General features: G+C 41.0%; 1 long non-coding RNA gene across 4 annotated transcripts; it reads left to right on the forward strand.

Annotated features, from left to right (window-relative positions):
• Positions 1–5994: 5994 nt before the first annotated feature.
• Positions 5995–45666, forward strand: LOC141623819 (uncharacterized). 4 transcript variants are annotated; one of them, XR_012533661.1, is made up of 3 exons: positions 5995–6115; positions 11732–11802; positions 45584–45666. It is a non-coding gene; the product is annotated as an uncharacterized LOC141623819 (long non-coding RNA). The 4 variants fall into 4 exon arrangements; XR_012533660.1 differs by lacking the exon at positions 45584–45666 and adding an exon at positions 45058–45127; XR_012533659.1 differs by lacking the exon at positions 45584–45666 and adding an exon at positions 38192–38716.
• The last annotated feature ends 26423 nt before the right edge of the window (positions 45667–72089 follow it).

Raw genomic sequence — 72089 nt, forward strand, 5'->3', positions numbered from 1 at the left:
TCTTGGGGCATTTCAGCATCTCCACCAGCAGCTTGCTCGGCTAGCGCAGGAGAATCCACCTCCCCAACTTCAGGCATCAATGCACTCAGATCAGGTTGGGTGGGGTAGAGCATCTCCAGTTGTCTTTCTTCCTCCTCTATAGCTTGCTGGGTGGGAGCCTCCTTAAGAGTAGCACGTATCCCGCTGATTTTTCCCCGCCAGGTAGCATAGGCGACGACATTGGTGGCCAGGGAGATCAGCTCACTGATCTTCTCATCAGAACGCTTGAGGGAGTCAAAGAAAGTGCTGTACACCTCCTAAGTACATGCCAGCTGATCAGCCCCTTCCTTCAGCTTCTTCTTGGTAACAGCAAGCTCAGCCTTCAATTCCACCACACGCTCCTTCAGATCAGACCGTTGTTGTGCCAAGTCGGCAACTGTTCCCTTCAGCTCTTGGTTTTTGGCGTTGGTGGCACGACTGGTGGTCTGCACTATGTTGATCATCTTCCTATTGTAAAGAGCAGACTGCGGGGTCTGGGGCAGGAAAAGTCAGAAGACAGCAAGAGAAGTCAAAGATTAAAATTTAGAACAGGTAGAAGATGAAGATTTCTCACCATGAAGGCGTTGTGCACATCGTTTTCAGCCATCTCCTCTGGAGAGAATTCTGAGAAAGCCTCTTTCAGAGGAGGGAAAAGCAGCTGGTCGATCTCTGGCCAGTACGGCACCTTATCAACATTCCTAAAACCGTCTGGGAAGTGAGCAATAGTGCCTCCACTAGCTGAGGCACAAGGACTGGCAGGAGGAGTAGGCGGATGGCGAGACAACGAGTCAACCTCTAAGGGCTCAGGCCTAGCAAAACTGGAGTACGTAGGAGGGGTCTGGAATGAGGCAGCAGGAGCACTCTTCTTGGAGGCGGATGCCATGTCAGGACTGGCAGAAGATCGCTTTCTTTTTGCACTCTGGAGGATGATTTCTAAAGGTTCAGCTTTTGAACCTGCAAGAAGATATAATCTCAGGCGTCAAGACAATTAAAGCATAAGTAAAAGCTGCATGCAAACTGAAACAATTGTGGGAAGCTTACCAGAAGACATGCTGTGAGCTGATTGGAGAGGGTTGGAGGAGGAAGCAGGTGAGAAACCAGGAAGCAGGTCAGGAAACTTTCTCTCGGATTCAGAGATATAGAACAACTTGCTGCAAGCAGGGGTCTTGGCACCAATGCGAGTCAGGTCACAGGGGCCTGCACGAGGACGATGAAGTAATCTAGTAAGCAGCCAGATAAATAAATCAGGTGACAGGGAGGCTACTTACTCGAAGTTATGACCCATTTCTCAAAGATGTAATCAGCAGGCGGCTGGATGGAGTCCTTCCTCACGAAGAAGAAGTCCTCAAACCATTTCTCATCTCGGGATTTGGGCACATGCTAGAAGGGAGCCTCTCCACGGCCCCAGAATGAGAATTGACCCTTACCCAGGTACTTGATGTTGTACATATGGGCCAGATCGCCCAGGGTGATGAAATTACCGGTGTTTTGACCAGCAACCAAGGAGTAGAGGAGAACCCTCCATACAGTGGCAGAGATTTGTGCCATGGCAAAATTATTCGTAAAGATGAAGTCTTGGATGAGTTTGGGAAAAGGGAAACGCAGGCCGTATCTAAACGGGTACAGATAAAAACAAACCCATCCGGGACGAAGGGCATCAGTTTTCTGACCCGGTTCAGAGATGGCGATATCCACCCCATCACCAAGACCAAGCAAGCCCTTGATCATGGGAATGTCAGCAGGAGTCAAGACGGAGTCACAGTCATGGGGGTAAGTGAAGAGTCCCTGAGAAGGAAAGACTAGGTCAGGGTTGTGGTCAGTAGGAGCGGAAGTCGATGACGATGTCGGGTTTTGCCCATGGTGAAGAAAGAGAAACGGAAATCAAGAAGAAAAAGGAGAAGAATACCTGGTGGAACAATGGAACAGTGGAGCCGGCGAGGTAAGAGAAGAGAAAGGTTGAGGGTTTAGAGAGAGGGAGAGTTTTTGGAAAAGATTTGAAATTAATGAAAGTGAAAGGTGGAGGTTGAGGTTATAAAGGAAGGGAGAGGCAGTAGGGTGCGAGAAAAGAGGAGGTGGGCGGCTGAAATGATGGGGTTGCATAAAAAGGATTGTAAATGACGGCTTAGGGTTTTAGCATTCAATTACGAAAAATTCTTTGCTCGACACCTCGAAGCGTACTTCACAAGAAATTTGGGGCAAACTGTTTGGGACAAAAATCACATAATAGGGAAAGGCCCGTTTATGAAATAAATGGATCTAATGAGAAGGAGGGGAGCCCACGGTTGGAATAAGCACGAAGAAGGGGAATGGGCCGGCATGCACGCAGGAGGAGGCTGGAGCCCATTGAAGGAGGCGTCTGGAATTAGGAAAGGGGGAGTTAGGGAGAAGTCAGGGAGATCAGGGAGAATTGAGGGAGACGACCAAACATGGAAAGAGTTATTATGGAAGTTATATTCCCTTTCCATAATCAAGGTAGGACTTACCTAGGATTCTTACCCTATAAATAGCCGAGGAAGCAATCAACAGAAGGACATTCATTCATTTATTCACACATCCACGTTCTCATCAAGATATCAAATCATACGCACGCCTACATTCGTCCAAGATCTCACGAGCTCGATACCTCGAGCTAGCGAGGAGAGCATTACGTTTCAGTTGTAATCATCCTCCTACTCAAAGATAGTGCAATATTTGGCAGGGTACCGTCCCTCCCGCGGTTGTTCCCACATTGGGTTTTCCGCGTCACCAAATCTTACGTGTCAATTTATATTTCATACTTTATTTCCTTATTCGAACATTATCATACAAACAATCATTCAATTAGCCAACGAGTAAGACCACATTGACCCGAATCAATCAATTCGGTAAAAATACCTAAACAGATAGAAAAAAATAGAAGCACTCACTCAACTTACGAAACATGCATGCAATCTAATGTGATAAAAATTTCTCCAACTAATACGCATTCACTGTAATCGGAGGGGGTCTATCTTTTTTGTTGAGTTTGTAGACGAGGCAGCAATAGTCCCCTGAACTGTTGCATTCTATTCGAGCAAGCATTGAATAAAATGGGCTATTTTGAGCATTTTTGTTACATCGACTTTTCTATCACATGGAGCAGCAACTAAGGGAGTCTAATACACATTTTAATGTGGCCTGATGGTCCTTAAACATTTTAAAGTAGATAGGAAACAAATGCACTTGAAGGGCGGCCCAATTAAGAAGATACAAATCTGATTATGAAGGGAGCAGCTTGACAACGACCTTAAGTGGTCCTGCATTCTCCTATTCTTATATTATCAGCATATGACAAGAAGATACCAGCTTGCTAGCTCAACTAAAGCAGCTGTCTCAATTAAGGAGCCACAACTATCCAAGACAAGCATGTTTTAATTTGTACTGGAATTAAGTACCTCCTTAAGCATCTCTCTAAAAACCTCCCTCCTCTCTCTAAAAAAAAAAAGAAAACCCTAAATCCCCTTTTTTGTTTCCGCCGCCTCTCCTCACCAACCACCTTCTCCCTTCTCCCTCTGCCCATCGCCGGAGATGGGGTCTTTCCTTGACCCATCTCCGTTGATTAAACACCTCTCATCTTTGTTGCGATCCCCGTTAGCCTGATTTCGCTCCTCCCTTTCTTTGGATCGTTTTTCCGTCCTCTTTGACCAGTGGGCTTCGCTGGGTTTTCGTGTAGTTGGTCTGAGGTCGGTCCGTTCCGCGTTCTCATGTCCTGTCATCGAAGTGGCGCATGCGTTCTAGGGGTGTTTCCCCCTTCCCCCCTCCCTCGCCCCTTCCCCCACCCCTGGTTCTTGTTCCGGTGTCTTGAAGACCATCGGTTGTTGTAGTGTCTAGTCGAGGAGCATAGCTCTTCTTGGTGGTGCGTTTTTCTGTTAATGGTGGTACGTTTTTCTATGAACGGTGGTGGATTTGGGCCGATCTGGTGTTCCCCTCCCCCTCGCCCCCTCCCCCACCAGGTTGGTCCTTTTTCCGGTTTCCTGTTGACGGTCTTTTGTGTCTCTGTCTGGTTTGCATGCCTGCCGATGGTCCTGGGGGGGTTCACTTGGAATTTGGAGTCTCAGTGGATTTGTGTTTGTTGGGTGAGCCGTGTCTTTCGTGGACGGTCTGATGGTCCGTCTGCTTTTTGTTGTAGTGACTTTTTGTATGCTGGGATCCTTTTCTTTCTGTATGAGGGGTGTTGGGTAGGGCGGTCTTTGGGTCTCCGATGGTGGTGTTGGTTGGGCTCGGAGGTGGTGGTCTTCTCGTCTTTGGAATGGTGTTTCCTTCAATTTTTCTGTCTTGTTTTTATCTCCTAATAACCTCCTCATATAGGAGCCTTGATCATCTCTTTAGTGGTAAGTCAAGACCCTGCTACGGTGTTGGTGTTGAGGTGCTTCTGTCTCTGGAGGTTCGTGTTTCACATTGCATATTGGGTTTCTCGGTCCGTCTGTCCTACGATCAATGGGTGCGATCTCTAAGGTGTAGGAGATGTTTCTCCGTCGAGGGCAGATTTCGTCTTGCCTCTCACCTTTTCTTTCTACGTTCTTTTCGCAAGAGCGTAAGTACACCTCGTTTTTGTCATTCCGGCGTGAGTATGTATCGACGGTATTTGGAGATCTTCTGTGCTAATGATGATGATACCAGCGTTTGTGACCAAGATGTCGTCTCGGGCCATTCTACCATCGTTTATCTTGCTTATCTTAATATCGCATCTCTTCTTTTATATAATTGTTATGTTATCTCGATGTATGGCTTTGTAGTGCTAGATCTAGTTGTTAAGTGTCTGGTGCTACCTAGTCGGATAGCTTACTCTATACTGTTTATAATAATGTAAGTTATTCAACCTTCTGTCAAAAAAAAAAAAAAACTATCCAAGACAAGCTTTCAAGATGTCATTTTCGTTGTCAACGGACCAGCCTTAGATGTACATTTTTTAGCTTATTTTGTATTGTTCTCCTTTTAATTGTAGCGTTTAGATCTTACTTTTAGATGGAGGGGCAAGATGTAAAGTGAGGCTCTATATATAGGGATCACACATCCTTGTAAAAATCAGATTTGAAGAATGAATATATGAGGTTTTATAAACCCATTTTAGCTCTTAGCTTGTGCTTGGGCAAAGCTTCCTTGCTACGGATGTAAGTCGTGTGTTCTCCTTTGCTTGTGCGCTAGGAGAACTCACATCATGAGTGTATCCTTGCTTGTGTGATTGGGTACCTCATAAGATAGTAGTGTCCTTTACTTGTGTGCTTGGATAACCTCTGATTCTTGAACATTAGCTTATCTGATCTTGTTCAAGTCATATCCTTTTACTTTTATGTTACTAAAAAAAATCAGAAAACATGCCTCACAAAAATAAGTTTGTTTCTTATTCTATTTTTTTTTATAACAGTCCCTTGGACTGTTACATCTTTTTTAGTTAAGTATCTTGTGTTCTTTTTTTTTCACTTTGAGCTCTCCTCATGCCTCCCTCGTCCGTCCGTGCTAATGATGGATTAAGGAGGACGAGATGAAGCTAAACAGTTTCTGGGACTGTTCTATCCCTAGCCCAGTTTAGTCTTAGTTTTGTTCTTGCTTTAGTTGTGTTTTATGCCTCCTTTAAACAACCCGAGTTTTGGGTTCCCCTTGTTCTCTATTCTGTCAAAATGGGTCCTCTTTTGCTTCATTCGCAATTAAGATAAAAGTACATGTATCAAGGACAATAGGGTGACAAATGGGTAAATGGTATAGAAGTGGTTTGTGCCAAGGCACCTATGGATATGTGAGCCTAAGACGGTAGTGTAATACTCGTAATTTTTATAAAATTTAATTACCATTTTACATCTCATTTTAATAATTTTTATGAGTCGGGATTAATAAGTGAGACGGTTTTGTAAAAAAAAAAAATGTCTTACCTTGGTTTGGGCCGAGGTTAATAGCAGTCCAAATGGTCCATAATATAAATACTCCAAATTAGAAAAACTAATTACCTTATTTTCATTAACCACCATAAAAAAAAAAAGAGAAACCTGTGAGAAAGCAGCGACGAACACGGACAAGTCGAAGGGATACGTGGTTCATTGATCTGATTTTGGGGACGATTCTTAGCTTTTTTTCATCCTAATTCGTAAGTAAAGATTATCCTCTTATCTAATTTAATTACTAGCTTAGTTTATGTAGTATTTTGGAATCAATTTTCGTAACCCTAGAGACCAAATTTAGGGGTTTTTATTATACTTTGTTGAGACGGTTTGAATTGTGTAAATTAACCAAGGATAGGGGTATGGTTAGTCTAGTTGGTATTAGGACAAGTTATATTTCATTGTTACACCATCTTATAGCTCGTCTTTGTTAGATATTTGATTTGCACGAATAAGGATTGACAATAATTAAACCGCACCGAATCGCTATGCTTTCCTAATAGAACAATTCGACCCTTATTTTAGTGCCTGGGTTGTATCGAACTTTCTATTGAGATAAGACGGTTGCCCTCTGTATTCGGCACAGAATACAGAGATATAATTAAGAAGTATTTTTGAGTAGTTTGTCATACGTTCTTTGATGCAAAAAGAAGAAGATTTGATTTTCTGTTGTCTCAAACATCTTCAATCCATGTCTATTTATATAGATATGAAAGTTACAGGGGAATGTATTTGTGAACAGTTGTCACTTTTCACAAATCCTGACATATTTAATGTCTATTGTGAGAATTAAAACCCGTCAAAGTTTCCCGGGTATTGCCCCGAATCCCCTCTATCATAGTTGTTCAAATGAAAACTATTCCGTAAATTCGTAAATAATTATGCAAGTGTACACTCCGTACTACCCGAACTTACATTATATTATAACGAACTTACCCATCTATGAACCAAACCCAAACACGCTAAAATGAACCGGTAATTACACTTAAATTACCAACATTCCTCCCCCATTTAAGCGTAATTCAAGATTTTAAATAAGCTAACAAACATACCAATTTATGCATAAATGAAAATGTCACGAAGATTGAATTTCCACTTAGTGAAATTACACATTCCAAATATTCGAGTATCGGGGTGTGACTAAGCATTGAACCCTTTCTACCCATTTTGAATACATGAAGATAACTCACACATAAACTAATTTACTTCTAAAATTACAAAAACCGACACTTAAATACAAGCCTAGTGTCCCATATCTATTCATGAACATATCAGGAGTCAAACCCATACTCCCTTGAAGCGGCTGTACTTCATGTTCATATAGGTTGATTCTTTTCATCGTGTCCTTGCAAACACACTTTTTCAAAAGATCAACCTTACAACATGCAAGTCTAAGCACACACCTCGGGATATAAATTATTGTGTGCTTCAATCTCTTAACAATAGGCCTTCCACATTGAATTCAGCCTCTAACGTTGTATTAGAGGGGAATTGGGTATCCTATCGCCAAGGATCTTATACGAGTTTTAGACCCATCCCGTCAACCGACTTAATAACCAAGTCCCTAACTGACCCTTTATGCAAAGTGATCAACTAAAAATGAGATCTCACAAAAGACAACCAAGATCATCCTTATTTATGATAGTCCATAAACCGTGTTATAGCAAACACCTTGGTGCACCGTTATTCACTATCAAAAAATCAAGAATGAAATTGGTCTAATACTTTTAAGTAATACCGTAGATTAATTAATTTCCTTAGCTACTTAGTCTTAACAGGCTATGCTAACACTACGCATACCAACTCCAATGTCAAACTCATAATGCAAATTCGCTTCTTGGAAATCCATATACTCATGGTACTTTCCCAAGTAAAATACACTACCACTAGTAGAAAATCACCTTCTACATTTGGTACTTCAATTTGCAAAATACTATCCCTCTAAAACCAAAGGAAAAATGACATAGGACAAACCATAATTCATGGTTTACTTTATTCAGTTTCACACTTGCTTAATCGCTTGCCAAAGATGAGTACTAGCTATACTAGTATACTTACTCAACTTGTCAAAGTGCAATAATTAAGCCCATGTGAAAACTCGAGTCATGACTTGACTTCAATTCACTTTTACTGTTACATAAAACCGTCATACTCAACCCTTGGGAATATTAACTGGAGAATAATAATCATACTCTTCACTCTTGATCCTAATACTAAGGATCATATTACCTCTACCATGTCCTTCATAGAAGAACACGATGACAAAACCACTTTTTACAAGGTAATTAAATCATCTTTTGTTTACCAAAGATTAACTTGTCATTCATCCTACAACAAAAGATTGTTCCATTACCGGACATGTCAAAAGTTGTACATACAATACTAGCATAATTACTAGAAAACAAACAAACATAGTGAAAACACTACAAAAAAAAAATATGAATAAATTATCAATCATCAAATACAAAATGTTACTCGATCAACTAAATCATAGTCAACACAAATGCTAACTCATAATCAATTTAACACGATTATTAAAACATATAATAATCAAACATCATTAATAAACTATTATTCACTCTAATATTCATGTGAGCATAAAGTTATTACACATTAATAATCACAACAAGAACCAAGATCAATTTTAAACCAATTGATCAAACGAATATATATGTTAAAAACATATTCAACATGACATAATACACCATTCTTGTTCAATAATCAACTTTTATCAAAGTTTGAAACTAATAAAACCCATCTCATTGAACATTCCCTAAATAAGTTACAAGGACTAACAACAATGAGATGAAAACGACATAAAATATGTCCTTTTGCATGGTTGATTCTCCAACGTCTCCTTTGATCAACTTAGGGTGTCTCAAGTCACCATGAACCGTCATCATGAACCGGAACTTGACACCATCCAAAACCAATACATACACTTGCTAACGAGCCATACAAGCATCTTTGTCTTATAAGCTCTATTTCAGCATTACGAGTGTATCTTATCAAGGATAATGATTCATTAGAGACATTCACAACTACGACCTTGTTGTACATTCAATAGTACACCACTATTGTTATATAGTACACACACAATTCATATAATTGATAGTACTCAACTATTGTAACATCACATGAATTGCGAGTCAAAGAAATTACTCTTAAACATGCCATATATAATAAATAGACATAAAAAGATAACCACTTAATATTACACCATATTAAGTATAAACCACTCATTAATTAAACATGCTCAATGTCAAAAAAGAATTATCTAAAGACTCAAGATATAAATTACGTATACAAGACATACTTGACATGTTTAAAGTGAGTACATAGTCATATTATAAAATAACAATAACAACTATCATGATCATACCATAACCGGTGTCATTATCATCCATTTGTGATTTTGTGAACAATGCCAATTTAACAAAACATGAAACATAGATATTAAAACCAAATATCTACAAATCATAGTATAACCACTATTAACAATGTCATCAATAAGACATATACACTTGTGAGAATTTACGATCAAACGAACCATTAATAATAATTAATCACGGCCATTGTCAAATGATATTATCACAGATCTCAACTTAGAAAGTGATAATCAATAATCTCCAGTCACACCATAACATGATATGGCATAAGACTTTACCACATACTCTAACATGTATGGCCATTTATCATCATTAAATTATCAAAACTTGCAAGCAGTTGTTCATTGGACAAACATGTTAAAATGTTAACCATATCACAGTTTGATGGCTATTCTGCCTATTAACACAAATCATGAAAGCAGTTATCATGCATAAATCATAATAAGACCACTGTTACCATACATGAAATCATCATGTATCAAACAAATATGCTATTGATAACTACCATTTTCACCATGATAAAACAAGATGAATACCAGGAGGAATTAAATGAACATCAATGTGACAAATTAAACTTGGTCCTAAGCAATATCAAAATTATATAGAGAAAGACAAATTCCTTTTACTTATCTCACATGGTGCTTCCATTTTGGCAGTTTAACCAACATGACATCCAGAACAATTTGCAATTCTCATCCCATGTCCATAGTTCCACTTCATTATGTCAATTTTCCAAAACAAATTCAAGAACACTAACGTCAAACGTCCGTGATGATCTAACTTTTGATATCGTATAACCTTTGGGTTGCACGAAATCTCTGTAGGATAAGACGATTCCTTTATCTTAAGGCAAGAACAAAGAACAATATACAATCACGGTTTCTATTTTTACTTTGTTTTGTCATAATCTGAATAATACCGTGTGTTAAAATGAATGCAAGGAAACTTATCTTTAGCCAGGTTGCCATATTGAATTTGCCAACATTGCCTTATGATCATCATATTCAACTTGATGCATACAATTACATACGTACCACCAGGAATGAATTCAATTTTCTAACCAAATTAATTAACCCTCAACTTTGCTAGAATCATTCTGGCATCTTTATCAAACCGCAAACAAACCTCCCCAATTCCATATGTCGACATCGTCTCGTATACGGATTCCATTAATACCCTCAAACTTGTCCAGTTTATAACTTTCATTGTCATTTCCTTAACATTCGTCATCTTAAAAGATTTCAAAATTGTTCTATTAGATTGTTAGGGATTGAATTTGACGAACAATAAATTTGACAAAACAGATACGGACCGAATCGACTCTTGCTTTCCTAATAGAATAATTCGACCCTTATTCTTGTGCCTGGGTTGTACCGAATTTTTCTACTGAGATAAGACGGTCCCCTCTGTCTTTGGCACTCAAAGATCAGAGACGTAATATAGAAATATTGTGTGCAGTTTGTTAAACGTTGTTGATGTCAGAAGAATTTTCTATCTATTTCTTCTTCTCTTCCTCTTTGTTTATATAGAGAGAAAATAGGGAAGGGAGGGGAGTTATTGTGAAGAGTTACAACTCTTCACAACCAGGGATACGTTGAATTAATTTCCCTTGAAATTAATTCAGTGTAGACACGGAATTAAGTTCCGTTTCCCGCGATATTTAATTAATTCCAAAGTTTCGGGGCCGTTGCCCCCGAACCCCCATCGGGGACCACGTTGCGTCCCCGAACCCCTAAACCAGGGCGCTTCGCCCCTGGACCCAGACTCGCTGACCGGGCAGCGAGACCCCCGTCATAGTCATTCGTCCGAATGCTAAACCGTAATTCCGTAAATAATTATGCAAGTATACTCTCCGTATTTTCCCGAACTTGCAATTTATTATTCAGAAATTACCCACTAACGAACCAACCTTAATTACGCAAAATGAAAATCGGTAATTACTCTTAAATCACCAACAGTCTTAAGACCGTCTTATACATGGTGAATGGATCAGAAGGGAGCTGTATGGAAACCGTGTATAGGCTGCTATTGTGGCGGTTACAGGCAGTTTGTGCTGCTGTCTGGATGGTTTTGAGGATTGTGTATGGTGGTACCATGCCCGTGGTGAAGTACGAAGTAGTAGGCAAAGAGTGAGGTGTTGTGCTTGTGTTGTTATGGACTACTATAGATAAGAGAGTGTGCAGTTAGTATGGAGTAATAGTCCATGGTGGGTTTAGACGTGGACTTAAGCACATTAATATATTTTTATGATCGTATTGTTAATCGTTATACATTAATTTAGTAACCTAATATTAACTCATCTATTAGTAAGATAAACATTTTTAATCTGACATTAAATTAATAAGAGGCGATATTAGTAGTAGTGGTACTATTAATTATATTAGTTTGTTGGCTTAAATGAATTGTAATGTGTACACTATATGTTTATTTTAGGTCACGAATTCGTAGAGGAGCCGTTCTTAACTATCTTGTGTTTATTTGCTGCGACGGAGTTTTGCTAAAAGGTAGGCTAGCTACTCAACATTTACTTGCGGGGTTTATAACGTGTGCTTGTTTGGCTACATTGTGGTTGTTTAGCATGATGGTATGATTTGATGACGAGCTCTTTGGTTGTATGACACGGCTATCGCAACCCTATCAAAGATAAAACCTAACGGTCTCAACTAAAATGTAGCAGAGGCAGTCGAGTATCGATTCCACAGGGAGGTAATGCAACTATAGCTGTCTATTTCTAATCCTATGGTAACAATTGGGGGGTTGGTTGAATTTGGCTCTAAACTACGAAATTGAAAGGAAAGAGAAATAAGGCAAAGAGTAAACAAGCAATAAAATATGATTAAACTATCAAGAAGAGAGGGACATGCCGGGATTTCGGTTCACTACGGTAGTCCAATAACTCAAAGACAAATGACTCGGATTTAACTAATGTGAGACGGATGTTAAAAGGTCCTTTCAGTCCACTTTCTATCCTAAAATACCACTAACTTAACTTTCGTCCTCATTAGGGTAGTCTACTGTTTATAGCAGGCCTATTTAGTCCAATCTTTCGATCCAGGATTAATTTTAGCCAGTTTAATGGGTGACATAGAAGCGTGCACTCAACTAGGTCGGGAATTACAGTTAAATTGCTATAGTGACAGAGTCTCTTAATCAGTTCATCTAATTCATTCACTACATCGTCATTTTCCTACCGCAGATTCCCTAATCCCAACATGAAGGGGTTTAGCTACTCATGTTCGTAATTAAACTAACAGCAATTAAATTCCCAGCAGAAGACATAATGAAATAACAATAAATTGCGATAATGGAAATTAGGGCAAAGGAGAACGATAACATAAACAAGAAATTAAAGCAACAAATGATTATTATTAATAAAGAGAAGGGAAGGATTACAATCTGAGCGAATCCGGCGTAAAGAACACTGAATCCGAGCAATAATGATCCGAAAATAAAAGTAACAGTGGAGAAGACAAAGTAACGTAGCAAAATACAGTAGTTTCTAGTATGAAAGATAAGATGCATTAACCTAATTAACTTAGGTTTTTAAATAGAAAAAGAACTAAGGTTTGCAGAAATAAACAACACACGGACTAATTAAAAGCCCATGCCCGTGAAAACCTCTCGATCGAGTGGATTAAACCACTCGATCGACCAACATCTCAGCAGAAGTTACTCGATCGACCAACAGGTTACTCGATCGAGGACTTGGTCTTGTGCAGCTTACTCGATCGACTAAGGGACAGCTCGATCGAGCGTCAGGGGGTCTAGAAACCACTCGATCGACCAACAAACAACTCGATCGACTGATTTCTTCTTCATTCCAGTTCACGTCTTCACCCAAGTGTCTCGTAATGCGTGCCACGACGCTTCCAAATGCAGCATCATCTCACTCTGGGACAATCCCGTCTCCTCTAAATGCATGCAAAAAGGACAAAAAGGAGTATGGTTCCACTACTTTCGCGATCATTCCTACAAAAAGGACAAAATACACCAAAGTAGCCAATTCGGGGCAAAATACCATAAAAACAGTATAGAAATGCATAGAAATACGTGCTGAAATAGGCTAAAAAGACTATACATTAGGCACGTATCAATTCTCCCCAAACCAAACCTTTACTCGCCCTCGAGTAAACTCAAAACTAAACTAATGGAACAGAAATGATAACTCAGAGCTAGCTTAACTTGTCTACTTGAACCAATTTAATGCAACAAAAATCAACAGTTAAAGCCAAGCAGTCAATACGCAAACGAATTATAAGCTGTTCAGAAATAAAGCTGACCTATCGACCTTGCAAGACCAACAAAACTGGACTCTCACGTGGTCACTCTTCTCTCATGAAGCAAAGGGCAAATGTTATATGTAAAAGAGGGAAGAAAAGACAGTCACTCACCTATCTGCGACCTACATAACATGCATGCAACAAAAATGAAAGACAATTCAAATACTAATGCACAAATTCCAACCGATAATGTCCGTCACAGCCGAGGGTTTGCAAATAATATGGGAATAGTGAGGTCCAGGTGAGAAAAGGCACAACAAGTTATGGAAATGTGGAGGTAAGAGCGTCAAGCTAGTTCCTAACAGGACCATAATGAAACCATCCGGATCTCAACTGACTGAAAAACTAAGTACAAGTGCCCTTCAACTGGCACAAAACTCACTAGACTCAAAGCACAATCTCCTCAAAAAAATATGGGATAGAACGGAGGAGTCAGACGGTCACAAACTTCCCTTTTAAAGACACCGTTTGAAACAACTAACTGAAACAACAACCCTTTTCGATTGTACATCTTCGAACATCTTCTCAACTCTGACAAGAGGGTACAACTATTTTCACAATTTTTCTTTCTTTCTTTTTCGTTTCAGCTTTTTTTTTCTTTCTTTTTTTCTTTTCTTTCTTTCACGTTTTCTTCTCTTTTTTTTTCAATACTTACTTTTTTTTTTCTTCTTTTTCCTCCTTCCTTAATACAAACACCAACTCCAAACAAGAATTACGGACCAAACTGCAATAGAAAATATACCACAAAAGAACATACTAACTAGCTTGACTAGGCAGGCTCAGTTTGGAATGTAGCTATTGGGTCAAAAAGGCAAGTTTTGGCTAATGTGGAGCTAAATGGGTGAAAGATATAAAGAAAGGGGAATTGCAAGACCCTCCCTGCATGTGACACCAACCACAAACCCGAATATGTGCATTTGACGAGAAATTGAATGTCATAAATGTGCAAATGAGACGAACATGCTATGCAAGGAGTACTACTCTCAAAATTCCTAATGAACTGGTCATGAATGTCACCAGTTATGGCTCTAAAACTCAGAATTTTGAAGTAGTTTGCCAGATTATAGGTCAAATCTAAACAGTCAGCTTATATTTGAACAGAAATTCGTAGATCATGCGTATGACAAAGCTAATAACTATCAATAAAAGTGCAAGGCTCAAGTAAAATGACAAGTTATAGTGCAATTTCATCACGGGAATCTACCGTTCCGACTCAACCTATATGCAAAAATAAACGTGAAATTTTTTGAATTTTTGAAGTTTTCTAATTTTTTAGATTTTTGATATTTTTATTGAAAATAAACAACAATGCAAGCTGAAAAATTAAATGTGAATGCAAAAACAAATGCAGATGCAGACTCAAAAGGATGCAATACCCTCCCCAAACCAAAACGGACAACGCCCTCGTTGTCCTCCAGCATACACCAGCAGAAATATGGGGGATGGGAGTATACAACCAACAAAATAAAAATAAAGGAGACGAAATAAAAAGAGTGAGAGAACATACAAAACACGAACTTCCCCAAACCATTTTAAAATCGGGAAGTGAGTAGACCAGTAGCTACTCGTCGTCGGCACCGCCGTCTCCCAGGTACTCCGACTCAACAAACGGTCTCCCCAAACCAGCAACAAACAGGGGGGGCCTCTAATCGTCATCTCCAGCCACCTCATCCGCAGTCGGTGTAAACGGAGGGTCACTCGCCTCCTCTCTGGCAGCTCGTTGTGCCGCCTGCTCAGCCCGCAACCGCACCTCTCGTGCTACCGGTGTCTCCTCCACCTCCTCCTCCGAGTCAGAAGGTAGTGGGGGGTACCCGTCCGCTGGGTATCGGTAGAAGGAGGGATGCGGCCACCCCTCTGGAATCGGTCGCCGGGCTCGGATATGGAACTCGTAGAGCGGGAATACAGCCAAGGCCATATCCCGTCTCATCTCAGTAAGGTACCTGCACATATCCAGAAGTAAGGCATCACGACGCCCTTGGTCCATGACCTCGGGCGCTCCTAAAACAGGAGGGCAAACAAAATTGGCCGGCAAGGCCGAACCAGAAGGAGGAGGGGTAAGTGGGGGTGCAGGCGTGGGAGTCTGTGTGGGCCCAGCCTGGGCCTGAGTCTGAGTCTGAGCCTGAGAGCTAGAAGTCGCTCCGGCCTCCCGCTTCCTCTTCCTAGAAGAAGAAGTAGGGGTGAAGGTAAGGTGGTAGGTGGGTGGAGGTGGCCTCGCTCCCCTCAGCAACAGACGGGAGCGGTAAGAGTGGAGGAAGGGTAGGGCACGGCAAGGTAACAGACATGGAACCACAAATCTTCCACGTCCTCGCGCCCTTCACCTTCGGGAACCAGGCGAAGTCAGCCATGGCAGCCAAGTCAAGGTAAGCCTGCCTGTCGGGCGCAGTAAGTCCAGGCTCAGCGGGGTAAAGATGGCGGGCAATCCTAGTCACTAGCCCGCCGCAGACAACAGAAGTCTTGACCCGAGTCCCAATTCCGTTCCAATGCTGAGCTACCAAATAAGCAATGTTTAGAACAAACGGGGTACCGTAGTCAATGTTGAGGTACCCCGCGAGAATCGCTAGCTCAGTGTTGGTCACGTTATTGGGCTCAGGTCGCCCAAAGATGGTCTCTCCTATCAGACGCAAGTAGTAACGGGGAGCAGGTAAGTGAACGTGAGCTCCCTTCCGTGCGGGGAAGGGAGTGTGAGAAAGTGCAGCCCAGAGTGGCTGAAGGAGATCCCGAGGTGGGTCTACAGGGCCGTCACTAACTAGGCCTAAGACCTCCCCAAACCTGGCCAAAGTCCAGTGGTGCGACTCATTGCGGAGTCGAAAGTGAATGCAAGGACTAGAGGGGTTGGCATCGTAAGAGTCGGTGTCAAAAGAGTAGGAGCTGAAAAACTCGTAAGTAGGGATACGAATAGTAGCTTCCTGCAAGGTAATCAGACCCGACATACACGTCCCGTTCAGCAAACTACAGACCTCCTCATAAATTCCTAAGGTTTCTAGGTCAGTCCGCGCAAGGAAACGGGTGGAGGAGAGAGGGCAACGAAGTAAAGCGGCTAACCGAGTCCGGTGAGCCGTGGAAACAAAACGTACCGTGGGCATCCCCGGTAAAGGGGTAAGAGCTCCTCTCAGAATAACAAACCTGGAAGGGTGGAAGTAATGGCTAGCCGACTAGCCACTGCTTGATGTGGCTGGGTGGCACCATACGGTGCGCCGGAAACGGGAATGAATCCTCTTTCCAGCATAGTGAGGGGCCTGGCAGGGGTAGAAGTAACAGCTGAGGCCGCGGTGGTCACTAAGGTGGAGCCAGTGGCAACAGCAGGGGCCACTGACTCGCTCGTGGATGGACTGGAAGCGGTACTAGTAGAAGGTAAGGAACTGGCGTCCATCCTGCAACATGATAAAAGGCATGATAAGAGAACAGCTGCTAACCGTGGTTAAAACAACACGTTAACCAACATGTGACAGCACATAAAGGCCCTATCAGTCGAAAAATTCGACTTCCAGCAGATAAAATCCAACAATCCTCAACAAATTCGAAAGGCAGCACGTGAGTGGTGGTAATATGATAACGTAATGACTGCTAAGGGGGCTAACACAGCATGAAAACCACATATGGAAGCATGTAAGACTCCTAGCAATCGAAGATTCTGACTCACAACACAAGATTTCCCAGTAATTCACATCAAGTAATGGCGATAGGGGACGGTAAAAAGCAGTTAACAACAGCAATAAGTAAGAAAGAACTGAGGTTAAACAAGCAAGGCAACAAAAAGACCGTCTGACAGCCGAAAAAAATCGACTTAGAAGCCCTAATCGCGGAAATCTCGCGCAAATTTCGAATTAAACAAGCAAAAGCAGTGAGGGATTGGGATAAGATCATCAAGCAAGCTAATTAAGGGTATATAAACACAATTAAATCGAAAAAACTTCGACTAGACATGGATTTTTCGAACCCTAATTCAAAATCACCTCAAGAAATTCGAATTAATCGAAGAGAAAATGCAAAGAGTGTGAATGAAACACTTACTTGATGATGATGATCCTACAATAGCAATTAAACTTCAAATAAACAAGCAACAAAGGCGGATTTTAGTCGAAAAACCCGCAAACCCTAATTCCCCTTAAATACCGAGAAAACGAGCACAAATAAGAGGGAAAACAAGGGGCTTTTGAAGATTAATATGGAAGGAAGGAATTGTAGGTGGCGGATTTGGTGATTTGGGCAAGAAAATGGGGATTTGGGGGAATGGAAATCGCAATTAGGGGGAAGGGTTAGACGGAAATTAGGGTGAAATGAAAATAGAAATAAGGAATAAAGAGTTTTAAGAAAGAAAACTCCCGTGTCCACTGTTCATTTCACTCGATCGAGTGGTTTTTAATCACTCGATCGAGGACTTTTGATGTCCCCGTTACTCGATCGAGTAAACATCCCCTCGATCGACCTGTTCCTCTTTGGCTTTTCTCGATCGAGTAAACAAACTACTCGATCGACCATAGTTTCCCTTGATCGAGTACAAAGAGTACTCGATCGAGCGCTTTCCTCTTCAAGGCTCTTAAATTTTCGTCTTTTCCTCCTTGAATTGCGTGAAGCTTCCCCAAACCTGCATAAAACACATCCAAACACATCCCAAAATACCAAATACGCAGAAAACACAGTCTATAGTCTTAGTCTATGCTAAAAATTGTCTAAACTAATTGTCCTAATTAAAACGCAATAAAGCAAATTCAAAAGAAGTTCAGAAAAATTATCTATTACAGTTTGTTACACGGGGCATTTCCCGTTTAATTCTCATCAACTTTCGTAGCCCCTTCGTGGGCTGATCGAGGACGTCACCTCGGCGATCGACCGACCTCCTTAATTTCCATGAGCTTGAATCACTATTTGCAACAGTAGGAGGAATGTAGTTCCAATCCACGTAGGTTCGAACTTTCTTCGTTCTCGCTCCTCTGTCATCTTCTTTGGCATCCTTGGCTCCAGTTTGATTGATAATGGTAGCACCATGTCCACTGACAGCTCCCTTCTTGCTTTCATCTGTACCTGCAGCAAGGAAAACAGACGAACTTTCCTCCTTTTTGCTCTCAGTATGAGGCGGAGGGTTAGCAATAACAGTAATGTTCTCCAAATTTTCATCTGGAGTGTCAATAATAGGACTAATAGAAGAGAGAGCATTGCAAGGCTGAGCTTGCATGGGAGCTCTCCGGGACTTGGACTGATGAAAAATCAACTCCTCATCCCCTACCTGAAAGGTCAAAGTCTTACCCCCGACGTCTATTACTGCACGGGCAGTGGACAAAAATGGTCTCCCTAAAATAATAGGGGTGTGTGCATCTTCGGGGATATCTAAGACGACAAAATCAACGGGAATAAAGAACTTCCCGATTCGAACAGGTACGTCTTCTACTATACCTAATGGCCGTGACAGACTACGGTCGGCCATCTGGACAGTCATGTTGGTGCAACTCAGCTTTGTCAAACCAAGTCTCTTAGCCAGAGACAAAGGTAAGACACTTACGCTAGCGCCTAAATCGCATAACGCATTATCAATCAATTGCATACCGATGTGACACGGAATCGAAAAACTGCCCGGGTCTGATTGCTTAGGAGGTAGCTTATTTTGAAATAGGGCTGACCCTACCTCAGTCAAAGCTACGGTCTCATTGTCGTTAATAGTCCTCTTACGTGCTAAAATTTCTTTCATAAACTTTAAATAAGAGGGTACCTTAGCCAGCAATTCAGTGAACGGCACAGAGACTTCCAAGCTCTTCAACAGTTCAACAAATTTGCCAAACTGTTGATTAACTTTGGTATTCTGCAGCCGCCTCGGGAAGGGAACCGTGATTGGTATCTCGAGTCCCTTGTTTCTCGCTTCCAAAGTGTCTTCCGGTGCAAGTTCAGTATCCTTTGGACGCTTCTTACCTCTTGAACGAGGTCTTTCCGGTGATTTCTCGCTTAAACGAGCACTAGCAGGCTCTCGAATAAGCTTCCCGTCATCAATATCACTCGATCGACCAATATGCTCCCTCGATCGAGCAATTTCCTCATCAAAATCAGTCGATCGAGTAACATTACCACTCGATCGACCACCCTCAGTTTCCTGTTCACTCTATCGAGCAGAACAACCACTCCATCGAGGGCTTTCTTCACCATTTTCACTCGATCGAACACCAGTCTTCAGTCGATCGAGTAATTCCTTTGTCGTGAGCCCTTTTTTCTTGACAGAACACTGTTCATCATCAGTTATGGCTTCCCTAGGGTCTGATTTCTTCACTTCTGGTCCCTCGTAAGAAAGACCGCTTCTCAATTCTATCAGGTTTACCGTCTCGTGGGGATTCTTCTCATTTTGAGTCGGTAATTGACCCGGCTTTCTCGAGGATTGATTTGCAGCAAGTTGGGCAACTTGAGTCTCAAGTGCCTTATGTGACGCGATTTGCTGTTGATTTTGTTGATCATTCAGCTGCAATTGCTTCGATATAGCTTGCATCATAGTCTTTAACTCGCTCAATTCACTCACCCCGCTAGATGACGAAGTACCATGGTTAGGAGGGTTAAATGATGGAGGCTTCTGATAGCCTTGTTGCTTCTGGTGTGGAGGAATATATGGCTGCTGCTGCTGATTCGGAGGCGCGGTAGGATTGAGTACATTCTGGCTAGTCCACCTCAAATTGGGGTGGACATTTGGCTCGTAGTAACTGTTGTTCTGCTTGTAATGTTGGAAGGCAGCGCATTGCTCAAAAAGACTGGGACAATGATCAGAAACATGTCCCTCTCCACCACATCTTCTACAGACGAAAGGACCGTCTGTCACAGCATTAACCTGATACATGCCCCCCTTGGAAACTCCTCCTAGCTCATACTTGTCAAACCTTGCAGTGAGGGCTTCAAGTGCAGCGACAGAAGAAGACTCAGCAGCTCTTCTTTGATTTCCTCTCGAGTTCCCATATTCAGCCTTATGGATGGCCAAATCATCTATGATCTTCCACCCTTTGGTTGCTCCCAAGTTTTCAGCGAACCGGCCATTGGCTGCAGCATCCAAAATGGCTCTTTGATCGTCATACAATCCATTATAGAAATGATTGCATAGACTCCACTTTTCGAAACCATGGTGCGGTATGGTTCGAACTAGCTTCTTAAATCGAGTCCATGCCTCGTGAAAGTTCTCGTCAGGCCCTTGTTTGAAACTCGTTATCTGAGCTCTAATGGCAATAGTCCTTGATGCAGAAAAGTACTTCTTATAAAACGCTAAAGCCAATGAATTCCAATCAGTTATGGCATGAGCAGTTCGGTCCAAATCCCTATACCACTCCCTCGCAGCATCGCGGAGTGAGAAGATGAACAAGGTTTCTTTTATCTAATCGGTATCACGCCGCGGCGGGTGGGGGTATGGAGCGTGATAATCAATAAAAGTCTCCATGTGCTTCGTTGCATTCTCGTTTGCAGCCCCACCGAACTGATTCTTCTCAACCATATTGAGGTAAGAAGGTTTCGGCTCGAATTTCCGAGCTTCCCCTGGTAGCTCGAACCCCTTGTAAAGATCCTCAACCGTGGGTTCAGAATGACTGGCAATGGTCGCTTCTTCGGCCATCTCGGGAAGGTCTGGAAAGATAACGGTTTCAACTGATGAATTAGAAACTGGAGAAGACGGTGGGTTGTCCTCGAACAGTTCGTTCTCGTAAAAGTTGGAACGAGAACTAGACTCTTTCTCTAGCTGTTGATCTTGAAACAATCTCCTCTTTACGTGCAAAGATCTTTCAATCTCTGGATCGAATGGTAGTAGTGGACCACCTTGCGACCTGCGCATAAGAAGAAACTACAACAGAAAATAAGAATAGTCCAAGGAACGGGTGTCCCTTAGACTGAAAAGGACTAAAAATAAGGCAACTAATAATTTGAACAATCGCCTCCCCGGCAACGGCGCCAAAATTTGACACGGCTATCGCAACCCTATCAAAGATAAAACCTAACGGTCTCAACTAAAATGTAGCAGAGGCAGTCGAGTATCGATTCCACAGGGAGGTAATGCAACTATAGCTGTCTATTTCTAATCCTATGGTAACAATTGGGGGGTTGGTTGAATTTGGCTCTAAACTACGAAATTGAAAGGAAAGAGAAATAAGGCAAAGAGTAAACAAGCAATAAAATATGATTAAACTATCAAGAAGAGAGGGACATGCCGGGATTTCGGTTCACTACGGTAGTCCAATAACTCAAGAAACAAATGACTCGATTTAACTAATGTGAGACGGATGTTAAAAGGTCCTTTCAGTCCACTTTCTATCCTAAAATACCACTAACTTAACTTTCGTCCTTATTAGGGTAGTCTACTGTTTATAGCAGGCCTATTTAGTCCAATCTTTCGATCCAGGATTAATTTTAGCCAATTTAATGGGTGACATAGAAGCGTGCACTCAACTAGGTCGGGAATTACAGTTAAATTGCTATAGTGACAGAGTCTCTTAATCAGTTCATCTAATTCATTCACTACATCGTCATTTTCCTACCGCAGATTCCCTAATCCCAACATGAAGGGGTTTAGCTACTCATGTTCGTAATTAAACTAACAAAGAATTAAATTCCCAAAGAGAAGACATAATGAAATAACAATAAATTGCGATAATGGAAATTAGGGCAAAGGAGAACGATAACATAAACAAGAAATTAAAGCAACAAATGATTATTATTAATAAAGAGAAGGGAAGGATTACAATCTGAGCGAATCCGGCATAAAGAACACTGAATCCGAGCAATAATGATCCGAAAATAAAAGTAACAGTGGAGAAGACAAAGTAACGTAGCAAAATACAGTAGTTTCTAGTATGAAAGATAAGATGCATTAACCTAATTAACTTAGGTTTTTAAATAGAAAAAGAACTAAGGTTTGCAGAAATAAACAACACACGGACTAATTAAAAGCCCATGCCCGTGAAAACCTCTCGATCGAGTGGATTAAACCACTCGATCGACCAACATCTCAGCAGAAGTTACTCGATCGACCAACAGGTTACTCGATCGAGGACTTGGTCTTGTGCAGCTTACTCGATCGACTAAGGGACAGCTCGATCGAGCGTCAGGGGGTCTAGAAACCACTCGATCGACCAACAAACAACTCGATCGACTGATTTCTTCTTCATTCCAGTTCACGTCTTCACCCAAGTGTCTCGTAATGCGTGCCACGACGCTTCCAAATGCAGCATCATCTCACTCTGGGACAATCCCGTCTCCTCTAAATGCATGCAAAAAGGACAAAAAGGAGTATGGTTCCACTACTTTCGCGATCATTCCTACAAAAAGGACAAAATACACCAAAGTAGCCAATTCGGGGCAAAATACCATAAAAACAGTATAGAAATGCATAGAAATACGTGCTGAAATAGGCTAAAAAGACTATACATTAGGCACGTATCATTGTATTTGTTGGATGTTGTTTTATCAAGTAACCTGGCATGTTATATTATATCATGTCTTTCATTTCATTTTGCATGGCTTATCGTTATTTGGGTAAGGAACTTGACATTGTGGAATTATATACTTTGCAATCATATTTATATTGTGTTGTTGCAAATTACTTTATTGAGACGAGATGAGATTGGAAAGGCCGGGCACGGGGATGTTGAAGGGCCGTGGACCTTGGTTTGGATAGGACAGGCAGGGCATGGTGTAAGGAGTTAGCCTTGGATCTGGCGTGGCTAGTCCACATGGTGTGGTTGAGCTTGGACTGAGAGCCTCGGAACAGACTACTTGCGACATATTATTGAGACCGTGACATTGTGACTTCGTATTCATTTCATTGTTTATTTTATATTATTCGCATGTCGTCCTTTTATTTTATTATGGTTTTTAGATTGTTGATGATGCGTGCATTTTATATAGATTTTTTGTACCGTATTTGCACGAATTTCTATGCATATATCGTAGTATTAAGCTAAAAATGTCACCCGAATTGTCTACTTTGGTTTCTCTTGTCCTATTTGCGGGAATGAACCAAAGAGAAGCGGAATCAAGCTTAGAACATGTCCCTATGTGTAAGGAGCCGCACATTTAGCCGCATAATCCCTGAGAATTGCGCGCGCGGTCCTTTCACTTCGAGCCCTTTGATTTTATATTTCCGCTTATGTATTTTCATTTCTGTTTTTAGTTTCATTTAGTACTCCGAGACTACTTCCTGCGTGTCGAATCTTGGAGTCTCGTTTTTAGTTTAAGATATGTTTTTAGGCGTTTAGAAAATATATCGCTATTCTGCACAATCAATGTATCCTGCTACCAGGACCAAACTATCAAATTTGCCTCTATGAGAGGTGCTAGTCAATAAACAACCGCTTCTCATCTTTAAGCTTGATATTGCTTGTCACTTGCTTACAATAATCGTTTTGCTTACTTTTATTGCTTTCGTGTGCCGAACTTTGATAATCGTGACTAGGATTCCCGGCACACACCTCGAGTCCCGAGAAACGTGCTAGTGGGCGATCCCTCACTAGTACGAGACCCTTGTTGATTTCATTCTTGCCCTAGAGTTGGGCAAGGGTGCGCACCACGATCCGGCAAAAGTACCGGACCGTGACATTTGGTATCAGAGCCCGGTCTTCGGACGGGTTTCTGCAAGCCGCATTTGTTCATCGGAATCGAGAAAATGGGAAAAAGTATGGAGGAACGAGTGGGATACTTAGAGGACGCGTTCGATAATAAGCTCCCAAAACTCGAGGGCATCGTGATCTGAATGGGGGAGATCCTCGAGGGGTTGGAAAAGACAGTTAGTGGCTTCGAGTCGACAATGATCGGGATGGAGACCCGGATCCAAGCGATCAGTGAGGCAATCCCCGATGATCAGTCGGAAGAAATCATTCATCTCCATCGAAAGATCGAGGAGCTAGAGAACACTTGCGCCACGCTCTTGAAAGCGGTGGACAATGACGGGAAATCATTAGGGGGTCGTAAGGTGAAGGCGCCCTAACCTCGCACCTACGATGGGGCGAGAGATTCAAAAGCGGTCGATAATTTCGTCTTCGATATGGACCAATACTTTCGAGTAAGTGGGCTCGACGAAGAAGGGAAAGTCGACACGACAAGTATGTACTTGGTGGACGATTCCAAGATGTGGTGGCGGGCTAGGTACAAGGAGATCGAAGTGGGCACAATTACGCTAACATCGTGGACCGACTTCAAGAGGATTTTGAAGGATCACTTCTACCTCGAGAATGCCGAGTTTGTCGCTCGGAGGAAGTTGAAGGAAGTAAAGCACACCAAATCAATCCGGGATTATGTGAGAGAATTCTCAGTGTGCATGCTCCAGATTACGGAAATGACCGAGACGAACAGGACCTTCGAGTTCGTCAACGAATTGAACAGGTGGGCTCAACAGGAGGTAATGAGACAGAACCCCAAGACTCTATCTTCAGCCATATCGGCTGCAGAGCGTCTTCTCGATTTCCACGGGGAGCGGGAGGTACCTCGAGAGGTGGCCCCAATGGAGAATACTGGTGCGCCTCAAATTGGGTTAAACGGAAGGAAGCCACAAGCAAGTTCAATTTTGGTTGGGAACAGTCGGTTTCACTCACAGGGGAGCCAAGCTTAAGTGGCGAGCAGTTCGAACTCGCCCACAAGCTCATCTTCAAAGGTGGGAAACTCAACTGCGTCTACAACAAAGAAACCGTTCGCATGCTTTGTGTGCAAGGGTCCTCATAGAATGGCCGAATGTCCCAACAAGGCCGAGTTCAACGCGATGATTCAAAATATGCCAAAGGGGGCTCAAGAGCGTCTTGACGGGGCGCTGGCTGATTATCACCAAGAGTATGACGAAGACTCGGGTGATGAGGAAGACCAGCCACGTATGAGCTCACTACACAGGATAAGCGCGATGGGGAAGTTGGAAGAACCCCTCGCCAAGAAATCCACCGGGCTCATGTACGTGGACTTGATAATGAATGGGAGGAAAGCACGAGCCAAGATCGACTCGGGTGCATCCCACAACTTCGTGACTAACGAGGAAGTTGATCGATTGGGACTAGTTCTGAGGGACACGAACAGCTGCCTCAAGCCAGTTAATGGGAAGATGAGACGTGTCCAAGGAGTGGCTAAGAAGGTCACGATTCAGGTGGGTGAATGGGCAGGGGAGCTCGACTTCACCACCGTTCCGTTAGACGACTTCAAGTTAGTACTCGGGATGCAGTTCTTTAAGAGAGCATTAGCAGTGATAAAGCCAAGTGGCGGTTCGATGCTGCTAATTGGGTCTTTCGTTGTGAAGACCGTGGATGGGGACGAGGACAACGTGAACCCTCGGATCTTGGCAATGTGGGTGATACCGACGCCGAGACAGGGGACGCAATCTTGGAGAGTACCCAATAGTTCAGCAGAACCGAGGGTGAACAAGACTCGGGCTAACTACGCTGCTAAGTGGCCCGAGAGACAAAATGAGAGTCTACCACCTCAAAGGGGAGTAGACAATTGTTGGAGCTTGTGTCCTCCACAAATTAGTGTGATAACATTTGTAAATCTCTTACAGGTTCACAAGGGTATACTTTGTATTTTAATTAGTTGATTAATGATTACCTAATAACGGTTGGCTTGCTAGAAAGTTTGACGTTAATTATCATACAGATGGCGGTGATCAACTGGTCCCTAAAGGTCACACCTATAGGATGTGTTTGAGAAATGTGGTTATAGAAATATAATCACATTGATGCCTTATATGACTAAACAGTTAGTCAATGTGTTGATGAGACAATTATTTAATGAAGATTAAATAATATTAGTTGAGACGAATTAACTGTCAATTCGTAAATTGAATATAATAAGTTATATTTAATTAAATGTATGTAATGTTAGCTTGGACGAATTAATCTGTTAATTCATAATTAAATGTAATCGGTTATTGTTAGGCCCAATTTAGCCTGGTCGGACTTCAAATTAGCCTGACCTTATTAGGTTGATTGGGGCAACCAGGGACCGGACAAATCTAATTACTATTTGGCATATGAAGAGTACCACAAGATAAGCAAGCTACTAAATCCTAGAAGAAAAGCCTGATGGTAAGTACAGAATAGCCTGGCAGGACACTCAAGCAGGCTGGACTAAATTAACAAGCAGCAAAACGGATATATAAGAGCAAATGCCCACGTCCTATTCTCAAGGAAGACCAAGTCCAACTACAAAGACCATATTATCTCCATAAATCAAAACGTGCAAGAGGATAAGAACAGAAGTTTGTTGAAGCAGAACAAGTCAACCGAATTAATAGGAAATGTGCCCTATTTTCCAGCTAACCACTCCAACGATCATAGAGAACGTTAAGCATGCATCCAACGTCAATATTTGAAGGCTATAAATAGCATGGTTGAACAATTGTAAAGATCATCTAATAATCATTCAGAAAATCATCTATAATTTACCTCTTATTTTCCTATATACTCAATTGTATACAAGAAATTGTGATCAGCCTATCAAAGAAATACAAACAACATTATTTATCCATAATTCTTTCCTATTATTTATTCATACTTTTATTCTAAATTTGTTGAACTAGATACCCTTATTATTCAATAATCAGAGCCGGATCCATTCAGGGAAAATCCTGCCAAAACAATTGGCGCCCACCGTGGGGCATCTAGTTCCTTGATCAAAAAAAGTTCCTCTTACCATTCTTCATTTAATATTCACATACAAAAATGGTAGAACTCACCCAGAACAACAATTGACGGCTGCCTTAGCTAAGATCAAAGAATTGGAGACAATTCAAGAAAAGGCAGTCCAAGCAGAGGCTGAAATCAGTAGGCTCAAGGAATCTGAGTCTAACCTGAGAAAAAAACTGGAAAATCTGGCTTCAGGCTCCAAGAACAGATTCGAGCCAGGAACCCCATTCTCATCCGTTATCAAAAACATTGGCTTTTCCAATTTTGGAACTCCGGAGAAGGATACCTCATCCGGCACCCAAATCATTCCCAACGATGAAACAAACAAAACAGAAGCAGCAATAATGATGGCCATGCTTCAGGAAATTAAAAAACTCCACAACAAAATAGAAAATATACCTGGAGTGCCAGACCCTGTGGCTGAAGTAGAAGTTGACAGCTTCGCTGATTCACCCTTTGCAGATGAAATTGCAAAGATTGATCTCCCCAAGAAATTTACCGTCCCATCCATGAGACTTATGATGGAACCTCTGATTCACAAAATCACGTTGCCATATTCAAACAGAAGATCTTAGCCGCCTCAATACCCAGTGAACTCAGGCAGGTCTGCATGTGTAAAGGCTTTGGTACAACCCCGATCGGAGCAAACATTACAATGGTTCATCAATCTCCCAAATGGAAGTATCAAGAATTTTGCAGAACTGGTCAATGCCTTCAATCAACAATTCGCAAGCAGCAGAGACATGGCCAAGAGACCCAGTAACCTGTTTAGGGTAAAACAACTCCCTGAAGAATCTCTCAAAGAATTCCTGGCAAGATTTGTCAAAGAGAAGGTAGCCATTCCTAGGTGCAACGAAGAGACGGCGGTAGAAGCCTTCAGGCAAGGAGTCCTGCTTGATAGTGACATCTATGCAGACTTGACCAAAAAAAGCCTGCCCAACCTTTGCCACTGTTCAATCCATCGCCTTAGAACATGTCAGATTGGAAGAAGATCTCAACTTCAGAACAAACTCGTCCGGAGGAAAGCAAGGCTATGGACACACTAACAGAAAAAGCTCCTACCAGAAAGGAGGCAACCCCAAATCAGCACCCTATTCCAGGCCTGAACGATCTGAAGTCAACATGGCACAAGAACACAAAGGTAACCTTTCTAACCTACCAACTATTCCTGAATATAAATTCTCTATAAATACTGCAGGATTAATCAAACGCCTGGAAAGCTTGGGAGACACAGTCAGATGGCCCAAAAAATCCGACAACCCGAGGAAAGATCCAACGAGATGGTGTGACTTCCACCAAGACATCGGGCACACCACAGAAGAATGCATTCAACTCAGGAAACAAGTGACATACCTCCTAAAGAAAGGCTATCTGAAAGACTTAATCCAGCAGCCAAAGAACAAAGATGAATGACAAAACAAGAGAGATTCAGGGAACAATAGAGATCCTCCTTCTCCTCCCCCCATCTACGAAGTCAAGTTCATAAATGGAGGATCATAAATCTGTGGCTTAACCAGCCCGGCTGCAAAAAGAATATCCAGGGAGTCTAAACTTCAACCCCCTATTAGATCTAAGTCATTACCTGCTATTACTTTTGATGACTCAGACTTGCAGGGAATATCAGATCTACACTATGACAGCTAGGTAATTACCATGCAAATTGGCACAACTAAGGTATCAAGAATCCTGATAGACGGGGGCAGTTCAATCAACTTGGTAATGCTTGACATCCTCAAAGCTATGAGGATAGATGAAGAGAAAATCATCAAAAAATCCAGTGTCCTGGTTGGATTCAGCGGAGAAACAAAGAACACCCGGGGAGAAATTAGCCTGCCAACCTATGTGGAAGGCGTGGCTTCCTATGAAAGATTCGGGGTAATGTATTGCCTATCTTCGTATAGCGTAATCCTGGGCAGACCATGGATCCACAACGTCAAAGCAATCCCGTCAACATACCATCAATGTGTGAAAATACCAACCGAATGGGGGATAACCACCATCAGGGGAGAACAAAGGACAACTCAGGAATGCTACACCCAGGCTTTGAAACCTTCAAAGTCAGGTAAATCCCTCGCATAGCAATTAAAGTCACCTGTCAGGAAAGAATATATTGCGCAGTCACAGATGGAAACAGGAGAGGTCATTCTGGACCCAGAATTCCCTGAAAGGAAGGTACTTGTAGGGTCAGATGCACCTAACTCAGTCAGACCCAATCTGGTCAGCTTTCTCAAAACTAAAATGTCTTGTTTTGCATGGTCACATTTTGATATGACTGGTATAGATGCTGATATTATAACCCATAAGTTAAATATTGACAAATCCTTTAAGCCTGTACAGCAAAAAAGGAGAAAATTCGCTGCAGAGAGGCATGAAATCATAAACCAGGAAGTTGACAAGCTATTGGACATGGGAATGATTAGGGAAGTAATGTACCCCGACTGGCTTGCAAATGTAGTAGTCGTCCAAAAGAAAAACGGCAAATGGAGAGTTTGTGTAGACTACACCGACCTAAACAAGGCCTGCCCCAAAGATCCATTTCCCCTGCCACATATCGATGCAATGGTGGATGCCACTGCAGGCCATGGGATGTTAACATTCATGGATGCCTCCAGTGGATTCAACCAAATAAAGATGCACCCCGCAGATCAGGAAAGTACAACCTTCATCACTGAAAGAGGAATATACTGTTATACTGCTATGCCTTTTGGATTAAAAAATGCAGGTGCAACCTATCAAAGATTAGCCAACATGATGTTCAAAGATCAAATAGGAGATACCATGGAAGTCTACATAGACGATATGGTAGTCAAGTCAAAAACGGCAGAAGACCACATCAAAGACCTGGAAGTAGCCTTCCAAATACTGGAGAAATTCAATATGAAGCTCAATCCACAGAAATGCCATTTTGGAGTCTCAGCAGGCAAATTCTTGGGCTATATGGTGACAAAAAGAGTAATAGAAGCCAGCCCTGAACAGATCAAAGCCATCCTGGAGCTAGGACCACCAAAGACAGTCAAAGACATACAAAAGCCGACGGGGGAAGAATAGCACCCGAACAGGTTCATTTCAAGATCGTCGAGAGAGGTGCAAATCATTCTATAATCGCCAAGGAAAAACAAAGACTTTCAATGGACCCCGATCATCAAGCGCCTTTGAAGATCCGAAAACATATCTATCCTCTCCTCCGTTGTTGGCAAAACCAGTCAAAGACGAACCCGACAAGTATAATCGATCCACGGAAATCACATCGGTGCGATCCCGGTCAATCAAGCGGACGGACAACAACATCCTGTCTATTACGTAAGTAAGAGTCTACTAGATGCAGAGATCAAGTATGGCCTACTTGAAAAATACGTTTTAGCTTTAATTATGAGTTGCACAAAGTTAAGACCGTACTTTGAAAGCCACCCTATAATAGTCAGAACCAATCTCCCTATCAAGTCTGTACTTAGGAAACCAGAATTGTCCGGACGAATGTACAAATGCTTAGTCCAACTAAGCACATACAACATAACATTTGAACCAAGGACAACAATTAAGTCACAAGCACTAGCAGACTTTGTGGCTGATTTTACCCGACCTAATAAAAGAAGTAAATAGACTGACCAATGACCAAACAGACCTAGAATGGACTCTATTTGTTAATGGTGCAGCCAACATGAGGGGTACAGGCTTAGGGGTAGTACTAAAATCGCCACAGGGGGATAAGATAGTACAAGCTAAAAGCTGTGCATTCGAAGCTATCAACAATGAGGCAGAATATGAAGCCATAATAGCTGAATTAAAGGTATGTATTGACCTTGGTGTACAAAACCTAAAGGTACGTACTGATTCCCTTCTTATTTCAAACCAAGTAAATGGAGTATATACTGCAAAAGACTCAAAAATGAAGCTTTATTTGGAAGTTGTCCAAAATTTAAAATCAAAATTCCGCAATTTTAATATTGATCAAATTCCTAGGGACTTGAATACCCAGGCCGATGCCCTAGCCGGCCTAGGATCCAACTTCAGTCCCCCTGACTTTGATAAAATACCCATCGTACATTTATTAGAACCTGCAATAAACAAACAAGATGAAAGTTTCCCAATATATGTTGCCAATTCATGGACAAAACCTTACTATGATTGGCTACAACAAGGAATCCTCCCCCTGAATAAGCAAGATGCTAGGGCACTCAAAATCAAAGCTGCTTCATATACTATTATTAACAACGTGCTTTTTAAGAAATCGCAGGCAGGACCATACCTCAGATGCCTGGAACCACAAGAAGCTGAACAGATACTATCAGAAATCCATGGAGGATACTGTGGAAATCATAAAGGCGGAAGGAGCCTGGCAAGCAAGGTACTCAGAACAGGTTATTATTGGCCCACTTTGAGGGTCGATTGCCCGGAATTCAGCTCTAAATGCGAAGCTTGCCAGATTCATGGACCATATATCCACCAGCCATCTGAGGAACTACATTCCATATCCGCACCCTGGCCATTTATGAAGTGGGGCATGGATATAGTAGGGAAACTACCTCAAGCACCCGGGCAAAAAGTTTTTATGCTAGCAATGACTGACTACTTCTCCAAGTGGATAGAAGCTGATTCGTACAGGCAAGTCAAAGAAAAAGATGTCATAGCATTCATCAAACGCAACATCATATGTAGATATGGCATCCCTTCTGAAATAGTATGCGACAATGGCACGCAATTCGGGGGAAAAAGAACAGTAGCCTTCTGTGCTCAATGGAACATAAACTTGGTAACCTCCACACCAGGATATCCAAAAGCTAACGGCCAGGCAGAATCTAGTAACAAAGTAATAATCAGTTGCATATAGAAGAAGCTAGAAAGAAGGAAAGGTAGTTGGGCTGAAGAGCTGCCCTTGGTCCTCTGGGCTGACAGAACCACACCTAAAACATCCACAGGCCAAACCCCCTACTCTTTGGTCTATGGATGTGAAGCTGTAATCCCAGCTGAGGTCGACATTCCATCAACCAGATGCAGCCTGAATACAATAACGAGCAATATACCTCTAATGGAGGACAACCTGGACTTGACGGAAGAACTAAGAGATGCAGCCAGCATTAGAATGGCAGCATATCAGCAAAGAGTTGCAAAAAGCTACAACAAGACTGTCAAAGCTAGAGTATTCAGGGTAAGAGACCTTGTTCTTAGAAAAGTTTTTCAAAACACAAAAGAGAAGAATGTTAGCAAATTGGCCCCAACCTGGGAAGGTTCCTACCTGATTGACTCAATAGTCGGCCAGAGAGCTTATAGACTACAAACCCTGGACGGCGAAATGATCCCAAGAGGTTGGAATATTGCACCCCCTTAAAACTATTTCACATATAAAATATATCCCCCAGTCCAGGTATAATCTTTATCTTACCATTTCCTGCCTGACCTGATATGAAACTAAATGTATGATATTTGCCATTATATGAATAAATGCCTTATATAATTTCTTCCATTATGTACCCAAGTACTTGTCAATATTCTCGTATTTCCCTTTACCAAGTAGAATCTTCAATATTTGTTTTACATACTGTACTTTACTTAAAACAAATTTTAAAGATTGGGGGCCACCCCACTGATATCCAACTGATATCCAACATTCAGTTGCAAAAACATGCCTTAAAATATTAAGCTCAATTTAATATACAAACCTGGAAAACCTTTTCCTGGCTTGTATGACATAGATGGGTCATAAGCCCTCCAGATAGGCAAGGGACATAAGCCCTCCAGACAGGCAATAACCCCACCCATGACACAAAGAACTGGCCAGATCCAGCACAAAAAAAAAACTGGCCCGATCCAGTCGAATAACTGGCCAGATCCAGTACACATCCAACACTACAAGTATACTTCATCATAACACAAAAAGAAACCACTAAAAGACCAAATATTTATTCAAAAACCAAAACAAAATAATCACTCAAAAAACTTCAGCCCTACCACATACCTAATAATTATTCATTCCAGGAACATCCCCCCTGGATGGGCTAAAACGAATAGCAAAAACCCAAATCTAAGCAGGCTTCGAACTAGTAACCGACTCACAACCATCCACCATTTCCTGATCACCAGATTTCTCCTTAGAAGGAGGAGAATCCACTTCTTCTTCTTGACCCATATTGGCCAAATTAGGATACTGGGTGTCCAGAGCTGTTTTATCCCGATCCGGATCCCACTTAGCCCGGTCAGATTCCGGATCCCTCATAGCACCAACCCGGCCTTTCCCAAAAAGTACTGAGCAGCATCAGCAAGCCGCGCCTCCACCAGCTCCTTCTCAGCACCAAGCTCTTCATTCTTCCTCAGCTGATCTTGCATTGCCTGCTTCTCGGCAGCGAGCTCTTTCCTTGCAGCCTCGAGTTCTTGCCAAACAACTTTCTCAGCGTTTTTTGCAGCCACCTCACAAACCAAAGCAGCCCTAGATGCCTCTCTAGCCGACCCTAGCTGAGATTGAAGTACTACCTCATTACCCCTGGATGTGTGCAGCTCACGGTTAACTTTATCTAATTTCTCTTCCAAGCCAGAAATCCTAGCCTGGGCATCCCTGAGCTGACAAGCAGTAGCCAACCCAGCGTCCAATCCCTACAGAAAAATGAAAGAAATCAGCCAAACATAAAGCAACACAAAGAACACATAATAATTAATAAAGGCCCTTTGCAATTAACCTCCTTAGCTTGAGAAGCAAGAGCAACAGCCTTTGTCATAAGAAAAGACAAAATAGACACCACTTTGGTAGAAGACTCAAGGGTATTATCAGATAAAAGCTGGCCGCTCATACTAGTAGAAAAATCATTTATCTGTGCCCGGGCAGCGTCCATATCGTCCATCCGAGCAGACACTTCCCTGACACTCCTGATTGGTTGAGCTTGAATAGGCTCTTTGTCCCTCCTTTCCTCTTCAGGAATGACAGCTTCCCTCCTCCTTTTAGAAGCCTGAACGACCTCTGGGGACACTAGCCTGGGCGGTTCCTGGGGAGGCTGGACATTAGAAACCAAAATGTCAAGTGTCTTGTCGCTCCCACTAGCCTCTTGGCTCTTGGACTGTTCAGCAATTCTAGCAACCCCAACTTTCAAGTCAGCCGCGCTAAAGCTGGCCAACCTAGCAGAAGATCTGTACACTGAATGTATAAAAAATACATATAAATATCAGAAGAGAAGCGGCAAGAAGACAACAATCAACATAAAGACATATAAAAGACATACAGGAAAGAGCAGTGGAGCTAGGCTTGCCTTTGGGGACTTTGACCACACTCAGCTTAGGCTTCATATACCGGGGCAACAAATCCCTGCCCAGACTAGCAGGCCAAGTCCTCTCTTCCTCGGGAATTGAAAGAAAGGCCTCTATCCTTGAAATAGCTTCCTCGTCAAGAGGGTCGAAGTTCCAGTCAGGAGCTGCAAATATCACCAAAAATGCTCAGGTAAAACTTAAATATTCCAATATCGTATGATATAAAATGCAAATTAAGAATGCAGGAAACCTACCACTCTCCAAAGGAGGATATCTCAAATAATCCAGGCCTGACTCCAGACTTTCAGTCCGGATAAACAGGTAAGTCTTTGCCCAGCCTTTATCGTCCCCATAGTCCAGGTTAGTAATTAATGGAGACATTTTGGACTTGATTCTCAAATTGAAACGACCGGTAGAAGGATTTTTCAGATGATATACTGCCTTGATATCATTAATAGTAATTACAAGTTTATGTTTAGCACATAAATTTTCAATAGAATGGTCAAGTTTCCAAACCATTGGCATAATTTGGAAAGGTGATACTTCCATGGCACGAATAGTATCAATCATTAAAGGAGTAAAAGGTAACTTACAACCTGCTTTGAACGCCCATTCATAAATACAGAACCAACCAGGTGACACCCAGTTAGCTCTAACTGGACAAAACTCAGGAATCCAGACCTCAGCCGAGTCAGGAATCAATTTTTTCTCCCTTCAAACCCTATCATAGTTTGTTTTCAATAGGTTTTCCTCAGGAAAATAGGAATCCAGGGATTGAAGAGCAGAAAAGATAGATTCTTGATATTTAAAAGCTATAGCACGAGCAGGAGGATCAATTTCAACCACCTCCTCCTCATGGACGTCTGTGGGTTCAGGCTCAGCAGCAGCTTTCTGGGAAGCAGGACGCTTTTTGGCTCCCATATCCTTTATTGTTTTATTTATCGTGATAAATTAATGAGAAATTATAGTTAGCAAACTGGAATTCCTGGGAAATAGGGAAGAATTTTAGAGATGATTTAGCAAGAAAAGTGGAAGAATTTTGGTGAAAAATAAACTCATCACAATTACCGTATTTATAGAAGAAGAGTAACGGCGCAAAAACCCTAAAAACACAACACTGTCAGCATGACATCATGTAGTTAGCCGTTGCAGTGATTAACGGTCACAAGGAGTCTAAGAGTCATTGAGTAAATATAATTCTTTTTATTGTTTAACCCGGTAAAATTGACATCTCACCCCTGGCCTGATCCAGCACGGGTAAAATGTCAAGGGGCAATTGTTAGGCCCAATTTAGCCTGGTCTGACTTCAAATTAGCATGACCTTATTAGGTTGATTGGGGCAACAAATCTAATTACTATTTGGCAGATGAAGAGTACCACAAGATAAGCAAGCTACTAAATCCTAGAAGAAAAGCCTGATGGTAAGTACAGAATAGCCTGACAGGACACTCAAGCAGGCTGGACAAAATTAACAAGCAGCAAAACGGATATATAAGAGCAAATGCCCACGTCCTATTCTCAAGGAAGACCAAGTCCAACTACAAAGACCATATTATCTCCATAAATCAAAACGTGCAAAAGGATAAGAAAAGAAGTTTGTTGAAGCAGAACAAGTCAACCGGATTAATAGGGAATGTGCCCTATTTTCCAGCTAACCACTCCAACGATCATGGAGAACGTTAAGCATGCATCCAACGTCAATATTTGAAGGCTATAAATAGCATGGTTGAACAATTGTAAAGATCATCTAATAATCATTCAGAAAATCATCTATAATTTACCTCTTATTTTCCTATATACTCAATTGTATACAAGAAATTGTGATCAGCCTATCAAAGAAATACAAACAACATTATTTATCCATAATTCTTTCCAATTATTTATTCATACTTTTATTCTAAATTTGTTGAACTAGATACCCTTATTATTCAATAATCAGAGCCGGATCCATTCAAGGAAAATCCTGCCAAAACAGTTATATTTAATATCAACAAGATGAATGTGTCATAGTGGTAATAGTGAGGGTACTCAAACCAAGAGGTCATGGGTTCGATCCTCACTTGACGACAATTTACACATTTTATACATTTTTGGAATAACCGAAAAAAAGAGAAATTAACTCTCCTAATTTCGGTAAATGGGCCGAGAATAATAGGAAGAAAAATTCTACCCTAATCTCCTCCTCATAAACGGTTAAAGGGGAAGGGGAGTGAATTTTTCTTAACCTAATTTTTTCACTCATTCTCTTGCCTCTCATCTCTACGAAAAACACAAAAAACCTAAAAATTATTTAGTTAATTTTTGGATCGATTCTAGCATAATCAAAGGGCATTTCTCATATCGTCTTGGGTGCAACTGATAGGCGAATATCTACTTTGATATTGTTCTTAGGCCGTATTTGCTAGGACCGAAGGTTATTTCTTAATCCTTTACAATTTTGTTTATGCAATTTAATTTTATGACTAGTTTCATCATTATAATTCGTTATAGTCCTTAAAATTAGAGGGATGCATACAGATAAATCCCACAAGTGGTATCAGAGCCAAGGCCACGAATTTTAATTTTGATTGTTTTCATAAAATTGTTTGTAAACAATAATTAGGGTTTGCGAAAAAAAATATAATCGGCTGGAATTTTTTTTTGAGCCGTGAAAAATTTTTTTCCAACCGATTGTTGCGTTTTTGTTGTTGTTTTATTTCCATTTGATTTTCATATTGTTGTTTTTTAATCAGTTAAGATAATAATATGATAATTTATAGATGTTTCGATTTATTAAATCGAGATGTAAATGGAAATCAGTTTTGCCGAATTGATAATATTTTTGGGGCTTTTTTAATTTATTTTAGCCGTGGGATTTTTTTTCCTTCTGTTTCTGTTACTATTCACGGATGAACAGTATTATTATTAAAAAAAAAAATCGGTTTTTTTTCTTTCGGTTTTTCCCGAAAAACCGATTAAAGTTTTTTTTGCGGCTGTTTTTGTTTATGCCGATTTGAAAAGCATCCGAGAAAAGTAAGATTTTTTTTCCTGTTACTGTTCACGTCATGTTATTGTTCACAGGGGACAGTTTTTTAAAAAAAAAAAATTTGTCTTGTTTCGGTTTTTACAGATAAAACCGTGTACAGAATAAGAAACAGGCTGTTTTTTTGTTTTTGCTGTTATTGCCGAGAAAAAAAAGGGCTCGTTTTGTTTTTCCTTGGTTTAGCCGAGACATATAAAAAAAAAAAGATTTTGTTTTTTGTTTGTTTTGGCCAATATTAATTATACATTACCTTTACAATGTATGATTAATTGTTGTGAAACGGTTCACAATTTTAAGATACCTAATTATTTTAAAGCAGTTTAAAATATTGATGGATTAAATTCATATTACAAGTTTAATATGAATTAAGATTGAAATTAATGTGATTAATTGACGAATTATCACTTAATTTATTTTTAAATAGGTGGTTTGGAAAATTAATCTACATAATTAAAGAATTATGTCTTGCATGTTTAATTTTTTTAGTTGATGCATTTTGTTGAATGAATCGTTGAATGAATTTATTTACGTATTTTTTTTTTGCAATCGGTTGTAATTTGTAATACTTAGTGTGGCCTTAGTCAAATTATGTTTTCGTAATGAAGGAAACATAATTTTTTTATGTAATTATGAGATCTCGAATCTCCTTTATTTTTCCTTTAGTTTTGGGTTTTGAAATTAGAATGTAATAAATAGGTTTATTATTGTTAGGCCCAGTTTAGCCTGGTCTGACTCTAACCTGGCCTGACCTTACTAGGCTGATTAAGGCAACCAGGGACCGGACAAATCTAACTACTATTTGGCAGATGAAGAGTATTACAGGATAAGCAGGTTACTAAATCCTGGAAGAAGAGCCTGATAGTAAGTACAGAATAGCCTGGCAGGGCATTCAAACAAACTGGATTAAGAAGATAAATAAGAAATGCGGTTGTATGAACTAATAATCACGTCTTATTCTCAAGGAAGACCAAGTCTAACTATAAGACTATATCATTCATGAATCAAGACGGGTAAAAGAAGAAAAGCTGAAGATTGGTTAAGAGTATAACAAGTCAACCAGATTAATGGGGAGTGTGCCCTATTAATCTGGTAACAGCTCCGACAATGGGGAGGAACATTGAGATCAATGCAACGTTAATATTTGTAGAACTATAAATAGCATTTCTAAATGGATTATTATTCATTGATTATTTCCTTAGTTATTTCACAATTTACCTCTCATTATTTCCCGAATATTCAATTATATACACAAATTTGTACTCAACTTATCCAAATAATACAAGCGATATTCTTTATACTTAGTCTTTCCTTATTATTTACTCATCATATTTTTCCAAGATTATAGAACTAGATACCCAAATTACTCTTTAATCAAGCCGGATCCATTCAGGGAAAATCCTGCTAAAACAATTGGCGCCCACCGTGGGGCATCTAGTTCTTTAATAAAAAAAAAATTCCTTTTACCATTCTCCATTTAATATTCACATACAAAAATGGTGGAACTCACCTCAGAACAACAATTAGCGGCTGCCCTGGCCAAGATCAAAGAATTGGAGACAATTCAAGAGAAGGACCCAAGGTAAGGTAAATCGAGGGTCAAGGAATCGAGTCCAACCCGAGGAAAAATTGGAAAATCGGGCTTCGGGCTCCAAGACCGATTCGAACCAGGAACCCCATTCTCATCCATTATCAAAAACATTGACTTTTCCAATTTTGGAACTCCGGAGAAGGATACATTATCCGGTACCCAAATCATTTCCAATGATGAAACAAACAAAATCAAGCAAAGAATAATGATGGCTATGCTTTAGGAAATCCAAAAACTCCACAACAAAATAGAAAATATACAGGTAGGACCACTCGTGGTGAAGTAGAAGTTGTTGACTTTGCAGATTCATCCTTTGCAGATGAAATTGCAAAGATTGATCTCCCCAAGAAATTTACCGTCCCATCCATGAGACTTATGATGGGACCTCTGATTCACAAAATCACGTTCCCATATTCAAACAAAAGATGTTATCCGCCTAAATACCCAGTGAACTCAGGCAGGTCTGCATGTGTAAAGGCTTTGGTACAACCCAGACCGGAGCAGCATTACAGTGGTTCATCAATCTCCCAAATGGAGGTATTAAGAATTTTGCAGAACTGATCAATGCCTTCAATCAACAATTCGCAAGCAGCAGAGAAATGGCCAAGAGACCCAATAACCTGTTCAGGGTAAAGCAACTCTCTAAAGAATCTCTCAAAGAATTCCTGGCAAGATTTGTCAAAGAGAAGGTGACCATTCCCAGGTGTGACGAAGAAACAAGAAGAGAGGCCTTGTGCAAGGAGTCCTGCTTGACAGTGACATCTATGCAGACTTAACCAAAAAAGCCTGCCCAACTTTTGCCACTGTTCAATCCATCGCCTTAGAACATGTCAGATTGGCGGAAGATCTCAACTTCAGAACAAACTCGTCCGGAGGAAAGCAAGGCTATGGACACACTAACAGGAAAAGCTCCTAACAGAAAGGAGGCAACCCCAGATCAGCACCCTATTCCAGGCCTGAACGATCTGAAGTCAACATGGCACAAGAACACAAAGGTAACCTTTCTAGCCTACCAACTATTCCTGAATATAACTTCTCTATAAATACTGCAGGATTAATCAAACGCTTGGAAAGCTTGGGAGATACGGTCAGATGGCCCAAAAAACTCGACAACCCCAGGAAAGATCCAACGAGATGGTGTGACTTCCATCAGGACATCGGGCACACCACAGAAGAATGCATCCAACTCAGGAAACAAGTGGCATACCTCCTAACGAAAGGCTATCTGAAGGACTTAATCCAGCAGCCAAAGAACAAAGATGAAGGACAAAACAAGAGAGATTCAGGGAACGGCAGAGATCCTCCTCCTCCTCCCCCCATCTATGAAGTCAAGTTCATAAATGGAGGATCGAAAACGTGGTCCGACCAGCTGATTGCCAAAAGAATATCCAGGAGTCTAGACTTCCCCTCTTAGATCTAAGTCATTGCCTGCTATTACTTTTGATGACTCAGACTTGCAGGGAATATCAGATCTACACCATGACAGCTTGGTAATTACCTTGCAAATTGGCACAGCTAAGGTATCAAGAATCCTGATAGACGGAGGCAGTTCAATCAATTTAGTGATGTTTGACGTCCTCAAATCTATGAAGATAGATGAAGGAAAGATCATCAAGAAATCCAGCGTCCTGGTTGGGTTCAGCGGAGAAACAAAGAACACCCTGGGAGAAATTAGCCTGCCAACCTATGTGGAAGGCGTGGCTTCATATGAAAGATTCGGGGTAATGGATTGCCTATCCTCATATAACGTAATCCTGGGCAGACCATGGATCCACAACGTCAAAGCAATCCCATCAACATACCATCAATGTGTGAAAATACCAACCGAATGGGGGATAACCACCATCAGGGGAGAACAAAGGACGGCTCAGGAATGCTACACCCAGGCTTTGAAACCCTCAAAGTCAGGTAAGTCCCTTGTATAGCAATTAAAGTCACCTGTCAAGGAAGAATACATTGCAAAATCACAGATGGAAACAGGAGAGGTCATTTTGGACCCAGAATTCCCTGACAGGAAGGTACTTGTAGGGTCGATGCACCGGACTCGGTCGGACCCAACTGGTCGGCTTTCTCAAAACTAAAATGTCCTGTTTTGCTTGGTCACATTTTGATATGACTGGTATAGATGCTGATATTATAACCCATAAGTTAAATATTGACAAATCCTTTAAGCCTGTACAGCAAAAGAGAAGAAAATTTGCTGTAGAGAGGCATGAAATCATCAACCAGGAAGTTGACAAGCTATTGGACATGGGAATGATCAGGGAAGTAATGTACCCTGACTGGCTTGCAAATGTAGTAGTCGTCCAAAAGAAAAACGGCAAATGGAGAGTCTGTGTAGACTACACCGACCTAAACAAGGCCTGCCCCAAAGATCCATTTCCCCTGCCACACATCGATGCAATGGTGGATGCCACTGCGGGTCACGAGATGTTAACATTCATGGATGCCTCCAGTGGATTCAACCAAATAAAGATGCACCCTGCAGATCAGGAAAGTACAGCTTTCATCACTGAAAGAGGAATATACTATTATACTGCTATGCCTTTTGGATTAAAAAATGCAGGTCCAACCTATCAAAGGTTAGTCAACATGATGTTCAAAGATCAAATAGGAGACACCATGGAAGTCTACATAGACGATATGGTAGTCAAGTAAAAAAAAGTAGAGGATCACATTAAAGACCTAGAGGTAGCCTTCAAGATACTGGAGAAATTCAATATGAAGCTCAATCCACAAAAATGCCATTTTGGAGTCTCAGCAGGAAAATTCTTGGGCTATATGGTGACAAAAAGAGGAATAGAAGCCACCACAACAGATCAAAGCCATCCTGGAGCTAGAACCACCAAAGTCAGTCAAAGACAAACAAAAGCGACGACAGAAGAATAGCAACTGAACAGGTTCATTTCAAGATCGTCAGAATGGTGCAAATCATTCTATAATCTGCTAAGGAAAAACAAGGACTTTCAATGGACCCCGGATCATCAGGCTGCCTTTGAAGATCTGAAAACATATATATCCTCTCCTCCCTTATTAGCAAAACCAGTCAAAGATTTAACCCCGACAAAGATATTGTCGATCCACGGAAATCTTTGTTAGTAGTGTAGTCCTGGTCAAAGAAGAGGACGGACAACAACACCCTGTCTATTACGTAAGTAAAAGTCTATTGGATGCAGAGATCAGGTATGACCTACTTGAAAAATACGTTTTAGCTTTAATTATGAGTTGCACAAAATTAAGACCATACTTTGAAAGCCACCCTATAATAGTCAGAACCAATCTTCCTATCAAGTCTGTACTAAGGAAACCGGAATTATCCGGACGAATGTGCAAATGGTCAGTCCAGCTAAGCACATACAACATAACATTCGAACCAAGGACAGCAATTAAGTCACAAGCACTAGCAGACTTTGTGGCTGATTTTAGTCCAGCCCTAGAACCTGACCTAATAAAAGAAGTAAATAGACTGCCAAGTGACCAAACAAACCTATAATGGACTTTATTTGTCGATGGTGCAGCCAACATGAGGGGCACAGGCCTAGGGGTAGTACTAAAATCGCCAAAGGGGGATAAGATAGTACAGGCCATAAGCTGTGCATTTGAAGCTACCAACAATGAGGCAGAATATGAAGCCTTAATAGCCGGACTAAAGGTATGTATTGACCTTGGTGTACAAAACCTAAAGGTACGTACTGTTTCCCTCCTTATTTCAAACCAAGTAAATGGAATATATACTGCAAAAGACTCAAAAATGATGCTTTATTTGGAAGTTGTCCAAAATTTAAAAAGAAAATTCCGCAATTTTAATATTGACCAAATTCCCAGGGACTTGTATACCCAGACCGATGCCTTAGCCTGCCTAGGATCCAACTTCAGTCCCCTTGACTTTGACAAAATACCCATCGTACATTTATTAGAACCCGCAATAAATAATCAAGATGAAAGTTTCCCAATATATGCTGCCAATTCTTGGACAAAACCTTATTACGATTGGCTACAACATGGAATCCTTCCCCTAAATAAGCAAGATGCCAGGGCACTAAAAATAAAAGCTGCTTCATACACTATTATTAACAACGTGCTTTTTAAGAAATCGCAGGCAGGGCCATACCTCAGATGCATGGAACTACAAGAAGCTGAACAGATATTATCAGAAATCCACGAAGGATACTGTGGAAATCATAAAGGTGGAAGGATCCTGGCAAGCAAGGTACTCAGAACAGGTTATTTTTGGCCCACCTTGAGGGCCGATTGCCTGGAATTCAGCTCTAAATGCGAAGCTTGCCAGATTCATGGACCATATATCCATCAGCCATCTGAGGAACTACATTCCATATCCGCACCCTGGCCATTTATGATGTGGGGCATGGACATAGAAGGGAAACTACCTCAAGCACCCGGACAAAAAGTTTTCATGCTAGCAATGACTGACTACTTCTCCAAGTGGATAGAAGCTGATTCATACAGGCAAGTCAAAGAAAAGGATGTCATAGCATTCATCAAACACAACATCATATGTAGATATGGCATCCCCTCTGAAATAGTATGCGACAATGGCACGCAATTCGTGGGAAAAAGAACAGCAGCCTTCTGTGCTCAATGGAACATCAACCTGGTAACCTCCACGCCAGGATACCCAAAAGCTAACGGCCAGGCAGAATCCAGTAACAAAGTAATAATCAGCTGCATAAAGAAGAAGCTAGAAAGAAGGAAAGACAGATGGGATAAAGAGCTCCCCTTGGTCCTCTGGGCTGACAGAACCACGCCTAAAACATCCACAGGCCAAACCCCCTACTCTTTGGTCTATGGATGTGAAGCAGTAATCCCAGCTGAGGTCGACATCCCATCAGCCAGATGCAGCTAACACAATAACGAGCAATATATCTCTAATGGAGGACAACCTGGACTTAACGGAAGAGCTAAGAGATGCAGCCAGCATTAGATTGGCAGCATATCAGCAAAGAGTTGCAAAAAGCTACAACAAAACCGTCAAAGCTAGAGTATTCAGGGTAGGAGACCTTGTCCTCAGAAAAGTCTTTCAAAACACAAAAGAGAGGAATGCTGGCAAATTGGCCCCAACCTGGGAAGGACCCTACCTTATTGACTCAATAGTCGGCCAGGGAGCTTATAGATTACAAACCCTGGACGGCGAAATGATCCCAAGAGCTTGGAATATTGCACACTTAAAACTTTTTCACATATAAAATATATCTCCCAGTCCAGGTATAATTTTCAACTTCACATTTCTTGCCTGACCTGATATGAAACTAAATGTATGATACTTGCCATTATATGAATAAATGCCTTATATAATTTCTTCCATTATATGCCCAAGTACTTGTCAGTATTTTCATGTTTTCTTTTACCGAGTAGAATCTTCAATATTCGTTTTACATACTGCACTTTACTTAAAACAAATCTTAAAGATTGGGGGCCACCCCACTAATATACAACTGATATCCAACTTTCAGTTGCAAAATCAGGCCTTAAAATATTGAGCTCAATTTAATATACAAGCCACGAAAACCATTTGTAATACTCCGTATTTATAGTCTTGGGGGTACTCTATCGAGTAGGCCTTACTCTGTCGAGTAAGGGTAAGTTGCGAAATAAAATAGTTTCTGACCTGTTGGGCACTCGATCGAGTAGTGGGGCACTCGATCGAGGGTACTCGATCGAGTACCTTGGGTACTCGATCGAGTGTCCCGTTTTACGGGGAGTTTTCGCGGGTTTTGTTAATTATGCGATTAGGGTATTTAAACATAATCGTCGTTGTTTTAATTCACTTTTACCAAAACCTAAAACCTGTTTAAGAGAGAAAGCAGTCAGTCATCTTCTTAATCGCATCCTTAACAATTCACGGAGTTCAGACGGTCAGTTCGTATCGTAGTTCGTGTCGTTGGATTCCTTGCGTCGAGGGTATTCTTTTAGTATAATTTATATAATGTTTTGCTAGGTTTGGTCAAACCCTAATTTAGGATTTGGGGGTTTTATGAATAGTAAGTAATTGGTAGTCTTTATGTGTTATATGTTAGGAGGAGAATTCGTAGAAGAGGCGTTTTGAGACAGTTGTAGATACCGTCTGCGTGTTGTGCTTTCCAGGTAGGATTTCCTACTCGTATTAGTCCCATAATGGGATATTGGTGATGTCTTTGTAATTAGTTGTTTGATATGATGATTGTGATTGTGATTGTGATTGTGATTGTGATTGGTTTCTATGGCTCTCGAGATGCGTTCTCGGCTGAGTGGGGTCACTTGCGGGAGTGATCTCACGCCTTAGTTTCGCCCTTCGTGGAACCCGCCACGAAAGGGGATGTGCACATTAATGGACAGGGTTATCGCTCGTACGATGAGCGGGGCTTAGGTGGGAACGGTGCGGTCCCCCCAGCGTGGCTGGTCCGGTGGACGGTCAAGATTGAGATGATGGGAGTTGGTGGTGTGTGTGTGTGTGTTTTTTGTCTGTTTGTCTTATTGTTGTTATCTATATTGATTGTGTGATTAGTAATCGACCCGGTGTTGTTTTGTAAAAACTGCGGTGATCCATTCGGGGATGGTGAGCAGATATTGAACAGGTATAGAGATGATATCTTTGGGATAGCCGGGATGGCCACGACATGACGATAGAGTCTTCCGCTGTAGTTTAGTATTTATTTACATTTCGATTGAGAAATGAGATAGTTTGGAATAATGTATTGTACTTTCGGTTTGGTTTCGAGGATTGTACTTATTCATTAAATTACTTATAATAAATGTTGTTTCTGTTTTGTCTATTTGATTATCATACCTCGGGCAACCGAGATGGTGATGTCTTCATACCTGAGTGGTCCTGGTAAGGCACTCGGAGTATGGGGGTGTTACAAATGGTATCGAGCGACGATCCCGAAACCTCGTAACCAATGAACTTAATGAACATAGGGAGTCAATTAAAATGAACCGGGGTAAAAGTTGTAGGAGCTAGTGCAAAGGCTTGGGAGACGTCCTAAAGTCGCGGGGGTCGCCCTACAACTTTGAACCGGCCACATGGGGGAAATGTGTGTTGAGTCATGTGTGTGCTTAGTAACTTGCGTAACAATGTGATGGAATGTGTTGATGGTTGGATGTTCGAATTGGAAGTTGATGAGATGAAAGAAAAGTAATGTTATATATATATAGACATTGTTGATGAAATGATAGCATGATGGAATGTTTTTACAACGTGGCAATTAATAGCATGATTGTTATGATATAATGTGATTTATAAAGTTAGCATGTTAGTATACGACGTAATATGCGGGTAGCTCTTACGTATTGGTGGTACTTGATCGAGTGAGGCTGACTCGATCGGGTAGGTTTTTGGCGATTTTGAGTCCAGAATCGAGTTTTGGGGTACTCGATCGAGTAGGGGGTCACTCGATCGAGTAGCCTAGATACTCGATCGAGTGGGTTAGAGATCAGAAGGTCTGTTTGGTTCTGGAGTTTGGGTACTCGATCGAGTACATAGGGGCACTCGATCGAGTAGCCCGTTACTCGATCGAGTGGGTTTGGATACTCGATCGAGTAGGTTCTGGGCAGCGCGTTTTCGTGTTTTGAGGTTTAGTACGCGTGTTTATGTTTATCCCTTTCTTATATAGCTTCAAGATGCCGCCCAAGAGAAATGCTTTGTACGCGAGAGCTGAGCTTATGACTACGGACGACATCGTCAAGATGTTAGAGCACCAGGACGCTCTTACTGAGACCCTGAAGAGAGTGAATGAGGACAAGGATAAGAGTAAGGAGAAGGAGGTTGACCATGCTAAAGTCAGCCTCTATATTGCGAGGTTTAACCCGAAGGAGTACAAGGGAGTTGAGGAGCCTAACCATCTTGATAGTTGGCTGAGGGAGATGGAGAACATACTAGATTTAGTTCGTCGTCTCCGATGAGATGAGAGTGGATCAGCCGCATTCTATCCGAGGGAGGCACTGGCAAATGGTGGGATTCGGTGAAAGTGAGTGCCAAGGAGATATATACCAACCAAGGGTTACCTGCTATACCTTGGGAGGAGTTTCGTAGGGTTGTGAGGAAGGAGTTCGTACTTAACATGTGAGGAGTAAGTTGAGAGAGGAGTTCGACAAGTTTAAGATGACTACCGAGATGTCCGTGGCTGAGTACTACAGGCAGTTCAATGAGAAATCCAGATATGCTGAGGATATGGGTTTGAGTGAGGAGAATCTGGCTTTGAGGTTTGAGAGAGGGCTAACCACGAAGATTATGGATAAGTTACCCGTGGGAGTCCTTACTGATGTGAAGGAAGCGTATAAGAGGGCCGGGAGAGCCGAGAGACTAGTGGAGATGGCTCGGGAGAGGTCGGGTGGGGAGAAGAGGAAGTCGAGAGCGAGGGTGGTGGCCAATCTAATTTCAAGAAAGGCAACCACAATCAATCTAAGGGATTTTCTTCTCGGGTCCGGGGTTTAGTCTTTGGAACTTCCTTTGGGCGAGGTCGTGGGAGTGTGAGCAACAGCTGGGGAGTGACCTGCTTTGGTTGTGGTGGCGTAGGCCACAAGAGACATGAGTGCACGAGCGCACCGGGATCTTTTCGAGAGACTCGCACGAGCTTTGCGAGCAAATGGACCACTGGATCATGGCCAAACCGGGAGGTCGAGCTACCAGAGTGGAGGCAACCGCAACGGCGGTAATTCTTATCAGAAGACACCGATGAACAACAACAACAATCAAGGGTCGGGTGCTAAGCCGACCGCATCGCCTAATCGTCCAGGGAGGTGGGCGAAGACCGATGGCAAGTTGTTCATGATGGACAAGAAGGCAGCTGAGGAGGATGCGCACGTTATCATCGGTACATTCCTTGTTAATGGTATTCCTACGTTTGTTTTGTTTGATTCGGGGGCTTCTCAGTCGTTTGTGTCTTCGAGTCATGTAAAACAGTTGGGTTTGAGGGTGTATGAGTCAGTTAGGGAGCAAGTTTTCATACCTTCAGGTGAGTCTGTATCGTGTGGGAGGTTGTTTAGAGATGTATCTTTGATAGTTGGGCAAGTCGATTTCCCTGTAGACTTGCTAGAGTTTCCTTTTAATGGTTTTGAGATGATAGTTGGGATGGATTGGTTAGGAAAGTATAAGGCTAAGATAGACTGTCATCAAAAGAAAGTGTCCCTAAGAGGTCCTAAGGGTGTAAGTGTGTCTTATCGTGGGTTTCTAGTCAAACCCAAAGTTAAGTTGATTGCAGCTGTCACCTTGAAGTCGTATCTGAGGAAGGGATGTCCTTTGATCCTGTGCCATGTGAGAGATGACCGGATAGAGAGCCCCGTGATTGATGAGATACCAGTGGTGGGAGAGTTTGCAGATGTTTTTCCAGAGGAGATTCCGGGGTTGCCACCGAAGAGGGAGATAGATTTCACCGTTGAGTTGAAGCCAGGGACGGGGCCAATCTCTAAGGCACCGTACCGTATGGGTCCTAAGGAGATGGAGGAGCTTAGGAAGCAGTTGGATGATTTGATAGAGAAGGGATACATTAGACCAAGTGTATCGCCTCGGGGGAGCACCATTCTTTTCGTGAAGAAGAAAGATGGGAGTTTGAGGTCTGCATAGATTACCGGAGTCGAACCGTGTGACGATAAAGAACAAGTATCCTTTGCCAAGGATAGATGACCTGTTTGATCAGTTGAGTGGTGCAACAGTCTTTTCTAAGATTGATTTGAGGTCTGGGGTACCATCGGTGAAGATTAGAGATGTGGACATACCGAAGACAGCTTTCACGTCAAGGTATGGCCACTATGAGTATGTGGTGATGCCATTTGGGTTGTCTAATGCGCCGGCAGTGTTTATGGATTTGATGAATAGGATCTTCAGACAGTTCTTGGATCAGTTTGTAGTAGTGTTTATCGATGACATCTTGGTCTACTCTAAGACTAAGGAGGAGCATGAGGAGCATCTGAGGATCGTGTTGCAGACTTTGAGGGATCATGAGTTGTATGCTAAGCTGTCCAAGTGTGAGTTCTGGTTGGAGAAAGTTGCCTTTCTGGGGCATGTAATCTCTAAAGATGGGGTAGCTGTGGATCCGGCGAAGATTGAGGCAGTGACAAAGTGGGAAGCACCAAAGAATGTTGCTGAAGTGAGGAGTTTCTTGGGTTTAGCTGGATACTACAGACGGTTCGTGAAGGATTTCTCCAAGATAGCTAGACCGATGACACCGTTGATGAGGAAAGAGAACAGGTTTCGTTGGGATGAGAGTTGTGAGACGGCGTTTCAAACCTTAAAGGAGTGTTTGACCACGCTCCCCCGTCTTGGCATTGCCTGAAGGGAGCGAGAATTTCGAGGTCTATACAGATGCCTCGAAGAATGGGTTGGGATGTGTGTTGATGCAGAATGGTAAAGTAATTGCCTATGCTTCTAGGCAGTTGAAGCCTTATGAGGAGAACTACCCTACTCATGACCGGAGTTGGGTGCAAAGTGGTGTTTGCTCTCAAGATTTGGAGGCACTACCTTTATGGAGCAATCTTTAAGGTATTTTTTGATCACAAGAGTCTCAAGTACATCTTCACGCAGAAGGAGTTGAACATGAGATAGAGGAGGTGGATGGAGCTGATTGGTGACTACGACATGGAAATCATCTACCATGAGGGGAAGGCCAATGTTGTTCTTTGATGCTTTGAGTAGAAAGAGTGTACATTCCTTGTGTACAGCTCTATCTTTGATGAGGCCGAGGGATGAGGTAGCGAGCTTTGGGATTCATATGATGCAGAAAGGAGATGCTATGGGTGATATGACAAAGACACATGGAGTTTTATGATGACATTCGGGATAAGGTGCTTTGGATCCTAAGATAGTGGAGTGGGAGAGTGGAGTAGAGAAAGGGACAAGTGTCCCGGTTTTCCATTCATACTGAGATGGTAGCTTGAGGTTTGATGGTAGGTGGTGTGTTCCTAATGATGAGGAGTTGAAAAAGACAATCATGACGAAGCGCATTGCACACCATATTGATTCATCCGGTGGAGACAAGCTTTACAAGGATTTGAAGAAAACGTTTTGGTGGCCTGGGATGAAGAAAGAGACAATTTGAGTTTGTGTCCCGTTGTTTCGACATGCCGAGAGTTAAAGGGGAACAGAGAAGACCACAAGGTAAGGTTCAGTCTTTGGAGGTGCTTGAGTGGAAGTGGGAATCCATTTCCATGGATTTCATTGTGGGTTTGCCGAAGAGTCAACAAGGTAACAATATGATCTGGGTGATAGTGGATCGTCGACCAAGTCACTCACTTTGTTCCAATGAAAGATACATGGACTAAGGCACAATCGGCTATGGCCTATCGAAAGAACGTGCTTAAGTTACATGGAGTCCCTAAGGACATAGTGTCTGACAGAGATGCGAGGTTTATATCAAGGTTTTGGAAGGAGTTGCAGGAATCGTTGGGAACAGCTTTGAAGATGAGTACAGCATTTCATCCTGCGACAGACGGGTAGACTGAGAGAACAATCGAGACTCTTGAGGATATGTTGCGAGCTTGTGTGATGGATTTTGGTGGTAGCTGGGAGCAGAGGTTGGACTTGATAGAGTTTTCTTACAACAACAGCTATCACACTAGTATTGGTATGGCACCGTTTGAGGCTTTGTATGGGAGGAGATGTAGGAGTCCGATCTGTTGGGACGATAGTGCTGAGGCAGTGGTTTTAGGACCAGAGATGGTACATGAGATGGTGGAACAGATTAAGATGATCAGAGAATGGATGAGAGCAGCCCAGGATCGACAAAAGAGTTATGCAGATCTACATCGTCGGGACATAGAGTTTCAGGTTGGGGACAAGGTTCTTCTGAAAGTGTCTCCTATACGTGGGGTTATGAGGTTTGGGAAGAAAGGCAAACTAAGTCAGAAGTTTATAGGGCCTTATGAGATCTTAGAGCGAGTTGGGGAAGTGGCTTATCGTTTGGCTTTACCGGCTGCATTGGAGAGAGTGCATAATGTGTTTCATGTATCGCAGCTGCGGAAGTATGTGAGTGACCCGTCACATGTGTTGGAGGCAGAGAGCTTAGAGCTGGATGAGTCTTTATCATATCCGGAGGTGCCTAAGCAGATCCTAGACCGAAAGGTTAGAAAGACCAGGAGTGGTGAGACAGATTCGCTTAAGATCCTTTGGTCTAACCACGAGTCTGAGGAAGCTACATGGGAGGCAGAGGATATCATGAAAGAGCGTTACCCTTTCCTTTTTGATCAGGTATGTATGGTTACGGGGACGTAACCTTGTTTCTTTTAGGGGGGTAGGAGATGATCGCGAGAGTTTTTAAGAGTTCTATATACACCTTTTATATGTTGTGTCGGTATGATTGTCGGGATAGGTTGGGGTTAGTATCATGTTTTACGTCGTGTTTTGTTTGACCTTCGAGTCGGGAGGCTTATGGGAGTACCTTTGTTTAGTGGTGGTTTGAACTTCGGGGACGAAGTTCCTTTTAAGGAGGGAAGACTGTAATACTCCGTATTTATAGTCTTGGGGGTACTCTATCGAGTAGGCCTTACTCTGTCGAGTAAGGGTAAGTTGCGAAATAAAATAGTTTCTGACCTGTTGGGCACTCGATCGAGTAGCTGGGGCACTCGATTGAGTAGGTACTCGATCGAGTACCTTGGGTACTCGATCGAGTGTCCAGGTTTACGGGAGTTTTTCGCGGGTTTTGTTAATTATGCGATTAGGTATTTAAACATAATCGTCGTTGTTTTAATTCACTTTTACCAAAACCTAAAACCTGTTTAAGAGAGAAAGCAGTCAGTCATCTTCTTAATCGCATCCTTAACAATTCCCGGAGTTCAGACGGTCAGTTCGTATCGTAGTTCGTGTCGTTGGATTCCTTGCGTCGAGGGTAAGCTTTTAGTATAATTTATATAATGTTTTGCTAGGTTTGGTCAAACCCTAATTTAGGATTTGGGGGTTTTATGAATAGTAAGTAATTGGTAGTCTTTATGTGTTATATGTTAGGAGGAGAATTCGTAGAAGAGGCGTTTTGAGACAGCTGTAGATACCGTCTGCGTGTTGTGCTTTCCGGCAGGATTTCCTACTCGTATTAGTCCCATAATGGGATATTGGTGATGTCTTTGTAATTAGTTGTTTGATATGATGATTGTGATTGTGATTGTGATTGTGATTGTGATTGGTTTCTATGGCTCTCGAGATGCGTTCTCGGTTGAGTGGGGTCACTATGGGAGTGATCTCACGCCCTAGTTTCACCCTTCGTGGAACCCGCCACGAAAGGGGATGTGCACATTAATGGACGGGGTTATCGCTCGTACGATGAGCGGGGCTTAGGTGGGAACGGCTGCGGTCCCCCATCGGTGTGGCTGGGTCCAAGTGGACGGTCGTATTGAGATGATGGGAGTTGGTGGTGTGTGTGTGTGTGTGTTCAGCTGTCTGTTTGTCTTATTGTTGTTATCTATATTGATTGTGTGATTAGTACTGACCCCGGTGTTGTTTTGTAAAACCTGCGGTGATCCATTCGGGGATGGTGAGCAGATATTGAACAGTATAGAGAGATGATTTGGGATAGCCGGGATGGCCCACGACATGACGATAGAGTCTTCCATTCGTAGTTTAGTATTTATTTACATTTCAGTTGAGAACAGATAGTTTGGAATAATGTATTGTACTTTCAGTTTGGTTACGAGGATTGTACTTATTCATTAAATTACTTATAATAAATGTTGTTTCTGTTTTGTCTATTTGATTATCATACCTCGGGCAACCGAGATGGTGATGTCTTCATACCTGAGTGGTCCTGGTAAGGCACTCGGAGTATGGGGGTGTTACACCATTTCCTTGCTTGCATAACATAAATGGGTCATAAGCCCTCCAGACAGGCAAGGGACATAAGCCCTCCAGACAGGCAATAACCCCACCCATGACATAAAGAGCTGGCCAGATCCAGTTCAAAAACTGGCCCGATCCAGTCGAATAACTGGCCAGATCCAGTACACATCCAACACTACAAATATACCTTATCAAAACACAAAAAGAAACAAAGACCAAATATTTATTCAAAACCGAAAGAAAATATCCATCCAAAAAAGCTAGCCTTACCACATACCTAATAAATATTCATTCCAGGAACATCCCCCCTGGATGGGCCAAAACAAAAAGGAAAAACAAAAATCTAAGCAGGCTTCGAGCCAGTAACCAACTCACAACCATCCACCATTTCCTGATCACCAGATTTCTCCTTGGAAGGAGGAGAATCCACTTTTTCTTCTTGACCCATATTGGCTAAATCAGGATACTGAGTGTCCGTAGTCGTCTCATCCCGGCCCGGATCCCAGTAGCCCGGTCGATTTCGGATCCTCATGGCATCAACCCGGCCTTTCCCAAAGAAGTACCGAGCGGCATCAAAGAAGCCGCCTCCACTAGTTCCTTTTCAGCACCAAGCTCTTCATTTTTTCTCGATTGATCCCGCATTGCCCGCTTCTCACCAGCAGCTCTTCCTCGACAGTCCTCAATTCTTCCCTTACAGCCTCCAACTCTTGCCTGACAACCTTCTCAGCGTTTTTTTGCAGCCACCTCACAAACTATAGCAGCCCTGGTTGCCTCTCTAGCTGTCCCCAGCTGAGATTGAAGTACTACCTCATTACCTCTGGATGTGTGCAGCTCACGGTTAACTTTATCCACTTTCTCTTCCAAGCTAGAAACCCTAGCCTGGGCATCCCTTAGCTGACAAGCAGTGGCCAACCCGACATCCAATCCCTACAAAAAAACAAAAGAAAGTCAATCAGCCAAATATAAAGCAACACAAAGAACACATAACAATAAAAAAATAAAAATCCCTTTACAACTAACCTCCTTAGCTTGAGAAGCAAGTTCAGCAGCCTTTGTCACAAGAGAAGACAAGATAGAAACCACTTTAGTAGAAGACTCAAGGGTATTAGCAGATAAAAGCTGGCCGCTCATACTAGCAGAAAATTCATTTATCCGTGCCCGGCAAAGATCCATATCGTCCATCCCAGCAGACACTTGCCTGATACTCCTGATTGGTTGAGCCTGAATAGGCTCTTTCTCTCCCCCTTCCTCTTCAGGAATAAGATCTTCCCTTCTCCGTTTAGAAGCCTGAACGACCTCTGGTGATACTAGTCTGGGCGGTTCCTGGGGAGGCTGGACATCAGAAACCAAAATGTCAAGCGTCTTGTCACTCCCACTATTGGACTGTTCAGCAATTCTAGCAACCCTAGCCTTTAAATCTTTTGCAGTAAAACTGGCCAACCTAGCAGAAGACCTGAATACTGTATATACAAAGAATATACATAAATATCAGAAGAGAAGCGATAAAAAGACAACAATTGACATAAAGACATACAGAAGACATACAGGAAAGAGCAGTGGAGCTAGGCTTGCCTTTGGGTACTTTGACCACACTCAGCTTGGTCTTCATATACCGGGGTAATAAATCCCTGCCCAAACTAGCAGGCCAGGCCCTCTCTTCCTCAGGAATAGAAAGGAAAGCCTCTATCATGGAAATAGCTTCCTCGTCAAGAGGATCAAAGTTCCAATCAGGAGCTGCAAAAATCACAAAATATATACAGGTGAAACTCAAACATCCTAATTTCGTTTAATATAAATTGCAAAATTAAGTGTACAGGAAACCTACCACTCTCCAAAGGCGGATATCTCAAGTAATCAAAGCCTGACCCCAGACTCTCAGTCCGGATAAACAGGAAAGTTTTCGCCCAGCTTTTATCATCTCCAGAGTCCAGGTTAGTAATTAATGGAGACATTTTTTACTTAATTCTCAAATTAAAACGACCAGTAGAAGGATTTTCCATATGATATACTGCCTTGATGTCATTAATAGTAATTACAAGATTATGCTTAGCACATAAATTTTCAATAGAATGGACAAGTTTCCAAACCATTGGCATGATCTGGAAAGGTGATACTTCCATAGCACGAATAGTATCAATCATCAAAGGAGTAAAAGGTAACTTACAACCTGCCTTGAACGCCCATTCATAAATACAGAACCAACCAGGTGACACCCAATTAGCTCTGACTGGATAAGACTCAGGAATCCATACCTCAGTCGAATCAGGAATTATTTTTTCTCTATTAAAACCCTATCATAGTTCGTTTTCAATAAGTTTTCTTCAGGGAAATAAGGATCCAGAGATTGAAGAGCAGAAAAAATAGAATCTTGATATTTAAAAGCTATAGCACGAGCAGGAGGATCAACTTCAACCACCTCCTCCTCTTGGACGTCTTTGGGTTCAGGCTCAGCAGCAGCTTTCTGGGGTGCAGGACGCTTTTTAGCTCCCATATCCTTTATTATTTTGTTTATTGTGATGAATTTTATTTAATGAAAAATTATAAGTTAGCATAATGCAACTCCTGAGAAATAGGGGAGAATTTTAGAGAAAATTTAGCAAGGAAAGTGGAAGAAATTTGGTGAAAAACTAACTCATCGCAAATACCATATTTATAGAAGGGGAGTAACGGTGCAAAAACTCTAGAAAATGCAAAACTGTCAGCATGACATCATACAGTTAGTCGTTGTAGTATTTAACGGTAACTAGGAGTCTAAGAGTCATTGAGCAAATGTAATTCTTTTTATTGTTTAACCCGGTAAAATTGACATCTCACCCCTGGCCTGATCCAGCACGGGTAAAATGTAAAGGGGCAATTGTTAGGCCCAATTTAGCCTGGTCGACTCTAACCTCGGCCCGACCTTACTAGGGCCGATTAAGGCAACCAGGGACCGGACAAATCTAACTACTATTTGGCGATGAAGAGTATTACAGAGGATAAGCAGGTTACTAAATCCTGGAAGAAGAGCCCGATAGTATGTACGTAATAGCACTGGCGGTGGCATTCAAACAAACTGGATTAAGAAGATAAACAAGAAATGCGGTTGTATGAACTAATAATCACGTCCTATTCTCAAGGAAGACCAAGTCTAACTATAAGACTATATCATCCATGAATCAAGACGAGTAAAAGAAGAAAAGCTGAAGATTGGTTAAGAGTAGAACAAGTCAACCGGATTAATAGGGAGTGTGCCCTATTAATCTGGTAACAGCTCCGACAATGGGGAGGGACGTTGAGATCAATGCAACGTTAATATTTGTAGAACTATAAATAGCATTTGTAAATGGATTATTATTCATTGATTATTTCCTTAGTTATTTCACAATTTACCTCTCATGATTTCCCGAATATTCAATTATATACACAAATTTGTACTCAGCTTATCCAAATAATACAAGCGATATTCTTTATACTTAGTCTTTCCTTATTATTTACTCATCATATTTTTCCAAGCTTATAGAACTAGATACCCATATTACTCTTTAATCAAGCCGGATCCATTCAGGGAAAATCCTGCTAAAACAATTATGTAAATTTATTTATTGTATTTTTCGAAGAAGACTAAAGATAGAGATTGGAGCTCACTCCCGCTACATGGATCAAGATGGAACATCGAGACAAGCTTCTCGGGTCCAAGGATGGATTCCAAACTTGTATTTTATGTTCATTTTGATAGGATAGGCCACACTAGGACTTTATTATTTTTTTTACGTTTTTCATTCCTATTGCTTTTCATTCACATGATAGTTTATGCATCATATTCCACCTAAAACCAAACCACCTACTAAAATGCATGAAAATTGACACATATAGGTTGTATGTTAGTTTTCATAGACATACAGATGTCACATGTTATTAAGCCATCATCTTAGTTTTATCATTCACGCATGCTAGATATTAGTTCACTTAAAATGAATTAAAATAAAGTTGATGAGATCTTCCTCTAAAACGGAAATTGAGATTAGTCTTTATAAGGGCAAACAACTATGAATCCCTTGTTCGTCGGTAGGCATAATATGACCCCTTCTACGTTGGGTAAGTAGTTTGTGTTGACTTAGTTTATCTCAACATTATAGTCCGAAGAGTTTCTCGTGGTTATGATGGACTAAAGATAGAATTTACAGAAATTTATCGACCAAGAATTCTAACGGTAGAATTAGCTAAAAGGTTAGCTTATCAATTTACAGATAATTGAGTCTTGGGATCATTTATATAATTCTTGAGGAAGGTCAATTGTATAAATGTTTTGAGTCTTCGCGTTATGACATTAGATCATTAGACTTAAATTAAAACCGATGCACATGCTTATTATTTATTCTTCTTTTCGCAGTGTGGAACACGTTTATTTACTGTTACAACAAAATATCTGGAAATAACGCAATCCAAATGCCTAGTGCCACACTTGGACGCGAGTCCTGGCTGAAAATATTCATGGACCAAATGAATCAGTTCACACGTCTGAAAAACGACGGGTCCAACTTTGCGGATTGGGAGGCAAAGACTACGGAATGTCGCCATTGCCGACGGTAAGCTCAAGTACTTAATCGAGCCAATACCGGTAAACCAGTGCCCTGTGCAGAGAGTCAACGAGTCACTCGCTTATAGTGACTTTCGTTATGGAAGCGGGTGCGATAAAGAACGTACTCATCTTTGCAATGGAAACCAATTTGCAGAGACGCTTCATTGCCCAAGGTGCGAACAAGATTTTCACCACGCTCACTAACGAGTTCTCAAAAGCACCAAGAATCGTTACATATGAGCATACCTGTCGCTTCTTTGATGTGAAACTCCAGAAGGGCCAACCGGTTAGCCCACACATTCTTCACATGATTGAGAATGTCGAGAAGCTGGAGGCTCTTGATTGCAAAATCAGTGAGAGCATTGTCATTGACTGAATGCTTCATTCTCTTCATGATGGTTTTGCCCTTTTCAGGGCGAACTACTACATGAATGACTTGAAAAAGAGTCCTCATGAGCTACACTCCCTTCTCGTACAGACCGAGAAGGATATGAAATTGAGTGGGAGAATGAAGCAGGATGTTCTCACGATTTCCAACAAGGGTAAAGGTAAGGGCAAGGCTCATGGCGACCTAGCTATAGGTAAGCCAAAGTTTAAAAAGCCAGGAAACGGTAAGAGTGCGCCTGGTGAGACTAGTGGCTCATAGAGCAAGGCAAAGAGCAAGGGCGGTGACATTGAGTGCCACCATTGTCACAAGACTGAACATTGGAGGAGGAACTATCCCGTGTACCATGAGGACATCAAAGCAAGCCGCGTCGTTCCTGTTGGTATGTCATCTTATATTCATATGATTGAGATTAACCATGCAAGTTTCGGAACTTGGGTACTTGATACTGGTTGTGGTTCTCATCTGTGTAATCATTTGCAGGGCCTAAAGAAGATCATACCTCTCGAAAAAGGTGATGTGGACCTGCGAGTCGGGAATGGAGCACGAGTTGTCGCTTTGTCTCGAAGGGAACATATGTAATCCAACTCCTAGTGGTTTTGAGTTATTTTTAAATAAATTACATTATGTACCCAGTTTGTCTAAGAACATTATTTCTGTTTCCGTACTTGCTAAAGACGGTTTTGCATTTTCAATAAAGGATAGTAGCTGTATTTTCTCTTTCAATGAAATGATTTATGGTAAAGCAGTTTCCATGAATGGAATTTACATCTTAGATCAAACCACGGAAGTATTACACATAAAAAATAAGAAGTTAAAGGTTGGTGATAAAGATCAAACCTATCTATGGCATTGTCGAATGGGACACATAAATGAGAAATGCGTAAAAAAAACTCGTCGATAATGGGACTATTCCCGCATTTGAATTTTCTACATATGGCACGTGTGAATCATGTCTCATTGGCAAAATGACTCGAATTTCCTTCAAAGGTGTTGGAATGCGCGCTAGTGACCTATTAGGACTCATACATACTGATGTTTGTAGACTTATGTCAATTACCGCTAGAGATGGCTATAGATATTTTATCACTTTCATGGACGATTTGAGTAGATACGGATATGTCTACTTAATGAAGCATAAAAGTGAATCCTTTTAGAAATTCAAGGAATACCAGAACAGGGTTGAGAACCAACTGGGTAGAAAGGTTAAAGCACTCCGTTCAGTTCGGGGTGGCGAATATCTTTCAAATGAGTTTGATCAACACCTTAAAGACTGTGGAATCGTTCTACAGTTAACTCCACCTGGAACACCTCAATTAAATGGTGTGTCCGAACGGAGAAATCGAACCTTACTTGATATGGTTCGATCCATGATGAGTCACACGGTAGTGCCTGATTCATTATGGGGTTTTGCTCTTTTGTCAGCTGCTCTTATACTTAACCGAAGTCCGACTAAAGCTGTCGACAAGACTCCATATGAAATGTGGAAGGGAACGGTCCCTAACTTTTCCTTTATTCGGGTTTGAGGCTGCGAGGCTTATGTCAAGTGGAGACACGAGGATAAGCTCGGCCCGCGATCGGTCAAGACATACTTTATAGGTTATCCAAAAGGAACATTTGGTCATTAATTCTATTCGCCTACCGAACATCGAGTTTTTGTTGCGGCTAGTGCGACATTTTTAGAGAAAGAATTTCTCGAGAACAAGACGAGTAATAGAACCTTCGAGCTGTCGGAGATTCAAGAACCAACAACCGAGGAACGGATGGAGGAAGTTGTTCCTCCAACTGATGATACGGTTAATATTCCTGAGGAACCTAGGAGGTCGGGTAGAGTCTCTCATCCTCCGGACAGATACATTGGTATGGTCGAGGAGAATGACGTTTTACTCCTAGAAAGTAATGAACCCGCTACCTATAAAGGTGCTATGGCCTGTTCCGACTCAAATCTATGGCTCGAAGCCATGCAATCCGAGATGGACTCCATGTATGGGAATAACGTATGGGATCTAGTTGATTTACCTAATAAGGTAAAACCTCTACAGTGTAAATGGCTTTACAAAATAAAGCATTCTGTAGACGCGCAACCAGATACCTATAAGGCACGACTTGTGGCAAAAGGTTTCACTCAAGTGCACGAATTGCATTATGATGAAATTTTTGCACTTGTAGTCATGTTACGTTCCATTCGGATAATCTTAGCGATTGCCACTTTTCATGATTATGAAATTTGGCAAATGGATGTGAAAAACGCCTTCTTAAACGGTTATTTGGAGGAAGAGTTGTACATGGTGCAACCCGAAGGTTTCATAGATCCTGAACATCCTAAGAAAGTATGCAAGCTTAAGCGTTCCATTTATTGACTTAAGCAAGCTTCTCGGAGTTGGAATCATCGTTTCGACCAGGTGATAAAAGAGTATGGTTTCACTCGATCGGTCGAGGAACCATGCTTATATATCAAGTCGAGTGGGAGCAAGATTGTATTCTTAATATTGTATGTCGATGACATACTCTTGATTGGGAATGACATTCCTCTCCTATCTTCGGTTAAAGAATGGTTGAAGAACCATTTACAGATGAAAGATCTGGGTGAGGCACAACGCATTTTGGGAATCCGTATCTACCGAGATAGATCACGACGGACGTTATCACTTAGTCAGGAGTCTTATTTGGATAAGATTCTTGAGAAGTTCAGCATGACCAACTCCAATAAGGGGAACCTTCCAATGACGCCTGGGGATGCGGTTGAGCAAGTCTCGCCACCCACGACGCCTTTGAAGGGATTGAGCGCATGAGTCGTGTTCCTTATGCATCTGCAATAGGATCAATCATGTATGCCATGATATGCACACATCCGGACGTGGCATATGCATTGAGTATGACGTGTCGGTACCAAAAGAATCCAGGTGAAAGACACTGGATACCTGTTAAAAATATTCTCAAGTACCTACGGAGGACTAAGGATTGGGTATTGACTTATGGAGGAGATATTAAGCTATGCGCAATCGGTTACGCAGATGCTAGCTTCCAAACGGATCGAGATGATTCAAAATCTCAGTCCGGGTTCGTCTTCACTCTTAATGGTGCTGCAGTCAGCTGGAAGAGTTCCAAACAGAGTGTTGTAGCAGATTCTACTACTGAATCCGAGTACTATGCCGCTTCGGAGGCAGCTAAGGAAGCGTTATGGATGCGTCAATTCTTACAAGGACTTACGGTAGTTCCTAGTTCGAATGACCCGATAACCATCTATTGTGACAATAGAGGTGCCATCTTCCAGGCTAAGGAGCCAAAGTCTAGCAACAAATCTAGACATGTACATCAGAAAGGTTGCCTTATCCGTGATTACGTGGAGCAAGAGGAGATAGTAATAGACAAGATTGCGACGGATGATAACATCGCGGATCCTCTCACTAAACCGTTTAATTATGATAAGCATGTAGGGCACGTTATTTCCATGGGAATTAAACGTGTTCCTGAGTTGTAGTACTTGATTATGGATTTGATACATTATCTTTTTCATATACTATTTATAACTTAATCGTTTTATTATAATATTTTGTTTTTCATGTGGATTGTACTGACAACATTGAACGCCACAAAGTGAACTGAATTACATTATATTTGTTTGGTCCGTAATCGCTCATGTGAGCTGATAAATCCGGCTATTATATTGTGCAGTCGATTGATGGTGGGTTCAACGAGCCATAAGTCAAACTGTTGACTGATCGATCACAAATGCGAGATTATAACGATACCTCGTAGGACAAATTTTTGCGACAACGTAATGGAGTCCTAAATGTTTAAAAACATTCGGTGCCAGGTCGTGGATAGGACATCCATTGTGTTCCTAGGGTCGATTCTTTTAACTATCGACTGTCTCTTGAGATTAAGGCAGTTTTTGGGTGACTTTGGTTTCTTTCTCACGGTCTGCCGTAACTGGAGGCTAAGTAGATTTTTTCTGGGTCATTTCATACTGTGCTTACATCTGCAGGATTCGAGTTGAGGAAAATATCCAACCCTTATCAGGTATAGTTATTTCTCAGGGCCACTCGAGGAGTTGTAACTGAAATGCATGGCCATGCTCGAATGATGATTCGTTTATCAGTTAAGTTACTCTCTAGTCGGGGAAACCACTTTTGATACAGATCACTTGTAAAATACGACCTTTGTGAATACAGATTTTGCAAATTGTTTTAAATTGAGTGGGAGAAATTTTAGGATATGAGAATCGGTTATCGCACATACACTTGTGAGGACAAGTAGGAGTTTGTTGGAGCTTGTGTCCTCCACAAATTAGTGTGATAACATTTGTAAATCTCTTACAGGTTCACAAGGGTATACTTCGTATTTTAATCAGTTGATTAACGATTACTAATAATGGTTGGCTTGCTAGAAAGTTTGACGTTATTATCATTGGTCGGGACTATTTCGGATGCTATATTCTATTTTTCGGAACAATTGTCGTTGGAAGCACCTAGACCAAAACACAATTTATAACTTCACAAACAACTCTACAATAAGTAAAGAGGCAAGCAAAGGTCGGATCCCAAGGGACGGAAATTGAGATGAGATTTCTATTGAAACTAGTGGTGTCTTAGGGGTGTCACAATTTGGGTTGATGTAGAAGGTCACTAAACTAAATAGCAATGAAAGTAAATAAGCAAGATGAATTGAATGGACTGTAAACAATTGATAAAAAGCACTAGGGTGTCATGGGGTCATAGGGGATTCATGGGAATTGATCATACAAACATGTTCTCAAATTATAAGCAAACAATTATTATTGTGATGGATTGAGTTGGGTTATATCTTACAATCCTAGGAAAGTTTGGGTCCCGGAGCCGAATCGATTAGATTGTACAACACCTACAAGTCGACTTAGTCTTCCCTACTCAACAACATGCATGGTCTAATGAGACTCGAGTTGGTTTATGTCTTACAAGTCTCATTGAAAAGATAGGTGATGGGTAAAAAATGCAAGGATTCATAGGCTCACATTTCATCAAACATAACATGTGCATGAGTTGAGATCAAAACAAGCCAGCAAATAAACCATGAAAGCATATTAATTTAAGCATGAATCATTCCCCATGTTGGTTTCTCCTAATTACCCATTAACCCTAGCTATGGAACTACTCACTCATTATCATGTTGAACATGCTAGCAAGGTTGTCAATCATACCAACAAAGTGAAACATGATGAACAAATGAAAGTAATTAGCAATAATTAAAAAGGGATTAAGAGAATTATACCTACTAATGATTCCAATAATAAAGCAAAGAATAATAGAAGTACTTGATGCTTGATTGAGAGGTTGTCAATCTCCCAATAATAACCCAAATAATCTTCAATTACCCAAAATAAAGGATGAACAAAAGAGAGATTAAGGAAATAAAACTTGTATTAAAACTTGATTAATTGTTTATTACAAAACTAAAGAGAGATTTGATTGATATTAACTACTCTAAGATTTGATAAGAAGAACATGCTCTTCTAATTAGACTAATGGGGTATTTATAGTGGAAATTAGGTGGATGCATTAGGGTTAACTAAGGGCTTAAATGACGATTAAGTCCCTACTTAGGGAAACGCCGGTATTTTCTGAAGGAAGGGCATCTTTCTTGAAGCTTGAAGAAACGGATTTGCGCTGTCTTGGAATCCGTGCGTCTTAGGCACGGGACGACCGGATTGAGGAGTCTCTGCCCGGGCGTCTTTGGGAGAAGACGGGCGTCTTCTGGGTGCTGCTGCCCGGGCGTCTTTGGTAGAAGACGCATGGATTGTGATCCTGGGGGACGGGCGTCTTCAGGGGAAGACGGGCGGATTGCTGCTCAGCCGTGTTTCTTCTTCTTTTCTTCATAAAATCCTTGGGGATGCAAGGATCTTTCCTCATCATTGTCCAACTACTATAATATATACAAAGGCCTTCTAATCTTGTCTCTTCTTGATGCTTGGTCATTGGATTCAATCAATTTAGTCTCATTTTGCCATGAAAATGCAAGGTTTGCACTCCTTTCCTACCAAGGACACAAAACCTCAAGGAATATGCAAAACAAAGAACTAAAGACAATAAATGACCCAAAAATGCACTAAAAAGCATGGGAACAAGGCTAATTCGGGGACTAAATGTGCGCTAATTATGGTCACATCAAATATCCCCAAACTGAACCTTTGCTAGTCCCGAGTAAAGAGGTGACAAAGACTAGGACCATTATTTAAACTAACCTAATAGCATAGCCGATATGAGACAATTAGCGGGTCTCACTCCGCCCCTTCAACTCAAAACAAGACAACCATGAGGTAGGATGCCTTCTTGCAAGGCAAGGTGGGTCTTGCCAAAATGGCGACACATCCAAACATTAAGCACACAAAATCAAATAAAGGATGCATCTACAAAAGGAATAGTCACTTCCTCATCAAGTGGCGGAGGCAACTAAAAGAGAACAAATTTAAGAGCATATATTCCGTCACAAATACTAGTTCAACAAATTACTAAGGCTAAGAGGATGGCACTAAATCGCCTCCAAATGGTGTTAAACTAGACTACTTTCGTCCTCAATTTCCAAATACTTTCGTCAAGAGCGATCGGATGGTTATGGAATGATGATCCCCATGATGCTAGTAGCATATTGTTGGAAATCTATATCTAATAGCTTAACATATTCATATATGTTTTAATTAATTTAGTCATAAAATTAATTACAAATCTTATGCATGCAAACTAAAATAAAAGAGATAAGAAAATCAATTTCTCACCAAATAAATTTCGGTCAAATGGGCACCAACAAGATCTCCTTCTTGTTAGTTCTTAAGCTTTCCAATATTGGATGAACATACATGACCTCAAAATAGAAGCCCTCCAATTAGTTGCACCCAAGACTATCCCTCAAACCCACAAACTAACATGTACTAGATGTTTGTAATGTAGTTTACCTTAAAATCTATTACTAATACTCATATACTACTTCTAGTATTATTAGTGTTTGATTTTCACAAATTAGATTCATCAAACTTGAATTTTTGATGAACAAGAGAGAGAAGTAGTTGGTTTCATAAAAACATGAGAGAATGATAAAAATAAGAAAAATCTACTCTCTACTCTTGCCAAAACCGGTTGGTAATAGTATATAGACCAAATTTTTCTTTTTCTTTTTGTCTTCACAAGACAAATTGGTGTAAGGCTTTTGCATGGTCAAGTCACTATCAAGTGTCATAGACAAATGAATAAGACAAATGAGCAAGACAAAATTTTCTCACAAGTTCACCCATATTTCGGTTTATGTAGTGTAATATGGAGTCCATTTTATTTTTGTCAATTGTACAATTGTATGTCATGTGACATGTGACATGTCTTATGTCATGTTTTAATTTAAAATGCAAATTAACAAATTAAATATCATTTATAAATTAAATAAATCATATTTAACAAATTGACTAGTAATATAAAATTACTTTCTCATAAAATGGTCATTTAATTACTAGTTAGTATAATTCACAATATCTTGTAATTATAACTAACTTATCATTCTCATTTCGCGTGTTTCGCAAACACCGATTAATATTAGTAATATAACTTCTTAAATTACTAAATAAAATCTCATTTAATCACATTATAATAAGATGTCATTTTTCTCTCTTATGATAATAATTTGTTCAATTTTAAGGAATTAATTAATCTGTATCGGTATACAATTAATTAACCTTTTCAATTATGGGAATCGTCCTTTAGGTGTGACCTCAAGGGATCAACTGATCACCACCGTCGCACGACAGTAATGTCAAACTCTAGCCAGCCAATCATTACTGATATGTGTGGACCAGTTGACTATATATGTAATGTATCATCCCTTCCGTATTCTTATAATAAGATTTAAATAATGATATTTAAATCATGTGATCGCACTATTGTTGAGGACACATTTCCCAACAATCTCCCACTTGTCCTCGACAAGTGTGCGTCACCAATTCTCTTGTCCTATTACTATCTCCCACTCAATGCAAGGTGTCTTTCGGGTCGTACTTGCAAGTGATCATATCGAGAGTGGTTTCCTCGATCTGGAGAATAACTGATTGACCGGATTTATCCACCATGGATTCATTCCGAGCGTGGCCACGCATTTCGAGTTCATTACCCCTCGAGTGGCCCTGAGATATTGTTTTAACCCTGACAAGGGGGTGGACAATTCCTATCGCACTTATTCCCTTCGACTAGCCACAGCCATCATAACCCAAAATATGCCCATTTGACCCCATTTACGAAGGTCGTAGTAACACAAATCAAAGTTAATCTGAAACTGTGCCATCTTAGGCGAACAGTCTTTAGTCAAAAGAATCGACTCATTAGAATACTATAGTAGCTCTCGCCACGACTAGGCTATATAAATTTGCCAGAACTCTATAAGCGGTCACTGCCCGACAAAGTGTTCCTAACAGTCTGCCTATGTGATCGACTAGTCATCTCACATGACTCTATGACACTTGAACTTGCCATCAATCGCATCACACTCTAGTCAGTTCGAGACATCACCTCATACAAGTGACTATTGGCGAATACTATGTTAATCCGGGTTCACTTTAACGGGGTTCAACGTTGTCTCTACAACCCGTTTGGATGTAACAAAGTATAATAAAAGAGTTTTAAAGTAAAACTCGAACGACAAATGCGATTATCACATATGAATAGTCAATGCCTGATTACTATTTCATGTTCTATAATCTAATTTGATCTTGTACGTAGTTGTTCATTTCAATTCAATTGAAATGACATGACTCATCATGTTTAGCCTTTGAGAAGGCTTTGGTTAGTAGGTTTTATCAATTTCTTGTACCTTACTCAACCTTACTACATACTCGTTTTCCTTTGTAATGTATACATTTGCATTACAAAACTTTTCGAGTACGTGTCGAGATCCAATCAAGACATAGGCCCTCTAGCCTTAGAATAGCTCCCACTTGTTTTCACAAAGTGTGCGGGACTCATCCTTCTTGCACATCTCATGATTGCAAGTGTACTCAATTTCCGTTATAAATATCTCTCATTGTTCTTTATTGCCTAGAACGATTCTAGAAAATCTACTTCTTATTTAACATTGCCACAATGGTATCTTAACCATTCTAATGTGTTTTGATTATGGTTTTGTCGGAAACCATGCGCAATCTCAATTGTCAATTGTCACTTGTGTAACACCCTTACACAAAATTGCATTATAAACACTTTGCATCATAGCCTTAATGCTTCTGCAAGCACTTAAGGGTAATCTTTATGGCTTACTTGGTAAAGATTACTTAAATTCGATTTTGAAAATAATTCATCATACTCAAAGTATATGAAGTGTTATACATCATTACTTATTTAATTGATCCGGCAAGAATGAAGCAAATGGAATCAATCAAATATGTTCAATTTAATTGAACTAGTCATGAATCTTATCAACATAAGACTTCTTATTGACGCCAATATCATGTAGATTTATCTTCATAAATCTGGATATTAAAGATGTATTATATTACTCCAAAAGTCTTAAATCATTCTTAATGATCAATATGTCATCCACATATCGGACTAAATAAAATCTCCGTAACGCCCACTAAACTCCATGTATAAACACAACTTCTTGACATATCGAGAAAAGTTTTATAACATGATCAAAACATTGATTCCAACTCATTGATGTCCTACTTAAGATTCTCTCTTAAGTTTCACATTATCTTAGGATTGCAAGAATCTACTAAACTCAAGACATGTATTGAATACATTCCTTCTTTTGAAGAAGTGGGTTTTAGATTCACATGCTGTATGCGTATCCTCATAATGAAACACAATCCCTAAGAAGATCCAAATAGATTTAAGAATTTCAATTAGTGCAAAACCCTTTGCAACCAATATTGCTTTGAAATCTCTCTTTATTAGTGCAAAACCCTTTGTCACTAATCAAGCCCTTTTGTTTCGGATTTTCATGGCTCTAAGCCTTGTATTGAGTTGTGACTTAAACACTCTTATGTAAGTCATATGTTCATTACTTTCTAGAAGTAATCAACTTGAATCAAACAATTTCTTTTGTAAGTTATAAGCTCTTTACTTTCTTAAAAGTAGCATGAATTCATCATTTTTAACAAGTGACGAATTTAACCTCCTAAGTTTTGAAGAAACAATGTCTTACATAAAACGTCTCATGTAGCCATAGAAAGACCAGTTTCTTGCGACATAACATTCTCTGTGGCATTCTTTGTGGCTCTTGAATAATTTCTCCCACTCTGTTTTCTAGAAATAAACTTGTATTTTAGAAAGACAGCTTCACAAGCCGCAAACCCGTCGTACTCGTGATAATTGAAAAGGGAAAAATGAGCATTTGTTTCTTGTGAAAACTTACAAACTATTTCGGCAACCCTTACCATTTCATATCTCATATGATTCGATTTAGTGGAAAAATAATCTAGACAAAATGATAAAATTCCCAAAAGGATCAAGTAACTCAAAGTAACTTGATCGAAGTCCAAACCTTATCGAATAGCGTTTGAATTTTTATCCAATCATACATTATCCCATAATGCGTGTTAAGAGAGATTAATTTGTGATACTATATCACAATTCATTTGGCTTATATCAAAGTCTTCACTTTGATAATCCCATCACGACTAAATCGTGATTCCTTGAACTCTTTGAAATTCTTCAAAGATTTCTCTATTTACCTTATTAAGTGAACATATTAGTGTCAACTTAAATCGTTGGTAAAAGATAATGATCAACCTATTTTGGATCGATGATTTACAACCTCGATCTCCTTTTCAACCAAAAGGCACGAGACATCTTGCTTTGAATACAAGATACGCATATACCATTAACAATCTAATGGTTTCAAGAGTACTCGATAAGTCTTTGCGTTTATCATTCCAAAATCTAAGGTTTGATCTTGGGTTACCAATTTGAGTCTTGCATCATCTTTATGATATATCATTCTAGTTTGGTTTAGAATATTATCACCTTGATAATGGGCTAGCCATACATCAAATCGTGGTGTATAGGGTCACAAAAGTGAAACCTCTTTTGTATCTTAACAAGTTTATATTCTTATTTAGAGTTTATGCACTTAATAGTCACAATTAAGTACAATTTTAAATCCAAAAACTAGATTAAGTACACAATTACTCTATCTCTCGACATTATTGTTGCTAGTCGTCATATTCTAATCATCCTATGTATCAAGTACAATGATGAAAGGGGTAACATCTAAAGAGAAGTCTAAGGTTACTAGAATTGCAAAAACAGCGAACCCTATACCTAATGAGGAGGATGCTGTGAAGCATGGGAGCATGCAGAATATCATAGGTATCCCTGCTTTTTCCCTTGATGATGCAGAACCAACGAAAGAAACTGTTATAGCATCACAGGGAGAGGCAGTACCAGGTACTGAGGAGCAGGGAGACTGGGTGCACGTATCCAAGAGTAAGAGTCCTAAGGCGGTAGAGGAGTCAGAACCATTGCTTCAATTATCTGATGAGGACGTGCATGATGAACTAGAATATTGGAAGCAGGCTGTTTATGGCTATGTCTTGGGAGCCAATCCACCCATGGCGGTGCTAGAAGGATATTTGAGGAGGATATGGCATAAGCATACCATAGACAAGATCTCATTCATGCCTAATGGGATATTTATTGTCAGGTTCCACACGAAAGACATGCAGGACCAGGTGTTGAATGCAGGCCACTACTTATTTGATAGTAAACCTGTCATCATTAAGCCATGGCAGGAGAACGTGGCACTGGAGAAAGAGCATGTTAAAAATGTACCCACATGGCTAAGGCTGCATCAGTTACCATTGAAATTTTGGGGACAAAGTTTGCCTAAAATTGCAGGACTGGTAGGCAAATATATCCAAAAAGATAATGCTACAGAGATGAAAACAAGACTAGCATATGCCAGAGTTTTGGTGGAGGTACAAATTGATCAAAAATTCCCTGAAGCAGTGAAATTTCATGATGAAAAGAAGCAACTGGTGGAGGTTAAACTTGAATATGAATGGAAACCAGTGCTCTGTACTCATTGCAAGGCACTGGGGCATGACCACAGCACTTGCAGAAGAGGGAAAAATCAAACCACTCACAAAGTTCAACCAATTAAGCCTGTTAAACAGGTTTGGAGAAAAGTGGAGAAGCCAAAAACTTCAGATCAGGGAAATGCTGACAACTTAGTCACGCCTAGGGTTCCTGCACCCAGGGTGGAGGAAGAGCCTGTTCTGGTTCAGATTAAAGAGTTCGCCCCATTGCCAATGCGTACACCAGTAAAAGAAGGAGGGACTACTATAGTGCTTCTTGCTGATTCAGCAGAGAAGGCCAATAGCTCAGAGGAACACCCCATCCATAATCCTGATCAATGATTAAGCTAGGGTTTTGGAATGTGCGGGGTATGAATAGGAGGAGTAAGCAGCCGGTTATACATAGATTTTTGATAAATAATAATGTTAATTTCTTTGCTTTATTAGAGACTAAAATTAAACCAAATAAATTGCACACAACCATGAATTCCTTTAGCAATTGGAGTATTTCTACAAACTCAGCATACCATCAAGGAGGCAGAATTTGGATTTTTGTAAGAGTGCATGAATGGGATATAGATTTTCTAGAGTATGATGCCCAATATATCCATATGACAGTGCTTCATAAGAGTACCAATGCACGTTCTCATGTCACCATGGTTTATGCTTTCAATGGCAGCAATGAGAGACAGTCTCTTTGGGCTAATTTAAGCAGACTAGCAAATAACATTTTAGGGCCATGGGCCATTGGAGGAGACTTCAACTGTGTTTTTACTGAGGATGAGAGAGTGGGAGGATCATTTTCTAGGCAGGATGCAGAAGATGTCAGGCAATGCTTGCATCAATGTGAAGTGATAGATAGTCCTGCCATGGGAGCTCTGTACACATGGAATAACAAACAATGCCCTGCTGACAGAGTGTATAGCAAACTGGATCGTTTCCTAGTGAACCAGGAATGGCTCAATGATTACCCTCTTCTGTATGCACACTTTTTGCCTGAGGGGATCTTTGACCACACTCCTTGTGTGGTACAGGCTAATGCAACTGATGAAAAGAGAGACAGACCCTTTAAATATTTTAATATGTGGAGCCTGGCTCCCAACTTCAAAGAGACTGTTCAAGCTGGTTGGACGTGTATGCAAACTGGAACTAAGATGTATGAGCTAGCTAAGAAATTGAAGAATCTGAAGCAGGGACTCAAACAGCTGAACAGGTCCAGGTTTGCTGATATTGAGAATAATGCTGAGGTGGCTCTCACTAAACTAAATAAAATACAGCAAAGCTTGGGAGTGAATCCTCAGGATCTGAGCCTTATTCAACAAGAATGTGAGGCTAGGGAAATTTATCAACAGTTGGCTGAAGCTCAGAACCAGTTCCTGCAACAAAAGGCAAAGATGAAATGGAGTGCAGATGAGGATGCAAATACTTCTTTCTTCCATGGCATCTTGAAGACTAGGAGGAGACAAAATCAGACAGTACAGGTTACTGATCATCAGGGAAATCATCACACTGATAAGGAGGGGGTTCAGGAGAGTTTTCTAAGATTCTATACCCAGTTGTTTGGCCAGTCTCACCCCACAACCCCTGTCAGTCCCAGAGTAGTACAGCAAGGTAATAAATGTGATGAGTCTCACCACCAGATGCTACTGATGCCAATTACTGATGCAGAAATCAAAAGCACTATCTTCAGTATACCAGATGACAAAGCTCCAGGTCCAGATGGCTACTCTAGTCATTTCTTTAAAACTAGTTGGGATACTGTTGGAGGAGATGTATGTGCTGCAGTCCATGAATTTTTTAGGAATGGCAAAATGCTCAAGCAATTGAATGCTACTAATGTTACTTTAATCCCTAAGGTGCCAAATCCTTTGAATGTAATGCAATTCAGGCCCATTGTATGTTGTAATGTGGTATACAAATGCATTTCAAAACTTCTTTGTACAAGGCTTGCTTTGATTCTCCCTCATATAATTTCTGTCACACAAGGAGGTTTTATTCAAGGTAGAAGCATTATGGAGAACATTCTAATTTGTCAAGATCTTGTTAAACTTTATGGAAGGAAGAGTGTCTCCCCTAGATGTCTACTCAAAATAGACCTGCAGAAGGCTTATGACTTAGTGGAGTGGAGTTTCCTTTTTCAGATGCTGCACGAATTAAATATTCCAGCTGGTTTTATAGCTCTCATTAAGGAATGTGTCACAACTGCAACTTATACCTTGAATTTGAATGGGGATAGCTTTGGCTGGTTTAAGGGACAAAGAGGATTAAGACAAGGAGATCCTTTGTCCCCTTTGCTCTTTACAATTTGTATGGAATATCTTACCAGATTGCTATCCTATA

The sequence above is a fragment of the Silene latifolia genome, chromosome X (assembly GCF_048544455.1).
Source record: "Silene latifolia isolate original U9 population chromosome X, ASM4854445v1, whole genome shotgun sequence".
Lineage (NCBI taxonomy): Eukaryota > Viridiplantae > Streptophyta > Magnoliopsida > Caryophyllales > Caryophyllaceae > Silene > Silene latifolia.